This window comes from Thunnus maccoyii, chromosome 10 (assembly GCF_910596095.1).
Source record: "Thunnus maccoyii chromosome 10, fThuMac1.1, whole genome shotgun sequence".
Taxonomy (NCBI): Eukaryota; Metazoa; Chordata; class Actinopteri; order Scombriformes; family Scombridae; genus Thunnus; species Thunnus maccoyii.
This window is the reverse complement of record NC_056542.1, coordinates 5167744-5239832: the sequence shown is the minus strand read 5'-3', so window position 1 is coordinate 5239832 and position 72089 is coordinate 5167744. Positions and strand designations below refer to the sequence as shown.

At 39.2% G+C, this 72089-nt stretch overlaps 1 long non-coding RNA gene across 1 annotated transcript; it reads right to left on the bottom strand.

Moving 5' to 3' along the window:
* Positions 1 to 47294: 47294 nt before the first annotated feature.
* LOC121906091 lies at positions 47295 to 68973 on the bottom strand. The gene is made up of 4 exons (XR_006098539.1): positions 68851 to 68973; positions 48165 to 48341; positions 47521 to 47544; positions 47295 to 47407 (listed from the first exon to the last, which is right to left on the bottom strand). It is a non-coding gene; the product is annotated as an uncharacterized LOC121906091 (long non-coding RNA).
* Positions 68974 to 72089: the final 3116 nt, after the last annotated feature.

Below are 72089 nucleotides of genomic sequence, written 5' to 3'. Positions count from 1 at the left end.
GATACAGTAGATACCAGCAAAAGTAATGACATTTCTATCATTCCCATTTTTGTTTAATATTGAAAATATCAACGCTGACTCATGAGACGAGATTGGATGCATTGACCTTTTCATGTGGGACGCAGGACGCAAACCAAGTCTTTGGTTTCAAACTCTTGTTAATTTGTATGTCCAACCATCCACGCTGACATCCTCCCTAAGACTTCTGTGCAATAAAAGAATATAATACTTCATGGACTGGAGAAAAGTTTAAAGGGGACATATCATAGTTTTTGGTGATTTATATACATTATGATGCTTGATGTCTCTGTTAAACATGGTCAAAGATCAAAAACTTGAGGTGAACATATGTAAAAATGCTCCCTCAGGGCTTCAGCCAGCTCTGATACCTCTACTTCCATCTCGTGATGGCGTCAGATTGTTTACACATGCCCACAAAGTCTTTGTTGCTAAGGTTGTTCTACGGGTTGTTCATGTTGTCCACTTGCAAATTTTGGATCGGATTCGGGTTCAAACATGTACGGATGTATTTGAGAAGCTTCCATTTCAAGTAATAGAATGAGAAAAAGGAGTGAAATCAAACTACTGCTACTGTTTCTTCACGTAACCTCCCGAGTCTGCCGGAAGTCAGCTGAGACACAGCTTCCAGAAGCAGGTCAATTGGAAGGCGGAACTGACTAAAACAGTCAGTATAAGATGAATAAAGAGTTTTTTGAACCATAAATCAAAGATTCTCCAGTAAAGCCCCAGAATATCAATAAAGACATGGAAATATGCATGAGATGCCCCCTTTAACAGTGAACGTCAAGGATGATGTGCAGTTGTTTGTTAGGGAGTAACAGCTGACATGCAGCAACTTTTTGTTGTTTTTCATATGTCTGTCGGGTAAACAATTGAAATGTAAATCTGAAAGATGGCACACCTTTTTAAAAGTGTTCATATTCACCCCCGATAATCAGACAACAACTGAGCACTACCTCTGCAGTCACGAACTCACACCATTATTAAAGGCACCTTTTAGACCAGGTCTGCTTTGCTTTTGGCTTTCATTTTATATTTTTTTTCTTTCTTTTTAAGAAATGCAAAGCTACAGCTCCACAATAATGTGCCTCTCACTCAGTTTTACAATCATCATTAATGTGTTCCTGTGATCGGTGGAGGAGGCTTTTAGGGAGCCACTTTTCATGTCCTGAAATTACCAAGTATATATTTTTAAACCCAGCGAAGATTGTTAATGTCCCATAAAGCAAAAAGCTATTCAATGCACATACAATCTATATTTCACCATTGCCCTTTTACAACTCTGGTTTTTATCCAGACATAAGACTAAGTGCCTTGTCTCTGTCCTTGAGAAACGCCACCAAATAAGAGTTCTTGATTCTTTCAGTCAAGGGCTCTTCTCTTAAGCTGAAAAGGACCTTTGATTGGGTCACTAAAAGAGGCTTCTAAGATCCTTTGATAACACTGAAAACAGGAACAATCGATGGAGTGTCGAGCTTGAGCCTGATATATGTTAAGAGCATCTTACAGTGTATGTGTGAAACAGGGAAAAAGACATACAGAGTAAACAAAGTGACATATTCCATCGTTCCGTCCTCTTACTCTCATGTCTTGCGCTTTGTGTTGTGAATACTAAATGGAAAAAACTTTTGATTTTAAGTGCTTGATGTGGCAACAGCAAAACCGTCTGTGGGAGCTTTTTTCTCACACTTTATCTTAAGTTGTGCAACTTTGTCAACATAGACGGGAAACCATCACCGTCATCTTCCAGTATGACAGACATGAACAATGCATTTGAACACGTATTTCAGGAAAAGAGAGTGTTGCGTTTCGCTGATTCATCCCTTCCAGTGCTTCCACGCTTTTAGATGAAGAGGAAAAGTAATAACATTTGCGGTGTCATAGAAGGACAGAAACTCGTGTTGTCTGAGAACTGTTTCTTCCTCGGGGCAAACACAACCTGAGTGAACCAAACTTACAGCCAAAATACGGAGGCAACTTCAATCAGACAGTTTTGTGTGGGTGTGTGTGTGTGTGTGTGGAGAACAACAACTTCTCTTATTTTAGATTTTAAATGTTAAATTGATGGAAGCGGACGTCATCCAGTGAGAGAAAGTGGATGATTGTTTGGGCCAATGGTCGCACATTTTCTCTTATTATACTACACCGTGTTCTACAATTGAATTGTTTTGTAAATTCTGTTTTGTTGTTACTATCTTTGCTATTTAATGCTTTTAATGTGAAGCACTTTGCAAAACACTGTGTCCTCGAGTTTTCCCAATTACGCAGAATTGGCAAATGCAATTGCTGCCTGGATTATCTTCACAGGCAATGTTTTTTTTCAAATGAATTAAGCGCTACAGCTATATGTCGCTCTGGGGTTGTGGGGAGGAGGGCGGGGTGGAAGTACGAGTCGTACAAGACGAGTGTTTTTTGGTGTAAAACAAAAAGAATATTGTCACCGAACATTTCACACATACGTTAAGTATCAACATATTTACAACTTGCCAAATATGTTAATTGACAATATATTCTAATTATGTTGGGAGGAAATGTAATTCAGCCAGCGTTATGTTTCTAGCAGAACGTATTTGCTGTTGCAATTTAGTAACATATGAATGTTTTTTTTTTGTTTTTAAAGTTTATGGTGTGCAGGTTTCTTGAAACTTTTGTTGTTTCTGCTTTTGTGTTTAGTTTTTTTTAACGTTTTTGTAAAAAAGGAGCAGACATCCTCTACCCACCTTAAATTTTACAAGTTTAAGCTTTACAATCAGATCTGAAATAAACAATGACAATGCTAACATGCTAACATGCTACATTTAGGTATAACGTTTACCATTGTCACCATCTTAATATAGCGTATTAAACATGTGCTAATTAGCATTAAACATAAATATACACAATAATAGAGACAATCCCAAACAACAAACAGAGGTGATAAACTGCATCATTTACATATAAACTTAAAAAAAGTGACTCATTCATTAATTTATATGTATAACAGCAATTGTATGTCACTGCAACTGCATTTAGTCTGCAATGTATTTATCAGGTTTAATGTTTTTATATTTCTTAAGAACTTCATTTTATTTTTTAGTTAAGCGAGTTAAACAAATGTTGATATTCAACCAGAGAAAAACCACATAAGTTCTGATCTTGATTGTTAAAAGTTATAGCACAACAGTGCATCCTTTCCCTAAGAAAATAAGAAGGGGGGGGGGGGGGGCTGTTGCTGAAAAAGGAGGATCCTGATGGACTCGGTGCCTCAGGGAACGTCGCCTCCCTGCCCCCAATCCCTCATCACATCTTCCTGGATGACAGGAGCCATTACAAACCCGGAGAGAAAGATCAGCGGAGAGGGCGAGGAAGAGATTAAGGGGACAGGAAAGTGAAGAAGACAGGGAGAGAAGAAGAGCAAAAGGAGGAACAGGCGTTGACAGGAGGAGAATGGGGGGGCAGGGAGGGGGGGAGTGACACAAAATAGCAGAAACTGATGACGGAGAACAAAAACTGATGATGGGGGACAAGACTAAAGGTTTTGTATATTGAAGTCTCTTTCAGAAATTAATACATTTTGGTTTTAGATATATGCACAGATGAACACTTTGACATGAAGAGGTAGCTTCTATTGTAGCTAGCGAGGTTAGCTGGTGACGTTTCTAGACCAACATGGGCAAAATATAGCTGCTTATAACAAAGTTAGTTTAATCAAATTCTTCTTAAATATTTGTTTGGAACATATTGTGTATAAAGATCAACAGCAGAGAAATGTATTAATTTGCAGGAGCGGTTTGAAAAGCTTCTCTGGGAGTTTTGACATGTTTTTATTCAATTTCATTGTGATTGTTGTGGAATACTGCAGTAAACTTCCTCCATTAAAGGAATATAGTTCAACATTTTGGGAAATAAGTTACTTATCAATAATGTTAATTAGTAAGTTTTAGAGGTGCTGGTAGGTTAATTATTTCTTGCCTTTAGATCATGGATGTATTAAGGAGAACTGGATACTGCATCCATTCCTATGAAAGTTGCTCAGTCGTGCATTAAGCCAAAAAAAGTTTTCTTCCTCACGCATCTGCATTTTGGGCCAATAGAACATTTGCACTACAGTCCTTCTCAGCTCATCCGATACTTCTGCCGGCCACGCTAGCTCACTTCCTGTTGGCTCCTTTTTCACTTAAATGGGGATAAAATAACTTAATTATGCGGCTCTTTTAGACTTTCTAAATGCTATTGGACTGAGTGGATCAAATTCTGATAATAAAACACATCATTTCACAGGGGTTATGGCACTCAGAAAAATGTATTCACCATTTTATAGCTGCTCATTTTCCACTGATTGTTTATGGGAAAAAAATTTTTTTTGGGCCAGTGTGCATCATGTGATGGACCTGGAAATTGTAATTACATGGTTTTGACACTATGTCAAATTGGCTTCACAGCCTGGCGTTGTTCCTGGGGTCTTGCTTTAGACAGAGCCAGACTAGCCTCTTGCTAAGCTAAGCTAAACAGCTGCTAGTAGTAGTCGTAGCTTCTTGTTTACTGTATGTATCATAGTGTGGTATCAATCTTCTCAATTAACTCTCAGCAAAAAAGCGAATAAAACTACTTGTCTGCTTTAAATTCTATATTGATGTAGAATCAGAGGTAGAAACAGGCCTGCTTGTTGCTTTTTTGTTTGTGAGAGTGAGGACTTTTGCAGTTTGCGTGGTGAAACAAAGGGATGAGGGTGTGTGATCCTCTACTCAGTATTGAACCTGAGCAGCTGTAGCCGCTAGTGTCCTTCAATAGCTCTAACTCAATTATTTGCCCCACCTAATACAATTTTTCTGCTCTTTCATTTGATTAGCAGAACTGAGCGAGTAATCCCTCTTCATCCCGTGCAGCCACTGATCATTCACTTCTGTTTCTGTCTGTGTGGAATGTGTCTTGAAAGGTCACCGTGCCATTGTGAAGGATAGAGCGGCGCTGCAGAAGCTGCTTGTGTGTTTGTACACTGATCTTTATCTTGTGCAAGTATGTGTTTGTGTGGAATTATGTGTGTGTTTTAATTGCCTTTGTTTGCACCTGTGCATGCGCTGCGTCAGTGTTTGTATCGCTGTAATCTCATCTTCCAGGGTCACCGTCGGTGTGTGTGTATGTGTTTGTGTGTGTCTCTGTGTTATCTGTGGTAAAAATAGCCTGGCGTGCTGTGGATCGTCAGTGAGTGGACAAGCCTTCATGTGCTTCACCTGCCTTTTTCTTCCTCTAATCACAGCTTATTGATCACATGTCTGCTGGATCAATATTTGTTATGCATGGCATTTTCCATCCTCAGTCAACATCTCAAGTCATCGGAAATGATTCCACCAGGGACACGTGCACCAGGAAAAGGATTATTTGTCCAAACAGCAGGTGACATTGGCAGAGTAAATTTGTATTAGGAATCATCCTCCTCTGCAACTCAGGCAATATGTCTGCCTCGAGGCTGACTTCTTAATATCTGCAGCAACAGTCAAATTTGGTTATAAAAATATCAGCAATGATTTTATGACATTATTCAACAGTAATGTGAAGCTGTATTAACATTCTGGTGGCGGTGTGTGTGCTCTGTCACGGCCGAGGCCACAGTCTGTGACGCAGACAGCCATCTGAGAGGCAGAGAGAGAGGAATAAAGTCAGAGACTTTATTTGGTGAAAGCAGCAAACACAGATGAACAGGGAGGAAATGTATGAGTGAGGATTGTTGAAACACTGTCCTGGGGGAAAGTCATTTAAGTTTGTTCTCTGCCATGATTTCATTCCAGTGTATTTCTCTATGGGCGTACAAGAGGAAATAATTAGTTCATAAACCTTTACATACTGCAGCTTTTTGGCCGCAATTCAGAATTATTCATTTCCAATTATTGAATCTAAATGGCTGCATGATGTGACTAAAGTACTAATTATATAGATATAGCGTGAATGATGCATAAGTCTACAGCAGGAATGCACACACATGGGACTTGTATGTAACACACATGTATTATTCTTCAGAAATAATTATCATCAGTTTGTGAACTACAAATATATTCATCGCAGTAACAGTGATTTGGTGATTTAAAAGACATTAAACATTCAGCAGCATTCAGATCACTTTCAGAGTAATTTTGGAAGAATGAAACATTGGATGAATGCTGCGTTTTGTTCCCAACGGCAATTTCCTATTTTGCTGCAGCTCTGATTTGCATTTTAGCCGTAGTGGCAGAGATTCTTGGGTATTGTAGTATTTTGAGCTATTTGTCAGGCCAATCTGAACCCTTCAATAACATGATACCTCTCAAAAACAAAGTTGAAATAATTAAGATGGATAGTTTCATTAAAGTATACAGAAAACATGTCATTTCATGTTCTATGTTAAAGAAAGCTTTAAACAGGGATTGCTTTATGGTGGTAAAAACCCTGCAGCTCTTTGTACTTTCTGGTTTCTGGTTCACGTCACAAAAGGAAGTCTTTAATTACAGTTCAACAGTCATATGTAAGCCAGACATACGCTAGACTTTTCAACCACATAAAGCCCAGTTTTACCAAGATGCCAACATGTATTTTACCAGCAAATCAGGAAATTAATGGCTACTTATTCAATCCTTTGTACTTTATACCAAATGAATTTGCTAACCAGTCAGTGTTGTGAACTGTGCTCTTTTGCTTGTATTGACATATGTTATGACATGTTTTGCCTATAAGTCTGGGTGTTTGGGATTCTGGGTTTGGTAAGCAAGATCATATTAGGGAGAATACTCTTTGTTTCCCAGCTGTTCTGTTTCTTAATAATGACTCTGTTTTTAATTTAATGTAGTCTCACAAAGACTTTCTGTCTGCAGCTAAATAAGTTGCCAGCTGTCTACTGGAAGTCCCCACATATGTTACCTCAGAGACAGCGGTTACTCCCACAGTGTAATATTTATTCAGAGCAAAAAAGTAGCCAGAAAATACAAACCAGAGGCTGAAAATATTGAAATATAGTCTGAAGAAGCAGGAAAAGTGAAGCTTTTGCTTGGTTAAATTTATCCTCCTTTTTTTTTTTTTTTTTTAGCCTATTTTGTAACTCGGTTTGGGATCAGGAGGGGAACTGTGATGTCTAATTATTTGAGACTTTCCTCCCAAGAAAAATGACACAATAGCTCATAACGTCAGTCGCCTAAAAATGACATGTAGTTACGTTTGAGTGACAGCTGCCATCCAGCGGACGTAGTAATTATGACCCGCAGCGGTGGCGCAGTTCAGATGACGCAGCAACAGATTGCCTCATTCAGAAGAGGAAGGCATTGACCCACCAGTGGACTTGACCACAGGAAACTGCTGTTCGTCTCCGGTTTCCAACCGCGAGTCAGCTACGATTGTCCCCTGACCTTAAACCTGTGGTTATTATTGTAGCCGTGACAACAAGGGTTGCCTAACATTAAGGAAGTAGTAAATTTAACCCACATCACAAGTTTCTCTAACCTTAACAAAGTGATAATTTTAACCCAAACCATGATCTTGAACTTAACAAAATATTTTTTGTGCCTAAACTTAACCAGACCTGAACCACAGTGTTGTCACTTCATAAAACAGTGATTTGTAACAGTTCTGCAAAGCAGACAGATGATGTTGTCCTGCCAATTACTGCTGATAGGGGATTGGAAAAGGCTCTTACATGTTGTTCTGCAGTCACATGGTTAAACGATGTATCTGGTTGTTTAATTTGGAGGACTGGTTGGATTATATCAGTGTGTTGTGTGTGGTCTGTGGGATGAGAAAAACCCCTCTAAACCTGTAATACCTCTGTTAATGAACCCCAGTGTCTGGGTCATTAACCTCTGCACCTTATCAGAAAACAAACAAACAGACGGAAAACAATAAGAAAAAAACCCCCCAACTCCCCCCACCTGACTTGTTTCATCATCACACACACTGCTTTTGTCTTTCCCAATGAAAAAAACAAAACAAAAACAATTTCCGCTCTAATCTTCCTCTTGGGTAAGCCTTCATAAGAGTCAACAACAACAACCAAATCCTTAATGATGAGTAATTGCATCAAAAACTCATATCGGTTTCCTCCCAAATGAGTCAACAAAGCAAATCTCCTGAATAACAAATGGCGACATGCCAGTAATGGTTAAGCTATTATAAGCGGATGGGCTAATTACTGTACATCTGCAGAGAGCAGGGGAGGTTGCCATTATTGCAGCAGATTTCCCACTGCTGTCAGTCTAGCTAATGGGAACCTGCGCCACAGGCTCACAACTTTGCTACTCATTTAATCTCCTGATTAAGTGCTGCTTGACCTGCACTTTAAAAAGTATGATAGGAAACATAACTTTTTGTCATCTTTATCTTGTTGTTGCTCCTCATTTTGAACCCTTGTAAAAGCGGAATAACTCACAAGTGTCACGCAGTGCGGTAAGTGAGAAGCTCATCAGTAATCCATACAGCCTTCGGATGACATACATTTACACTGTAAACACGCAGCTGATGATTTTATTCAGTGTCTCAAAATAAATGAGCAGGAAGGACGATCCCTGAACGACAGCTTCCCTGCTGTGGCATCACATAACGTCTCACTTGCAAGTAATTTAAAGATTCATGATATGCAGGCTCATGTATCAATATGATACAACACAAGACATTAAAGGGTTTATGACACATTTGTAACCAAGCTAAAAAAAAAAGCCCTCTGTAATCATTTATTGCAATTTTAGTTTTGTTAAACTGTTGGATTACTTAAAGAGGACATCTCCAGGTCTATTTTTATTTTCTGGGAGTCTACTGGAATATCTTTGAATGATTTACAGTTTAAAAAATCCTTATTTATCTTATACTGTCTCTTTAAGGCTCTCATGATGAGCTCAATCAATCTTCAAGACGCTGCAACCAACCTCCGGAGGCTACATGAACAAACAAACAGTAGTGTTTCACTTCTTTTACTTGTTCTTTACTCAAAATGGAAACTTCTCAAATACTGTATCTGTATTATATCTGTACATATTGAGCCCAAATCTGAATATGTGAATGGAAACGTGAAGAACCCACGGAAGAACCTTAGCAACAACATTAGCAACAAAGCCTACAGAACAGGCGGCCGTTTGTGCGAACAATCTGACGAAGAGGAAGTAGAGGTAATTTTGCAGACGAAGTGTTCAGAGCAGGCTGAAGCTTTTGACTTTCAGGGTGCATTTCTACATACGTTCACCTCAAGTTTTGCACATTTCACCATGTTTAACACAGACATCCAACATCATAACAGTATATAAATAACAGAAAATCACAAAAAGCAAAGAGTTGACCACCTTTTCTGCGCTGTTCCTCATATTTAAAACGTCATAATTTCTTCGGCTTTCAGTCTTGTCTGATTTGGTGACACCTGCGGGGTAATTATAGAATGCAGATATATTAAATACCTGTTGCTAAATATGATATGATAATGTTTGATATGATAAAAATCTTAAGGATTATGATTTAAACACTGGAGGAAAATCCGCACAGTAGCTGAGACAATATAAGCTGAGCAGAGAGCTCAGCAATGAGTCGGAGGATAGCAACTCAGCTGATGAACACGTCTGAATTTTGCCCTCAATAATCCAGTTTCTGTTGAGGAACTTTTTTTTTTTATAAGATAAGATATAAGATATAAGATAAGACTAACTGACATGATTGAAGTGGCAGAAATATCCAACTGAATCCAGTAGCACAGTTTCTAAAGCCAGCCACTGAAAATAACGATCTGAGGAAGATACTGTTCTTAATATTTTTTTATGGAGGTTTAAGCACAAAAACTATGCACGGGGGCAGACATTGTGAAGACAATAAGAACCTATTATATAACTTAGAGGTCAGAGAGATCACCGAGGATATGAACTTTGAAGCTTCTTCTGTTGTTGACAATACAGAGAGTTTGATAAACTGAGATAATCCAGGATAATTCAGCAGCGTGTTCGGCCTGGAAAAAAAAAAATGTTTTTAGTGTGTGCACAAAATACTTTGCTCACTTTTTCACACCTCAAGTTGGGAATTGTTCATCTCTAAGCAGAAAAACATCTTACATTACCACTGCCTTTTCTCTATGGTCTGTCACATGAACTGACCATAGAGTTCAAATATCTGTACAGCGATAACCTCGGGGCGAGGAGGCACACATATGGACATATGTACTCAACAAATTGAGATTTTACAAGCAGTTACACTAAATCCAGTAGAGTACCAAATCAGAAACGAATTGTTAATTTATGAACAGGCAACAATTGGTCATTGTTGTGGTTTTAAAAGTCTTGACAAAGTCCAGAGGAGCAAAACTTTGATGTTTATCTACCATAAAAGAATCTGCTCGCTGACGTTAGTGCCAGATCTGCTACAAAGACTTTCACATTAGACAAAAAGTTAGCGTCCCGCTGACTGTGTGTATCTCCAACTTTCAAAGGGTTCAGGTTCTTGATAACTGACGTGACTCATAATAGAGTAAGTCTGATAAGAGAGATTAAGACAACTGTGACAGTAAACCGTCTTATCTTGATGCTCATATCATATGTGAGGAACAGAAGAAGAAGCTTCCCGTTTGACAAAAATGACACTAGATTAATAATATTATGTTGGCTTCAGTTGACATATTCATGAGTCTTCAGGTGCTTCTTTGTTATTTGTCACCTTACTGAGATACTGAGATATATGAGATATATATCCTAATAATTACCATTTGGGTGCTGATGCAAATGGTGTTTAATAATTGGAGGTATAGTTAAAGGTGTCTTGTGAAGCTTTCTTGTAACTAACAAAAGTTATTTTTATAATCAGTGTTTCTTACCAAAATGTGTTGTTTGTGTCCTTGAGGCCTAAAAAAAATATGCTCATTGAAACATTTGCAAATCTGATTTTTTTAAAAACATTTTTAATCTTGTGTTGTTTACATCAACGATCGCTTGCTTGAAGTTTTCTTCTTCACTGCCTTTAGTGGCGCATCGTTCATGCTTCTTGCAGCAGGAATGTATTTTGCGAGCACATGCTCATACATGTGTGTCCTCCACATGACGATACAAACAAAACAGGGACCTACTCATAAAAAACATTCCTCCATACGTTACTAAGGTGTCAGAAACTCTACAGGGTACCAATAAGCTGCACAAACTGTTAGCTGGCTAACTAGCTAACTGTAGCTAAGAGGCACATTTAGCAAAATAAGTTGGTTTATGTAATGGTTTCAATGTGCATCTCTTTTTGTGGGCCCCGATGTTTAATTGAAGGATAGAATTGAATTTTCTGAGGGAAATGCTTTTACGATACAATATTTATCCACAAAAAAATCCTCCTCCTCTCCTGCAAGGACAAGACGATATATTCTAAGTGGTATTATTGTTTTATAGTATAAAAACTAGTCTAAAGGAGTTCCTCCAATACCAATTATGACAATACCAAGAACCGAAAACAAGTACAAAACTGCCGAATGTGGCTTGAGAAAACCACAAGATGGTGAACAGCTCATGCTGTGTAACCACAGGTTGTTTTATTTGGTCCTTTGTGTCATTGTGATACTTACCGCACATACTAATTAAGTTTTCAGTGGATATTTCACCTTAAGCATGTTAATGTTAAAATGCAAGTGCTGCCCACAAGTAGCAAGTCCGAAAGATGTCTAACTTTATTCAGTATCATATATATCAGATGTACTGGTCAGACAAATCACTGAAATGCAATGCATAGTTGTATATACGACAACACAATGAGCTGTCTGCTGCTGCTGCTGTTGAACTGTGGGACCTCCAGTATGGCTGCCAGAGGGTGCATTACATAACCCCTCTGTAATATATCACATTATTATCATATTATTCAAACAAATGGATCATTCAGTCTGCTAAATGTCATGAGTTATTATCATGTGAATGCGCTTATGGGAGCAAGTGTTACAAAGAGTTACATAATGCGACTAGTGTGCTTTCCTGTAACAAAAGAGCAAAGAAATCTTTAACATAATTGTAGGAGAAAATTCAATGATGGCTAGTTACATTCCAGCACCTTATGGCATTGTAAAGTACAGCTACTCCATTAGTTCAATAGTTCAGTATAAATGGATAAAAGCATCAAGCCTCTTTAAGATGCTTTACAGAGAAGTACTTTGAGAAAAATATCAGACTCTACAAAAGAAAAAGAGAAGATGAGGTGAATCAGTCCACAAGGACTTCTCTGTGTTTGTGACAATCACCTCTCTCACCTCCTTCTCATCACAAAATCGATTAGTCCTTCATGTCTTTCAAAAAAGATGCAAAAGTACAGATTCACAGTCTGCACTTTGCAGTGCTTATCCGCATGACTAACAGACAACAGTTGGGAAAGAGTAACACAAAGTGACATCATGCAGTTGGTGTGAACGTGCGGTTCAGCCTTGGAAAGTACAATGTTGTAAACCTCCTTCTACTGTCAGGCAAACGTCCAGGCTTCCAGCTAAGGCTATGATTTAAGAGTAATGTAGATTACAGCGCTGTAATTGGTCTATTCAAGAAAATGTCGGATCTGCACTTTGCTGTGACCGTTTCATTGTGAGAGGTGCCACTATGACACATGTTGAACATCAGAACTTCAGGAAAAAAAGGACTATGCTTTTTTAAAAGTCTGCCATTTAAGCTCCCTTAAATTACAGCCAATTTAGGAAGGATTATAACTTTCTGCAAGTGAGTGAAAAAAAAAAAAAAAAAAAAAGAAAAAAGAACACATGCTCTGTTCTTTGAGGAAAGCACATTGTGCTCAGCTATCGGCCACTTTCTGTAGATAACACCGAGTAAAAACGCATGAAGGAGCTGACACAGAGGAAGATGTGATTTGACGCACTGATCAGTCATCCCTGCTCACACTCCTTCAATCACTGTCTGACTCTTCAGCCTCATTGTCTCCGCATCACCAGGCATGACTTTGCATTTGTATGCTCGACCCAACACACACGCATTTTGCATTTCCATACTTTCATTACATTCATTCTCTAAACCCTGACATCTACCTGGTTATAGGGATTTTAAGGTAGGATAGGGTACCTCGACAGTGACATACTAATGTTTTATTTGTTTTTTTCTGATGGTAAATACATTTAAACATACACCGGATCACTTCATGTAGTGAGGCAGCAGAGTTCATCTGTGTGTCTTCACAAATTAAGTGGTGCTTGGAAACTTGGTGGTGTAGCCTAAATTATCTCGTTTTTTCTCGAGGGTTCATTGATAAACTAGCTGGTGAGCTGTGAATATGCTAGCACTGGTCAGTTCACTAGCTCTCCAAACTTACTATTTTCTCTGTATTGGGCATAGACTGTATAAAAATATGGACGTAGTTACCGTGACGTCACCCGTTGGTTTCTGAAGAGCGGTTTTGAACCTCAAAGCGAGCCACTACGGCAGTCACAATCATGGCAGTGCGTGACGCTGCCTAACTCCCAGCCAATCAAAAATGGGCAAAGAGGCGGGCCGAATGGCTGAAACAAGCCACCCAGCGGCTGGCGGACCTGTTACTCAAAGCAGCCATGTCCTTCATTATGGATAACCTTACAGCTTAATAAAACTTAAATGGGTGAGTTATAAAAAAATCCACCCCTCATACAGTTGTCATGAAAGAGGAAATTAGCTACAGAGACCAAAACCATTTTTTGTACCAGGCTGTAAACATGTTTATTTCTGCAGCAAAGTTGGGCATTTTAACATGGGGGTCTATGGGGAATGACTCACTTTTGGAGCCTCAAGTGGTCATTCAAGGAACTGCAGTTTTTGGCACTTCCGCATTGGCTTCATTTTTCAGCCCCAGAGGGTGCCGCTTGGTATTGGGCCATTTACTCTGCCCAGCCATCTTGTTCTCAGGATTGCACATCATTTCATTCAATAAAGTTATTGGAGAGGGGCAAAAATCTCCAAACTAGGGCTGAAACTAAGGATTATTGTCATTATTGATTAATGTGCAGATTACTTTCTTGATTAATTGTTTAGGATATAAACTGTCAGGAAATAATGAAAAATGCCTGTTATAATTTCCAAAAGTCGAAGCTGACGTCCAACAGTCCAAAACCAAAAGATATTCAGTTTACAGTCATGTATGACAATGAAAAACATCATCCTCTCATTTAAGACCCTACAACCAGCAAATCTTTGGCATTTTTATTTAAAAAAAAAAAATTGACAAGTTGACAATTGATTTACTGTCGATTGACTAATCGTTGCAGCTCTACTTCACACTACATGCATATTTTTGGCCAAAACTAGGCTAGCTGTTTTTGCTTGCTTCCAGACATCATGTTTAGCTAAACATGATGCCTCTGCGCTCTATTGCTCCAGACTTAGCGCATAGACATGAGAGTGGTAGTGATGAAACAAAAAAGTGCATTTCCCAAACTGGCAAACTATTCGTTTATACTGGAAAAACAAAAATGAACCAACTTTGAAGTGGATTTGGTCCTTATCTGATCCATCTTTACATGGCTAAATCAAAAGGTTGAAGTACAAGGACAAAATTACACATGCAAACATACACACCGAAAAATCTGGAGATAAACCTCCACAGGGCTTTACATTAGAAGTGTTGCAAGAATGAAAAGGGAGCCATATGCTCTCTGAATTATGTGTGTGCATGCATGTATGGTGAGTGCGTGTCTTTGTGTTTATGAGTGTGTTCGTGTATGTTTGCGTGTCTTTGGCTCATCTGCCGCCTGTGTGTGCGATGCCAGTGACAGGGGCCATAACCCTGAGCCCCAGACCGTTACCAGCAGCCGAGGCAGTGCCAGGGGGAGGGAGGCGCCAGCTGGAGGGAGAGGATGGGAGAAATACCCTTCAAAGTTGGAGTGATGATACAGCCACGCAAAGCCTCTCAACACTTTGTCTCCGCACTTCTCATTATGTCTCAACTATCAGCCGTGCAGATGGGAGGATATGCAGCGAGCATCACTCACTCCAAAAGCGAACAAGTGTGGATTTCCACACTGCCTATCAGATGGTTGGTCTCTAAGTGTTCTTTGAAAGTCTTTGATTTTTGGAGTCACTTTTCACTGAGCTATCGAAAGGCTCGCTGCGAGGGATGCATTTGAAAAAGCACACAGATCTCCTCTGTATCCCGCTTACTTTTATCACAAAGGTCCAGGTTGTGCTGGTCTATAGCCGTCTGGGCAAACAATAGAACAAGATGGAGAATCCTCTTTGTCTGAAAAAGTTTAGTTGTCGGAAAGCAAGCCGCAAAAGACGAATGATGTTGCACTGCTTGTTTACAAGGCTGTATTTATAGTCATGACGGAAAATCCTGGTAGCTACAAGAGACTAACGTCAAAACACTCTGCAGTTTATGCTACCAACTGCTCTATTTACCCATCAAAATATTTGGGTAACAAACACTTATATACTAATGTCACAGGAGGAGATGGATAAAGAGAGTTTACCTGGTGTTCCAAAGCACATTATCACGATGTTGTTGCCACTTCCTGTTGTTTTTTAAGGAAAAATGGCAAAAGTTTGCAACTTCTCAAATGTGAGAATTTTAAGCTTTGATGCGTCATATATGATAGTAAACTGAATGTGACTGTTGATTGGACAAAACATGACATTTGAAGACATCACCTTAGGCTCTAAGAAATTATAACGGACATTTTTTTACTATAATCTGACATTTCATAGACAAAGCAATTGAGAAAATAATCATCGTTGCAGCCCTTGCGATGACATTGCACTTAGCAAAGTAATTGTTGAGATATCGGAACATGGTAACATTGCTAAAAAAATGGGTCCAACATGACAATAAACACAAACAGTCAGACGATCACCGATGTTGTAAACATGTCAACAGCTCAGCCAAAGATCAAATGTGAGCACATCCATGATGTCACTAAGAATCACTCATTGCACAGGAAAAGCTGTCAGTAACTATATGAAGTACTGTAGATCAAAGTTGAACCAAGAGACTTGCGAGGTAAAGGTCATGTGACCAACAGGGGTTGCCAAACTGGCACTATCACTAGTGGGCTAAGCAAATGTTTACTGCTGGCTGACCGGTACTGGCTGTGCAAGACTGGGTTTGACCATGTTTTTCATGAGGTTTTATTTGAAAGAGATGGTGCAAAGGACACGTTTTAATAGGAATTATTAATGAAACATATGAAATGTATTAAAATGGCATGAGAGAAACTGGTCAACCATCAAAGATTTTGCTATTCCAATTTTTACAAATCAATAAGGAGCACTCCTTTATGGTAATGTTGGATTTTACAGTATTTTGGCCTCAATGTGATGTAGACCTTGAGTTGTCAGGTAATAAATTTGCTTAAACTGCCAAAAATAAACATTTCTATCTGCTTATTTTATCTGTAGATGATTTTCTTGTTGTAATTTCCACAACTCACAATATATATGTATATTTATATTGCAGTATAAAATTACATTATACCACGGCAGATTGGAAGATTTTTATCCATATTGCCTATCCCTACTTCACTGAAACAGGACGTTATGATCTTAATATCTGAAGCAGAGTTGCTGCCGTTTAGCTTGTCAGTTATGATGATGATATTTTACTGTGATGAGACACTATTATAATCGGCGATTCTTTCCATTTTTCAACACAATACTCTTCAGAACAACCTTGTTCCTTTTGTTTGATCCTGAGAATTGCGCAGGTCAAATGTCAACAAAGGTGAACTTTGACTGAATCTACCGGAGCTGAAGGTCACACCGAAACTGGAGATGCATTCTTGAATTTGTCAGCTGAAATTGTTTGAGCCCTGAGACGTGAATATTCACAGTCTGGAGAAAGTCTGACAAAGCTATGAGTCAAAAGGGGGGGATTGTGCAGACAGAAGGTAGGAAGATACTTATTAGATTCAAAGCTGTATTAGGAGTAACAGCCAGGGGAGTCTGAACAACAGATAGGCAGCATGCGTCTGCCCGGTCACTAGGCTTCGACGCCTGAACAGTTGTTGACTCTCTCGCACGATACCAATCGATTAGCCGGTGCTGACACAGAGTGCCGTGGCTGCCAAAGGTCGGTGTATGTGTTCACTCTGTTCCCCTGCCTCGAAAATTGGATTTGCATTTTGGGGAGACAAGGGTTTCCTGCGTGTGTGAGGTGTGTGTAATGTATTAGATCAGACTGCGAGCTCTGTTGCCTGAGTAACTGCCTGGTTCCACAGTATCACAGTATCGTCCCGCTGGAATGTTATAGGAAGACGCTGCATGCCTGTTTTCTTTGCATTCACACTTCACCTGACTGTAAAGGCACTTTAATGTCATTCCATTGAAGTGAACTATATGTGCAGAAAATATGTGTCACTAGGAAATGAATTTGAATCATTTATATTTGATGTTGAATTGCTCAACTTGAATAATTGCATTAAAAACTGAATTTGAATCACATAATTTTAATTTGTAATGTTTAACTTGAATAATTGCATTGAAAAAAACTGACAGACTGAGATATGACTGCATGAAGGATGAAGTAGAGGACCAGGAGGCGACCAAACAGATGTCCTCCACTGAGACACCCTTGAAAAGTACCGTAGAGGATGCAACGCCCCTGGCGGCCTGCTGCCTCATGACTCTGCTCACGTGGAAGCGCGAGCCAGGGAGGCGGGGCTGCAGTGGACGCAGGACTCAGGTCTCAGCCCGATGCTGCTGATCCAGGCAGAGAAAGCAGGACTCATGAGAGTCTGCTGGCGGCACAGGAGAAGCAGGACTTGCTAGCAGACATGATGAATGAAGGTGAATTCTTCTGGTGAACAAAGTTTGCAGGTGATGATCCGTTCTCAAAGGCGGCCGAATGAAAAAGGGAGATGAGCGATGCTAGCGCTGGGGCTTTATAGGGGGGGAGGGTGCTGTGCGGATGCTACCCCCGATGGGACGATGACTGCAAAGATTTTTTTTCTCAGGTGTGGAGCCTCGTAAGGTAAACCGATAGCAAAACCCGTTAGAGGGCAGAGCATGTACGACACAGAAGTAAGATGAAGTGATGCAAAAAAAAAAAAAGTCCCTGAAAACCTTCTCACTCATCAAGAAATCTTATCAAAACTGTGGAATGAGATTACACCTGAGATAAGAAGATCTATGCAATTATACAGGATATGCTGTCTCTTTTAGGCTGTTGACCAAATCCCTTATGTGTGACTTAGCGGTTGCTTAGTGAACATAATCCATGATTACTCTGCACCTGGGAGGTGGTGTTTGATATATTTCTGTGGATTAAAAATGGAAATTCAAGTCGACATGAGATACACTGCTGAGGAGCATTTCTTTAAGCTGTAAACAGTCATGGGGAAAGAATAAGAATTAGGAGTGACAGTATTTCTGAAGGTTAGAGGAGCTCAGAGACATGCTGCACCTGCTGAGAAGATTTCAGTGTGAAAACAAAAAAAGTAATGACATTGTTTGAAGGGCACTTGGCCATCATTTTTATAGTTTATTGTAACATTTTACTCACATGGTTGACTGCTGCGATCTGGTTGAAAACAAGTCTAACAGGACAAGTAAACTGAGCAGTCAGACGAACAGGCAGGTTGTTAACAAACCTCCATTTCAGTCGTATTATCAAAACCACTTATTTGATGGTTAAACCACCCGAAATGACAATTATAAAACATTAATCACACAGAAGAAAAATGTGTGCCGATGTTGTAAATAAACTGATTTTTTTTTTAAAGCTGCACAAAGCATTTTTGAGTAATGGCAGCTTCAAATGGCAGTAAAATAACAACTTCAGCAGCATTTAATGGCAGTAAACTGAGTGGCAATCATACAGTGGCAGAGAGAAAGAGAGAGAGAGAGAGAGAGAGAGCTCAATGCACCGCAGCTTAAAGCTACAGTATGTGTGTTTTTTCTTATATTTTTTTTAGTTGAAATATGCTCCAAAGCTTATCTTAAGGTTGAGGAGTTGTCCAAGATGTCTGTGACTCAGGCTCACTGAACAGCCTGGTAGCAGTAAAGAGATATACCCTTGTCAAGTTTTTAAGTGAACCTCACCCTTCTAACCAATCAGAGACCAAAATCAGGTGTTGGATGTCACAGCTGTCAATCAATGAGTGAATAAACTCTGGTTTTCTTACTCCTCTCCTACTGAGCCTCCAAGCTAGCATTAGCTGCTGGAAGATGTCACTATGTCTGATTCATAGGCTTGCAAGCTCCTGATACCTGCTTTAGTCAAATCAAAAACCTGTTAGTCACAGGAAGGAATTATTACATCATATAATGAGGATGCAGATGAAGGGGTGGGCGGAGTGGAGCGGTTTGCCCTTGAATCTCCTGCTAGCGCTAGCTTGATTTGCAGAGCTTGCTTACTGTAGCTTTGTCTCCTGCTAGCGCTAGCTTGATTTGCAGAACTTGCTTATTGTAGCTTTGTCTCCTGCTAGCGCTAGCTTGATTTGCAGAACTTGCTTATTGTAGCTTTGTCTCCTGCTAACGCTAGCTTGATTTGCAGAACTTGCTTATTGTAGCTTTGTCTCCTGCTAGCGCTAGCTTGATTTGCAGAATTTGCTTATTGTAGCTTTGTCTCCTGCTAGCGTTAGCTTGATTTGCAGAACTTGCATATTGTAGCTTTAAATGAAGAACAGATCTTCACCACTTTAACACAAGCAAAAAAACATTATCACTAATTTGACAAAGCATACTTGGTTTAAAATAAAAAAGAGGCCACATTCTGATTGAGTGATTACGATATTATCGGCTATACAAATTACTCTAGCATCAGTTTTTAGTGTCACCCAGAAACTTCTATGATGTCATTACATGTACAACTTACAATGTTTCTATATTTTGGTTTTGTTTTCTGTATTTGCACGTTTTTATGCCATAAACTGATAAATGTATAAATTGTTGCCAAATTGATGAGTGTGTTTCTTAATTTGCTTGTGTATATTTTGCTTTTGCTTTTATTTATTTGCAACATTTTTTTTTCTAAACGGGATATATTTGTTGTCAAAGTGGGGAAAATGTTCTGTCATTTGCTTGTGTTGTGTTGCATATTTGTTTTTCCCCAAGATTACAGTGCACTGAGCTTTATCAGCCACTGCACAGTCATGTCTTTCGATATAGCCGGTTGAGGAAGCTTGTGACAACAAAGATACCGGGGGAATAAGAATATTTTGATATGAGGTGCCCCCATACTTTCGGGGTTAAGATGTCCCCGCTTCAAGTACAGCTGCAGGGACCTCTGTTGCATCTCTCTCTCTCTTTACTGTCTTCAATAAAAGCTTAAAATGCCCCCCAAAAATACTTACAAACAAAGAATACTTTGATGTTAGGTTTTGGTTTGTTATTTCTTGTGAGTGTCCACACCCGGCAGAAGTCTTATTAATTTGAGCAAATTCACAGCTTCTCAATTCTTCAAAGTTCTTCAGATTTGCACAGCCATTGTGGAACTAAAGAACTAAAAGAAAGCAAAAAGACTTATAGTACATTGTAAAAGCTCTTGCTCTCGGGTTCATACTTATTTTTCATGCACACAGACACACACTAATGCTGGCAACAAGTAAAGATAGATAGCCATCTGGATATTTCTGTGTCCTCAGTACTCATTCATTTCATATGCCTCTTCTTCCTTTCTTCTTTCCTTTTTTTTTTCTTTCTCAGTTGCTACAGACAGAAAATAGAAAAAAAAAACAGACAAAGCTGCAGATAAGAGGGGAAAAGAGCAAAAAAAAAAAAAAAAGAAATATAAAGAGCCTAAGGACAGTAGAGGATCACTTTGGCTGCTGACAGAGACCCCATGACGAAATGAATCATTTTCTGAGACTCTGAACCTAAATTCATGGAGGAAAGTTGATTGTGTCTACAGCATGGTGAGAGACAGAGGGAGGGGGAGATTAGGAAAATTGAAGTAGCAGAGTAGGTGTGGTTTTTCTATTTTGTAAGGAAAAGTGCATTATAATCAAGATGTGCAGATGCAAAGTCTTCACAAAATATGTGGAAAATGCAATTTCCTCTCCATTTGAATATGTATGTCTTGGCAAATCATCCTCCCTAAAATTTCATGTCACCAGCAACCACTTCGATTTAAAACATCACAACGGTAAAGAGGTGTAGCACGTTTGTTTCTCTGGCAGTCGAAGGAAATTATAGGTAATTTTATATCTGAGACGGCTGGAAAGTTCATAACCAGCATTAAGCATCGGTACAGCTAGCGTGTAAGATCTGACAGTCATTTCAGCTGAAACCACAATTCCATCAACGGTGGCCTAAAGCCCCCTAACCCAATTCCAATGAAAAGCACTGCTTTCACCACTAATATAAGACAGGATTTTGTACTTCCCCAGACCCTGTACTTCACTCTGATGCAGTATGGGTAATTACAGAAATTATATCAAGATGATGGTGAGTATTTAAAAAAAAAAAAGAAATAGAAATAATGTTATGGTGACACCCTCACGTTTTGAGGCCCAGCCGTGGCTGACTGGGATTTGTATTCAAAACTCTGGAAATCATTTCAATCTGGTCTAGAGGCTCCATAATGATATAACGGAGCTCTAGAGTGCAAGCTGACATGCAAAGGAATTAAACTGCAGCAATGCGGTTAGAGGCTAATCGAGTGTCAAAATCGAGTCAAATGCAACTCTCAAATTGTTATCATAGAGTTTTTTGTTTGTATGTCCAAGAATTATAAGATTGATAGTGCAACATTAAAAAAAAATGTTTTAAATAAATGCATTTGGTCTTGCTTTGGGAGATGTAAACAGGAAGTAAAACACTGTCATGGATTGGGTGAGTATGAGGGCTACAACAGCCTGTGTCTGTTTAAATTTGGGCGAATTGGCACCAAGTATGCCGATAAGGCTATTTTCAATTCCTTTTTGCAATGTACCCATAAATAACCCACAACTATCACAGAATTACTTTGAAACTGAACAAAAACATAAAAACATAATGATTCTCAAGCAAGAGTTACTGGGAGCGTCTTTTTTAATTATTTCTAAGCGTATTTATGGATATTTTATTTGTGATGCACATTAGAGATTATAATATCGTCAGGTCATGTGTAAGTCACACTGAATCTAAAGATATGTGTATCACGTCTGCGTGTTCAGATTTGTGTTCTATAAGAAGTGTACATTTTGACATAAATTGCAGTTCATGTCTCTCATTAGTCCACAAAAGCTAATTTTGTCAATAACAGATTTAACTCAAAGCAGTTCCAAACACCTGCTGTCTGGTAGGTGGAATAACTTAAACTAACTTGATTAGAATGAAATGCACTCATAATTGCTCTTTCTACATACACATACAGATATAAAGTAAAGACCTGTCAGAAAAGGACATAAACTCAGCAGTAGCATAATCATAATTGCATACACACTGCTACCAAAGTGGTTCATATTGAGTCAAATGCAGTGTGGCAGCGTTTGCCAATCAGCATTTAGTTTTAAAAGCGACATGAGATGACTAACACAGCCCTTGTTCTACTGATGTAAAAATACAGCAGCAAAATGTAGTTACAGTATTGCATTAAAGTAGTGGTTTGGTCCTTCTGACTGATGTTATTATATATGACATCATTAGATTATTAATACTGAAGCATCAGTGTTAGAGCAGCATGTTACTGTTGTAGCTGCTGGAGGTGGAGCTAGTTTCAACTACTTTATATACAGTTAGCTAGTTTAGTCCAGTGGTTCCCAAGCCAGGGGTCGGGGCCCCTCCAAAGGGTCAGCAGATAAATCTGAGGGGTCGTGAGATGATTAATGGGAGAGGAAAGAAGAAAAAACAAAGTTCGGAAATGAAAGCATGTGAGAAGTTTGGAGGGAAAAATCACTATTTGGTGGAGCTGTTAACAACTCATAGACATGTGAAATGTGACCCCGACTACACACTGCTTTTTGTAAGACGTCCAAAGCTAAAAAGGTTGGAAACCACTGGTTTCCTCTGTAACAATGTGTTGTAAAAGCTTGTTATATTATCCATTGTGTCAAATCTTCATCTGAAAAGAAACTCAAGCTGTCAAATAAATATAGTGGAGTAGACAGTACAATATTTCTCTCTGAAATGTAGTGGAGTGGCAGTATAAAGTAGCATCAAATGGAAATACTCAAGTAAAGTTCAAGTATTATTTAATATATTTTTATATACTTATGGGCTTAAACTATCCAACTAATGGGTACATGAGCACATAGAGGGGCTGACAAGAGCTGCTAATGGCAGAAGTTCATGGACAGTTTGACCTCATGTTAACTTTCAGTCCTCCATCGTCCCAGAGGGCACAGCCTCCAGTGCCATGAAAAGATGCTTGTTGACTGTGACTTGACTGTGACCTGCTTTTTTTTTTATCAGCAATGCTCTGGTGCAGGCTAGCCTTCCACAGCTTACAGAAAGCAGAGAAACAACAGCTACATGTACATGCACACTAATATCCCATTATTACTCCAAATATGACAATATGGGATATTCTGAATAAGGCCTTATTCTGAATGTAGCATTTTCCGATTAAGATGTGTGGGATATGCAGGAGCATTCTTTGGACATGTATACAGCGCTTTATTGGGTTTTTTAAACTGCAACACACAGCCTCCTGCCTGTTTACTCCTGTGCAGGCAAAATGACTTATAATGGAGCAGGAAGGCAGACAGAGGAGAGGAATGAGAAGAGAGGGGAGAGTTGTTCAGGGCAGGCTGGAAAAACAGAGTGCGCCTTCTCCACGACAGGTACGGAGGGGATTGATTATCCTGACTGACAGTGACGACTCGTTGTGATGCACCAAAAACACCCGGCAGTGTAGTAAACATCATGGGACAACTGAGGTACTGGATGTGCCTGTAACTAATGAATTTATCATATCAGTCATATCAATATCACTTATAAATATCAGGCAGCAGCTCACTAATGTTTTTGACCTTGCTGGTTTCTTGAGATTTTGTGATTCCCGTTAACACTGAAAACCCTGAAAACCCTCTGCATGTAAATGGGAATATTGGTGGAATATTCATTTTCATTAATCATGTAAACAGCTTAGTAGGAATATTGTCTTTTTGGAATAAGAGCAAAAACTGGAATATGTTGTACACGTTTCACCAACAGTAATAAAGTTGTTTAATTAAACAACATATTTGAGTAATAATCACAAATTAGCTAACACCTCACACCTGAAATTTAAATATAATATCAACTGACTCATGTTAGTTTTGTCAAATGAAGTTGTTTTCAATTCTGTGACATTTGAATACTATAAATATTAAACCCTTCACATTCATCACCGACCCCACTACTGCTATCGAGCTGCAGCTAGTCGTCAATGCCTAAAACAGCTTGAGGTTGAGGGTTGCCAGATCATCAGGTCAGGTATCCCCCACATCCTGCTATTTCACTCTTTATCATAATAACCCACGTTTTGCAGAAACCACACAAACCTGGTGACTCAGCATAGACCTAGATCTTACTGTTAACGTTATGTGGAGTTAAAATGTAGAGACTGTTTGAGATCTATAAAAATATTGATGAGGATAATTCAGCAGCACCTTAACATTGGTAGGAAGTAGGGACATGTCCTGACCGTCCATACCCAAATCTATGTCCATGCATGTCACTCATTGAATTGAATGGGAAGCCAGTTCTCTTAAAGGAGAAGTCCACATTTTTTCAGCTCTATCTGAAAAAATGCCGACCATTGAGGGAAAGGGTATTGGTTGCTGTATTCCTCCTGTCCATACTGCCCATATAAAGATCCCTTCTTGATGCAATTTCCATATTAGTGATGGGTGAAAAAAATCTACAGAATTAGATCAATCAAGTAGATGTCTCCCAAAGTTACACTGTTTTAGTACAAATTTCCCTCTTTATGTTATTGTCTCACTGATGCAGCTCAACTAACACTGTTTGTGGAAGCACAAAGAGGGGATTTCATACCAAACTCTGGAAGATAATCACTTGATTTGACAACTCAACTCAGACTGCTGAAACCTTGTATTATTTTCAGATGAACTTAAGAAGAAGGCATTCCATGAATCCCTCACATACATTTAAACCGCTCTAAGGAAGTCATCTTTTCACAGTCAGTATGTTCAGCAACCAATAAGTTATTTAATGTACATATGGGTATGTGAGTACTCTTTAATACATGCACATACCTGGTGAAAAAAATGAATAGAGTGATGCTGAAAATCTCTAGCAAGCTAGTTAGCCTGAGAGCTGACTTATGTTTTGTATACATTTATCTTTGGACAAGTTCCAGCTCGTTATCAGTAGTCTCAGCTTTTCAACATATGCTGCTATCGCTCTAGTTCCACAGCTGTATGCTGTTCAGTGAGAACAGAATCAGACATGTACCCGTGGCAGCTCAAAGGATTTGTGTCTTGGGAGGAAGCAACGGTATAAATACTGCCACTTTCTCCGAAATAACAAGAGTGGACGATGATGTACAGGAAATCCAACGTCCAAGTGACCCGGCTTTGTTGCAATGTCGTCTATGTTGATTTGTTTGCTTCAAAGTATTTTTCAAGTTATTAATTACACATTCAGACATCCTGCATGCAGTATAAGACGTTCTGTGAGTTCTAGGAAGTTGATAACTGAAGCAGAAGTAAACCAGCCAGGCTCAGAGAAAGTGGGTAAAGCAGACATAAATTACAGCCCATCATTACAAAACAACTCTTAATAGTGTAAAATTATCTGCAGAGCAATCTGAGGATCAAACACTCCTTTAATGTCGATGTGTGTAAATAATTCTTTAATAAATGAAATTTGCAGCCACAGTGGTAGCACCGCTAATGAGTTAGCTGTACTCTACACTGCCCTGATGGTAACCATAGGGAGGCACAGTGGGGGAGGGCTGGCTGTCAAAGAGACATGCAGTGCAGTGCTTCTACTGTGGCCCCATACAGCCGTGATGAAGTGGCTCCATCCATCTTGTTGGCTCCCAGTAAAGAACAGCCTCATTTGGCTGCTGAGCTGATGACAGATGGGAGCCGCTGCAAGCTTTTCTCTGCAAAAGGCCGGGACCCCTGGCTCTCAGATCTGCGGACTGCACTCTCAGTGTCGGAGGGGGCAGAGAGGGTACAGATACACACAGAGAGGATGATGTCATTCAGTATGGTCTGCCTCTCTCTGTAAGTTCTTCTTCCAGTTATGCTCACAAAAAGAGTGACTCATAATGAGAGCTTGGATTCCTATATTGCTAATATTACCAGCTACTAAAATGAATGTTGTCATCTGTTGGGATCATAGATATTAAATCGTACAAATAGGTCATAAGCGCCACAGACACATATGTCAGTTGTAGCTATGGATACCTTTAAACATAACTACTGCATCTATGCTTGTTACTGTAATAATATATTCAAAATATGTTGACTCAAAGCAGCTTGTGTCTCTGCAGTGCCTCTTTACATTCTCTGCGTATTAATAATGATGAGCAGCCGGCTCCCATGATACCTCTGAATGTAACCTAGCATTAACCGCTTGTTATGTGCATTGCATCTTCTAGTGTTATTTCTGCATTCAACTTTCATAATTTGAGCACCGTGGATAGCATTTAAAAAAGCAGTGTGTACGACATCTCTTCACTTTGCCTCATTGTGATCCTGCAAACTGCTGTGTGCTGTTACAGTACTCTAACTATCCTGAAATGTAACTTCAAATTTGAATTATCGACAACATCGGCATGCTGCGTGACATCTCGCATAATAAATCAAGTTATTCTTTGAACACTGTAAACGTGTAGCCAAAGAAGTAGCATTATCTGGAGCACACATCATGGAAGAGGAAGAGAGAAACAAGTTGGCTGGCAGTGGGAGATCATTTACTCAGTGCGGTTTTTTGTCTTCTTTCCTCCCTTTTAAATTTAACAATGGATGTAAGAGAGCTGGATAGGATGCAGCCTGTCAAACTTTGCCCCAATGACCGACTGTGGTTTTGCAACAAAAAGTCACCTCCTACCCAAAAAAAACACATTGTCCCCATAGACCACTAGAATAAAAGCAAAACAAGGTATATTATTAATCTTTGTATTATGACTATTTATAGTATGAGGTTGTTGAACAGATGGGGTCTGGGACAAAACAGCACAATTGACAAAAGAAAAAAGCGTAGGTAGAGTTCATGACGCACTTAAAAAGGTTCAGAAAGGTTCAGAAATTATTAAAACTCTATAATTATTAAAACTATCATTTTTTCCAATATATCCCTCTTCTCCTTTTGAAGATGAAGGGTAAAAGTCATTTTTTCCATTGAGTGAATAGGATTGATTATACTGGTATGAAAGGCAGCTGTGGGATGGTTCTTCTGGAGCCAGCATTTTGTAATAGTTTTTTTTTCAACTTGAAGCAATAAAAAATCTTCAAAAGATATGTGTCACTTTAACTTAGACCTTTGAGAATATTTCCAAGGTACAAAAAAAAAAAAAAAGAAATCAGATTTCAGGTCTAGAATCTCTGAAACTAAACTACTCACTTCTTTCCAAAAAAGGCTGGATAGATGAAGAAAGCCTGAAAATATGTGTGTGGTCCACCCAAACCGATCCACAACCCCTCCAGCAAGGGTGATGAGATCCACTTAATTTGGATTTCTGCATTGAAAGTAATAAAAGAATGAATCAGGTTCTTTAAGCAGAAATCTCTCCAAAAGAAGGAATTAGTGCAAGTTGACTGGGTGACTTCCACTTCTGTGTTTGATATGTGAAAAGAGTGCTGCTGGGGAATGGTGACCTATTAATTTGATTTCTACTGTATACCTGGAGCTATATTTTGTCTCAACACCATTTACTGTGACTACTGAATGATTATATGAGAGAAAGGAATTGGAAATGACAGCTATGATTCAGAGGGGAGACGATGTGTACTGAACAGATGAATAGGTAAGTTTCGGCCTACGAGTGGAAGACAGGGACTGATTCTATTGTAATAACTGGAGCAGGAAGGTCATTCTGCTGTCTGGGAGTAAAGGAGAAGAGCTGAGACTGAGGGGAGGAAGTCAGTGCAGGAAGCGAGCCAACAGCACAAACTGGACACAATCTTTTTGGCATATCATCCCCCACCATGAAGCAATACATGAATGTATCTGTCTTCAGCAGAGCCTGCTGATGCCAAAAAAATGCTCTACTTGTAAGTTCAGGGTTTTTTTTTATCTGATGATCTGTCAGAAACTTTGGAAATTGTTCAATATTTCATAGAGAAATTATGACATTTTTGGCAAATTAGACCTGGGTCTTTGGGGTGGGTAGATTTGTAGGTTGCTACAGGAAACAAAAGGGCTACGAACAGCTAGGGGACATGATAGGCGATTTAGCAAATGACTGTTGGGTAGATATATATTTATATATACACTGGGGATAATGGGATAATGAGGGGAACTGTGTAGGCAGGTGAGGTTCAGTTAACTGGTAAAGTTGGGAACACAAGTTAGAGTTAGTGGAGAGGAAAATGGAATGAATAAATGAATGATTAATCTGATGGAGGTGATTGTGAGGATGAAGTGGAAGTCATGACAGAAACAGATTAGATCAAATAACTCAGAAAATCGGAGAAAAAAAAAATTATAATACATTATATCATAACATGAGTGAAGCTCCAAAATCATGTTTTCCATTCAAATGATTATGGATTAAATTTGCACAATAACACAATTTCAAACTGAGAATTTGCTCTAATGTTTGAAGTGACATTGAAACTCCTGCAGGTGATGATTTCTGGGCGTGTGGAGGTGAAGGGATGAAAGTTACTATACTGTATATGTGTGTAGATCACCTTTGTATACCAAAAAATGAGAGTTTTCTAGTTTAGCCTGAAGAACTGGTGTTGGAAGTGTCGGAGGAATGTGTCATGGCTGCTGAAGACAAGATAGAGAATAAAGAATATACAAAAGCAATTCCACCGCAAAAAACATTCAGCTGTGAAGTGTTTCTCAAAGTAGCAGTCTTCATTTAAATAAAGAGACCTGTCAGATGATGTATTACCTTGTTTGGATACAACCTTTTGATGTTGCATGCTACATTAAGTGACAGAGGAACAGCACTGCTTGAGTTACGATAACTGCGCCTCTGTGCATCAGCTTTATCCTTTTTTTTTTCCCCACCTCGCTCTCCTCACTGCAACATTACCCTTAATGTTGCAGCAAAAAGTGAGCAAAGCACTAATTAAAAAAAACAAGGACGGGTAATGGCGTCATCTCATATCCCAGACATTCATAGCCGTCACAAACCTCATTTGCGTAATTACACCCCTCAGTTCCACAACACTGAGAGCGTGGCACTAATTGCTTTCTGTGTAATTGTATTACCTTTCTTTGGGTCTCTTTATTTCACCGGAAGAGATAATGAAAGGTTAGTGCTGACCATCTGTACCAAGCAGACAAACCAAAATCAGAGTCTACACTCCTCTGATTACACAGGTACAAATATGTTGCCATTTAACATTGCTAAGCAGCTGGAAAAAATGTCTGGGAGCTATTGATGACAAGTTGTTGCTGAATAATAGGCTTTTGATACAGTGTGCCATGGGTGCATTACACTGTGCATCATTTTTTACTCTTGAAATTACATTATAGTCCTCTAGTCGATATGAAGGACTTGATGAATGCCAGCACAGGCTCCTGAAAGCCTTCCCAACCCCACTTGAAGACACACACACACAGCATCCACACGTACATCCAATAATGAGGGGTAATTCATCTTCTGATGAATATTGATCATTTACATTCATTTGTGGTTTAGCTTATTCATCAAGAAAAATATGTAAATGTATTGACAGGGCAGAGGAGAAATAACTGTTATGAATTTGGGTGAAGAGTTCAAGTTAAATCAACAATATGTAGCATCTTGTAAACATTGAAAATGTCACTATAAAACAATGGAAAAATAAATTACAGCAGGAGTGCTAGCTCTGCCTTTTTTTTTTGAGGAAAATGAAGACTTCAGCCTCTCCAGTTTTCCTGTGTTGCTCTATTTGTCATCCACAAATAAAGCAAAGCATGAGGTTTTATTGAGTTGTTTAAGAGTGAGAATATCTCTGAAATTTAAGCAAAATTTAGGAAGTGTACTTCATAATGTTTAATTTTTTCTTTTAATTTATAAGGAAAATAGAGCATTTTTAGTTTGGTTTTTGTTTAGTTGTGAGGAGTTTAAAAGCAGTTGTTGATGTATTTACTCAATTTAAACCAAACTTAATATTTATCCATTATTAATTTTTTGTGACGTCCCTTGTTTAAGCAGGCGATGAGACATTAGCTGGTTTTCGCTGCAACTTTATTGCACACAATAACACAGGCTACTGTGGGCCGTAGCCAGCGGCAAAATAACAAAAGAGCTGCCGTAACTCTTCACAAGCCTCTCACACTTAGCCTCTCGTAACATAAAAACTAACTGCCGGGCGCCAAAACAGGAAGAATGAACAACCCCCCCCCCCAACTTCTAGCCAATTACAGGTGTGCTATCTCCTGCTGATCACTGTTAGAGGTAGCTCACATGATTGACAGGCTTACAGCATCTAAGCTGACAACGACATGTTCACTGACAGTCTGTAAATATCAGTACTGCATCTCAGCAGACCTTATGTCCGAACTAAACTAACAGTAACAATCATAACAGTTAAACACTAACATGAACACAGTCCATTACATTGTTATCAGAAACTTTACTCTCTAAATACTGTACCAGTCAAAAGTTTGAACACACTTTCTCATTCAAGGCAATGGGAGGGTGTGTCCAAATTTTTGACTGGTACTGTATGTTAAAGGACAGATTGCAACAGACTGAATACACCCCCATCCCTCTCCCCTTCTAAGCCTGTAGGAGAACCTACAGTCACTGCGAAACTCGCGAAAAACGTGAAAGGCCCTCTCTAGAGCCAGTGTTTGGTTTGTCTGTTCTGGGCTACTGTAGAAACATGGAGGTGCTACATGGTGGGCTCCCTATGATTATATAAAGGGCTCATTCTAAGCTAATGAAAACACAACAGTTCTTATTTTCAGATGATTATACACTGATTAAAATATAACTATGATTATTATATTCTATTTCTGCCAAGTCCGTTCCACTAGATGCAACTAAATTCTACACACCGCACCTTTAAATTGTATGCTTGCCCGGAGACAAATTGAACATTTTTGTATGTTCAACTGTCCTGCTATGTACGGATTAAAAAAGGGAATAGGAATGGATTAATTATCACATTAATGTACCACAGTTTCCATTTAACCAGTAATTAGTGTCAAATGATATGGTGCTGTCCAGGAAACCTCCACGGCAATTGTTAGGAAGTCATCCATTTGTTTTCCACATGCATATTATGGCAAAATGTTATCTGAGTGCTGATGATGTGCAGTTGGGCTGTTAGCATTGTATGATTAGCATACACGCGGGGATAGAAACACCTGCACAATGTAATCTAATCCAAAAAAGAAACAACCCTGTAATTAATCCCACCTTTGTTCCCCAGTGTATGTAAACTGAGGCGGTCAAAACACACCATTCTGCATGTATAATGCAATCCAATATAACAACGGTCTTCAGAGGTCCAGCAGCAGATTATCAGTTATTATTTAAAAAGTGCTCCAACGATTTAGCATTTCACTCCTATGACACTGTTGGAGTCATGATGGACAGTTTAAAATCAATGGAGCAGAACTTTTCACCTATGTTACCCACAATGCAACTCCACCACTATCAGTTCTGCTGGAGATTTGGGTGTGTTATACTAGTAGTGGTTAATGTAGCCTGGAGCTGCTAGCCTCAAGCAGAGATGAGGAGCGGGCTGCAGACCCACAGAGTTTTTGTCATTTTCAAACTTGTAGTCTTCAGCCCCAGCAGATGCCTCAAAAGGCTTTATACTACTTTTTTCACATATGCAGTAGTACCTCCCAAGACCTGTTAAAAAAAGACTTTGATATGTAAAATTGGTGGAATTCTCCTTTAATGGAAACCTGTTACATAAGGATAGAAAAGCACAAGCTTTCAGAGGTAGAGGTCTTCCTGGGTCTTAAATGTTAGGCCCAAAATTCAATGCGCATACATTTATTTTCAACAAAAGAGACAGGGACCAGAGGACAATCGGATCTACAGTATGAAAAATTCAGCAGACTCAACTAGAAAAAAACCGACAATGGCAACAGCATAATGCGCTATCAATTAACAAGCATTTGAAAAGAGCGGCAGTCATGTCATTTTTCCCATGCAATTCACAGCCATCTGCCTTTAATTAAAACACATTTTGTCTCCTGTGATGATGATGACGTGTGTGATAAAAACCACTTGGATCCACTCAGGTATTAGACAGATCCCAGACTCCCAGATGTAGCACGGGACCCTACACAGACCTGACCAGAGTGGACCTGTGATGATCTCTAAGAAACTAATGTCCCCATAAATAACCATAGATTTTAATCAGAGTCACATTTTTAATCTATTGCAGTGTTGTTTTTTTTATTTGGATAGCATTTCATTGTACAAGGTTTCCATTTTCTGAGTCATTGAGTGTAAAGTGTATTATTTGCAGTAACCCTGAACAGACTAGCATGAATCATGTTAGATGTTTGTCTCAGTGTTTCAGTCTCGCAAATTCTTTCCTTTCCTCTTATACTGTCACTGAATGAAATGTTGTCGATTTCACTGATTGTATTTGGTTTTAGTATCTGAGTCTCAGGGAAGCATTTTGTAATGACAACAAAGATGAAAAGCGCTAATACATTAAAGGCCGGTGACAGCTCAACATTCACAAACACAATGAAGGTCAGCGCTGCTTGTTGCACACCGGCTTTGATCATAGCGTATTTTTTGAGTGCCTGTGGAGGCTTAATAGCCAGACGTTTGCCAATGGGAACACTCAGAGTTCAGACAGCTCATCTAGATACAGTAGTAACACAGAGCTGAGGAGGAAGGAGTGGTTACATACTCTCTATTTAAAGGTGAAAAGTTGTACTTTTAAGTCCTGACTCCACAACACAATGCTGGATAATTGTGGCTTCTGTTCCTTTAAAGACAGAAATAGAGTTCAATCTGATCTGTATCACAAGGAAGTAAAGGATCATTATTATCCTTCAGTTCAGGGAACAAGTGTAGCTCCAGCAAGTGTTATTGTAGGGATGTGTACCTGGTAGAGCTGCAACTAATGATAACTTTCATCATGGTTTCATTGTTTTTTCATTAAGCACATTAAATGTATTCGATGAAAGAAAATTGCAAACCTCAAATCGTTACATTTATAATGAAACAAAGAGAGAAAAGAAGGAAATCTGCACATTTGAGAAGCTGGAACCATGAGAAACACAACAAAACAAAACAAAAAAACCCCTCAAAGGAATAGTTCAACACACAGTTCACACTTATTTGCCTTCTTGCTGAGAGTTAGATGAAAAAATTGATACCACTCACAACTATTAATATATAGCTACAGCCAGCAGCCGATTAGCTAAGATTAGCATAAAGACTAGAAATAGCGAGCCCAGCTCTGTCAATGTTATGTCTAATTTCTTAAAGACTCATACAAACAAAGTTATGGTTTTATGGTACATTATGCACAGGATTATCTCTTAGCCTGGAGCAATGTTGAACTATTGCTTAAAGCGATTATCAAAATCACTTAAATTTCTGCCAATCAATTAATTTAATTAACCATCAATTGTTTCGTTACTCAAAGCAGGCAATGAAAAGCATGTATTAAGGAGTAGAAACTGATCTTATAAAAATCTCGCTTGACAGTTCAGTTTATAGTCTGTCAAGCTCAAGCTTTTAAGTCTAAATAGATGAGAAGTCTTGGAGGTGTTCAGAATCAGACTTATGCAATTAGGTTGAAAGCTGCAGAGCAGCTACTAAATGGATCTTGAAGTAAAACTATTTTGTCAACAAAATAGATGCCTTTAATGGCTGTGGGAAGAGGAGAAAAAAATTAATGTAAATGTTTCCCTCCTAGAGTGAAACTTCGGTCGTGGTCGTTAAACCATTTTTTTTCAGCCTTTAAGATTAAGAGTTTTGGAGTTAATGAGGAAATACTACTTCAAAGTTGTTTAAAAATGGAAGTGACTGTTGCGTATGCGCAAAGCAAAGACGAAGCGTCAGTGTCTTGCATCTTGACACCACATCCAGCATATAAAGAGTAAGCCGACAGATCATTAGAAGGACCAGGAATTAAACACTTTTTGGCCAAATTCAGTCTTGGGATTAAAACTAATAAATAGTGTAAGAGTAAAAGCTTCAGGATACATCTTTCCTCTTTTTTTTTTGCACTCTGTATGCGTGTGCAACTAATAATCCACTATTGAATATTACTCTCCAGTTTTGGCACGGACTGCTGTCTCAACAAAACTTCACGCTGAGTCCAAGCGCATCATGGCCCTAAGAAGTGGTTGTGTCTTTGTATCTCATGCAGCTCATGAAAGTAAACTCTTACACCTGTCACAACAGCAGATGTCAGCTCCGTCAGCGTGTTTTAACATCCTCCTGACGGCTGAAGCTGCATAATTCTACATCAGATGATTCCTCGTCACCACAAGGCATAATTACTGCGTCAGAACTGCCTGATTTGTGGACCATTATACATACAGTAATTTTCTGCAGATCATACACTATATTTTGTACCATCCCTTCCTTTTATATTGTGTCTATCACTGCTACTGAATCTGATGCACTCATTTCACAGTCCTATTTATTTGCTATGGTTACAGTAGTGAATAAAATCATTGTAGCTCTATATGCGGCCATTTTTAAATTATTTTTTGAAACATTTCCCTTCCTCAAGTGCAAAGGCTAGTGTCATTTCAGAATGCTTGACAGATAGTAGCCGTAGACCTTGAAATATGGCACCTTTCCAAACCCAGTCTGCCATTATTAAGGTTGTGGCTTCGCTCCGAGACACACTGAAGTCACACTTGAGGTTAGATCTCATTTATGACAATCTCCGTGTACCTCGTTGCTGGCTTAATGTACCTCAGCGTTCTATTGCACACACCACTAAGCTCCCAATGGCCAGCATGAGCCGCATTTCGCTGAAGGTCGCACAATGTGAATATAAATAGTTACTCAGCTGAGACATTACAGCCACCAATATTTTTAAAGTCCACCTAATGCCAACATTTGTCTCAGGGAGTTACCAGTGACCGCACAGGTGTGTTAACATGTTGCTTGTTGCACAGTAAAGAGCAGATGATGTCTTATATCCGCCTTTTCATGGGCCACTAAACTGCAATTCCACTATAGTATCTTGATTTACGGCTTTATAGTAGAAAGAGAGAAGGTGGGCCTAGGTGTCTATCTTTCATAAAGGTAATATGTGCAAACCAGAAAAGAGCAATAGGCTTGAACACACTAAATAACGAGGTTTTTTGTTTGGTTTAGATATGGTTATGTGAAAGAAATAGGACCAGAGCAGCTGAGAGCAATGAATAATAACACAATCTATCAAAAAATATGCACATCATACAAGTTTCAAAAGGAAAAAAAGTAATTTAGTTTGGATGAAGTTTACCCCAAAACAATAAACAGCACTGAGCTTTGGGCAGATTTAGTGCTCAGTGAATGCATGCAGAGCACCTACTGGATCCACCAGTTTAATAAACTAATCTCACCATGGAAACATCCTGACTGCAGCCAAGACTAGGTCCAAAATCATAACCACAGTATGTCTGGCAATTGTGCCCTCACTGTGCCAAGCCAACAATGAACTCATCATGACAAATGTGAACATGATAAAAAAAAAAAGAAGAAGAAGTAAGAAATCATTCAAAGCAACATTTGTGCAAGATGTGTATTATTTTTTGCCCTTGTTTGGATTGTTGTGTGAGAGTTCCTGTAGTCGGGGCTCAATACAGTTGGTGGGAAGGCGTCAATACACAATCTCACCGAGGATTAACCATTTTAATTACTTCCACCTCTGTGCTATCACCATCTGCTTTGAGTCTGGATGGGCCTCCTCGAGCAACATGCTATTCAAATCAATTGCAGCAATCTGCACAATGTTACCATGATAAGCCATGCTGAGGTATTTTCTGGCTTTTGTAATCCAGTTTGCGTTGAACAGATAAGGTTTATTACATCCTGCGGTAATCTTTCCATGTTTGGCAACCTCCGGACTAACTTATCCAGCGGGGGTGTTGTTTCAGAAAGGACCCAGTGAAACAAGAACAAAAGGTTTGAGAGAGAATTATATGTTGTCAGATTGTTGTTAATGCATTACAGATTTAATGAGATAACCCTAAATACCAGCTTAAGTCATTATGCTTTCATCTTCTGCTGTGCTGCTGCTGCTTCTGCTTTTAATATAAAAGTCTGTCTAGAAATCCCTTGTTTTTTTCCACACTGCTACAACGGCCACGCTTTTATTCTGTTATGTTTGAGTCATATTTATGCCATTGATTTTATAAGTAGTGCATACCCAACACGGTCAATCCAGTTTCTTGCTTAACACAGCAAATATCGCCCGGCAGTGAATTGTTTAAGGCCAGAACGGTTCACAAACATGCCTGTTGATGAAATGATACTTGATACAAGATGTTGATGTGTTGAACGCCACAAACAATCGATGGCTGCGTGGAGGGAGGGTATTTGCTTGATGACTCGCGGTGCACCTCTCTCACAATAATTACTGGAGGATATACAGTATATTTCATACTGTACTTTGCCTCCTGGCAAGGTTGACCACAATCTACTAAAGCTCTGCTGTGAAATAAATCAATAGTCCTGAAACTCAGTAATTGCTACAAGAATAGGGCCATAAAATCCATCATCCAAAATGTTTACCTAATTAGATTAATTTAGCAGAAATGGCTATGTGGGTGAGTCATGGTGAAAGTGCGTGTGACAGTCTCTACGGTACGGTAAGATAAATGAACTTTGAACCACAGAACGACCAGGCCTGCTGGACAGAGAGGAGTCTGGTTAGTGTCTGAGGAAAATAAGGATGGAGGGCTCATTATTGGCTTTTCACTGTCAGTCTCAGTGGCTTCAATGACACTGAGGGCTCTGTAATTCCTTTTCAGTCTCTCCCTCAGTCTTCCTCACTAAGTCCAAGATAGACAAAAATAGAGAGGGAGGATTAGGGAGAGTTCGGCAGACAAAAACTGCAACGGAACGGAGGCGAGATAAGGAAGAGGGGGCACAAGAGAGAGCAACACCCGACGATGACATGCTAAGGAGACAAGCCGGGGGAGCAAAAAAAAAAGTTTAGACAATGTCAGTGTGGGATGAACAAGTTCATCAGTGTTACAAGAGTGTTAATGAGGATCTCAGGGTGGGTGAGCCCTGTGGTGAGAAAAATAAGAGAGATTAAAATCTGCCATCTTCAATGGCGAGGGTGCATTAGTCCAGAGATTGCCTTATTTAAACTGTAGACAGGATCAATTGGGCCTCATAGTGCAGCACAACGAGATGGCCTCCTCCGGCAAGAAAGGGTCAAGCACTCAGCTCCGGCGTGCAGAACACTGTTTAATTTGACTTAATAATGCGGTTCTAACCGAGAAAAGCCTTGCATATGCTGCTGCACATACATCAATGGATAAACGCCAATTTGTCTTTGAGTGCTGATGGCTATTTCTTTCTCTCTTTTCCGCCTTTTTTTTTCCCACCATGAATAAGTGCAATGAGTTTGTTGTTATGGAGGCGGGTACCAGGCAACAGCAAATGCATATTATGGAGAGTAAAATGTCCATTGTTGCTTTGTTCTCATGCAGAGAAGAGAGCCAGATACAACCATGAAATATACTAAGTACTTTTTTTAAAATCAGGCTGCACTTTGCTCCTTGAAGCTCCACTAAAAATATTTTTACATTAACATTGAATCAAGTCATCGGGGTCGCTCGCAGTGATTCACCTACAGAGAATTGTAACCAAACTCTGCAGCCTTTTAGCCTCTTTTAGCTCATAGCTTTGGATTTTTGGCACACATGTGCACTGTTCAGCATCGGTGCTCTCATCAACCTGATTTCCAGCAGCATCAGGCAGCAGTTTTATGCAAAAAAGCTGCGATAAGCTCTGATAAGCCCACTGTACACTACACTACGTGCCCCCGCACCAAACAGCAGACAAAATTAGCGACTAGCTGGTGAAGAAAGTAGAACATCTAGCAGCTAAAGAGTCATATATTTCTCTGAGGAGCTAAAAGGAGAGTGAATATTGAAGGTGGATCTCCAAGTGATTGCTAATGTTGCTCTGTGTCTGCTGAATGTGTCAGAAGGCAATTGCTTGATAATACATTACAATTTAGACAATATTTCCTGGTTGCTCCAAATAGCCATAAAACAATTAATTAAGCTTTGCAAATTTGAACAAGAAATAGCATATTCTTATTCCTATAAAAATGAAAATTTGGATTTAAAGGCAATAAATCACAGCCATACTCACTTGAAAACACAGTTCAAAAAAAGTTTTGCCACAAAAATCACACTTAAATGTAGGACCAGTGCCTAATGTTAGCTTAACATTAGCTAGATATTTGTGTCTGGCTATTACAGCGTTAGTAGTCACTATTATAGGGTTTTATCACAAACAACAAGAGTAAACAAAAACAAGAAGTAAAAGAGTTGGTTGTCCTGGATATGGTGCTGTTGCATCTGCTCTCAGTCAGGTCACCTACAGTTTAGCTACTGGATCATCATGCAAACAAAATCATTGAAATCACCTGTTTTTACATATAAAGTTGCAAGCCTCCTCTGTTTTATTGTTTTTTTTATTTGTGATTCATTTGTAATTGTTACGGTTAACATGTAGCGTGACACAACATGTTGGTGGCATATGTGATCGTGAAAAAAGAGAAGGAGAGGAGTACAGTTTCAGGAGGGGAAAGATCAAGGTCAATGGTGAGGAATGTCTGACAGTCAAACTATTTTTAGGAAATATTTTATATATTAACATATATATACTGCACATTATTCTCTCTTGACACAACCAGTTCATGGAAAGATCCCCAGTAACCATTCTAAATTCTTAGTGTCTGGTACCTTTTTTACTGCATTTCCATTTTACATTTATCTAGTGTGACAAATAAAAAGGTATTTAGTTATTATGAGCAATGATAGCCATCATTACTAAACAGAAAAAGAACAAAACTGATCCTCATTAACAGAAAAAAACAAGGAAAACATATCACAGTACCACCCACACTGTTTAATTGACAGGAGATCACATGGGAAGAGCAATAAAAAACCTCCACGACAATGAGCACTTAGCTTATTAAGATTAACCCACAAAAAAGAACATGTCTGTAGATGCAAAATGCCATTCTTTCTTGTGGGAAACACAGTGTTATTCTGAACTCTAACATCATTTCATGTTCATTTTCTTTATGCACGAACAACAGATGGTCTCTAATTTTTTTCCTCTCAGTCGGTACTGCAGTTCTTTGCAATCGTAATGTCATTAATGAACCCAAACACCATCTACTGACAAATAAACAAAGCCTGTGTTCCATAATAAGTGGTGAACATTGCTGTAATGACAAGATATTTAAGTCTTCCTGTAGGAGACTGTGTTCTGACTGTACAGTACATAGTACATGAGTGTTACACAAAATGTACTGCACTGAAAAACGTCACCCCCGGACTCTGTGTCCGCAATTAATATTCTGCCGAGGGTCTGATGAACTAAAATGAAAGTACCAGCCAAGGATCACTTTTAGTGTCCGGAATAATAAATATCTTCTTGTTAAGGACAAATTGCACTCTGCTCATTTTGGCATTTTGTTTAATCATTTCAAGTACTGTAAAAAAAAAAAAAAGATTAGAATTAAAAGAAAAGAGCAGATTTAAGATTCTATTACTTATTCTTATTCATGGTGGATCTTTTGACTTTATTATTATTATGTTAAGTCAGCTTTATTTGTGTGTAGATTGTGGTGGCGATAACTCGCACCAAACTGAGCAACTGTGACCATTCAAGTCATAGTTTTTCACAGGACAGCGTGGCAAAGTCAAAGGCTTTGTTTTCCGTGATGAAAAGTTGGACATGTGTTGGGTTGCAAAAAAATAAAAAAAATACAGCAATATTAGACTGTCGCCTGCAGCTCTTTATCTAACAGCTCACTGTGACTGTTTCTCCTTATATTATTCCTTGTTGCGATGTTTAAAACTGAACCACAAAATAGCAACAGAGACCTCAGGATGAGCAACAGAGCTCTCTTCCAGGACATGCAATAGATATGGTGTGTACAGAATAGATCAATACAGCAAAATAGTATGTAAAAACAGATAACGTTGCACGACTACTTCAAATTAAAACCCTGCAGGTGGTTCGTCGGTGTTCGTTAATGTTATGCATCGCCGTAACTAAACACAGCTACGATACGGCTGTAGGAGAGTGATCAGTTAACAGTGAGGCTGATATCTGTTAGATGAAAGTATGATCAGTTACGTAACTAAACCACAGAGATTCAGTTACAAGCTCGAAAAGTACAGAAATTAAAAACAGAGCTCTCTAACTAAAAGCACAATCTCACATGTGTTGCTTCATCAAAGACATGGCTTTGGTTGGAGGGAGAAGACAGTTCCAGGTTGGCCTCTGTCAGCCCTGCTGCACTGGAAATGCATGAGTTTGCGGATTGGCACAGCATGCACAATTATTGGTAGTTGGTGTAGATATTATTTTACTGGTTTTATTAGTTGTATTAGTTTGATCGCTTTTTGTTTTGTTTTATTGTTTTTTTCATGTATGAATGATTGTAAGGACATTGCTGAGTATCTCAGTATTTCTGGACATAAATGCTTTGTGATGCAGCAATGCTGAGCCTAAGAAAAAAATCTCTAAGGGGACAATAAAGTATATCATATGTTGTGTTACGTTATGTTATGTTATGTTATGTTATGTTATGTTATGTTATGTTATGTTATACTATACTATGTTATGTTATGTTCTGCTATGCTATACTATGTTATGTTATGTTATGTTATGTTCTGCTATGCTGTTATGTTATGTTATGTTATGTTATGTTATGTTATGTTATGTTATGTTATGTTCTGCTATGCTATGCTATGCTATGCTATGTTATGCTATGTTATGTTATGTTCTGCTATGCTATGCTATGCTATGTTATGTTATGTTATGTTATGCTATGCTATGCTATGCTATGCTATGTTATGTTATCGTATCTTATCTTATCTTAACCTATCTAACAAAAGTACTTGGGCCACTCAAATTTGGGCATGTGAGACAACAGGAAATAAATAAATGTAACACAAACTTAATTCTGGTCAAGGTTTAAAAAGGTCCAATGAAACTCAGACTAAAAGTCAAAACTGTACTGTGTGTCATTCCTTCTCTTTCACAGAGTGAGACTGACAAAGTATCTGTTTTTTGCACAACTGTCTGATTGCCATAAAGGCTAAAAACCCTTTACAAATAAACACAGATAAAACAGAGGTCCTTATTATTGCTTCAGATAGCACAGCTCCCAAGGTTGCTCAGTGTATTGGGTCCCTTTCTTCAGCTGCACAGTCTAATCCTAGAAATCTCGGTGTTATATGTGATCAGGCTATGCAATTTGATCAATATATCAAATCGTTAACACGTTCATGTTTTCTTTCATTTAAGAAACATTGCCAAACTCAGGTCTGTTATATATCACAACCTGAGCTAGAGATGATTATTCACGCTTTTATATCATCCCTTTTCATCTCAGTAAGTCGTCCCTGGATTGCCTACAAATGGTCCTGAACGCTGCTGCGAGGCTGTTGACCAGGTCCAGCAGGACAACTCACATCACACCCATCTAATCCTCTTTACATTAGCTGCCCATCAGGTTTAGGATTCATTTTAAGGTAAGAGATGCACATGCATGGTCAGGAACCATGCATGTGCATCTCTTACCTGCTCCATCATTATATCACCAGTAGGCCACTTACGTCCTCTGATCTGGGCTTACTGGTTGTACCTTTTGCTTTACTCTTGTGATGCACTTGCCCTGTGAAAGGTGCTATATTGAATAAAGTTTGCTTACTTACTTACTAATAGGGAGAAATCTTCCATCAGCAGTTGGTTTCAGTGGGGAGTTTGTTGCTAGTAGCAACCAATACTGGCACAGTTACATTAGCATTTGCTGTTTCACTGACATTGTGACATTCAGCCTTTTGTCAGTGACCAAGATGATCACTTTACTGTTGTAATTACACTGGCTGTCTGAGGCAAGTGTGTTGCTAACACAGTGTTTACTAGATTAATTACCAGTTGTTTTTTTTTTGCTTGAGCAGAAGTAGCAATAACACAGTATAAAAATACACCATTACAAATAAAAGTCCTGCATTCATAATTTTACTTGAGTAAAAATGAGTTACCAGCAAAATGTACATAAAGCATCAAAATTAAAAGTACTCAGTATGCAAAATGGCACTATTCACTATTATTTGACCATTTTTATTGATACATTAACATGTAAACAGTAACTTACACTAATATACTGTTGGGTACTTTAATCTATAATGATGCATCATAAACATGTCATCATGATATGTTTTACATGTAAAGTCTTTATCTGAAAAATAATTAGTAAGTAAAGCTGCTGAGTAAATGTAGTGGAGTAGAAGTATAAAATAGCATACAATGGAAATATTCAAGTAAAGTACAAGTACCTCAAAATTGTACTTCAGTCCCGTATGTTTACTTTCCACCTCTGTTAATTACTGTTTTGTCCTTTTGGAGACTTTAATTTTGGATTTTTCACTGGTGACTCAGTGTGAATAAAATTTTCTTGCTAGTGTACTGATTGATTTTTATAAAAAAGGGTTTTATTGTATCTCATCTTTTCCTAATTTGCCATTACTATCACTGAGCTTCCAGCGCTTCCAGTAAAAATGTAAAAAGTCCAATTTTTGTCTGAGACAAAGGTTTTAAATCAATATGTAACTTTGTGCATTTAGTTTAGCTTTCAGGACAGGAAACATTTTGTAGAGCCAAATAGTGAGCATTTCAATTTGGAGCATAACTTTCTAATGTGCATTTATTCATGGCATATACTCTTATAATGGCTGAGATTGTTAGTAATGGATGGTGACTTCACTCAGTATTAATTAATAGATGACTCCACTTGTCACATTAAGATTTAGAAGGCAAAATGAGCCATCCTGTGATTAATCAAAGTGCTTAATGAAGACAAAATACGTGAATGTCACTGAAATGCCAAGAGATTTAATTGTTGCCGCTAATATGGATAAATCAGAAATAACACACACATTAACGGAAGCTTTTCATCTATTCTAAAGATGGTTTGTTCCAGCACTAGTTTTATGTAATTTCATCTCTACCTTTTCTAAGCTTCAAGTGTCGCCTTTAAAAGGAGCTCTGCAGAAATCACAACATTTGGCAATGAGCCTAACGTCTTCAAAAAAATGACAGACGCCTCGATAAAAGTGGTTTTGCCATTATGAGGAAATCAAGAATTCACTGGTGTTGGTGAGAGGTTTGAAGTGTGAGACACAGTTTTTAGAGTATAATTTTCTTGCAGTGTGACAAATGAAAAGACGCTTTGTTGCCAGTAAGAAAACCGCATGGGTAAGACTTCATTTGAACCCCACGTTTAATATTTACAATAAGTATAAAAGCAATTAAGTAATAAGTACTGTATAACATACATTAACACACTATAATGTAGTTTTAAGCAGATATAATTGAATTATCTATGTATTTGCCAACAACTGTAGCTGTAGAAGCAATAGATAATGAATGATTGACAATATAATATAGAACAATTGTACTTGTATGATGTGTTCTAGCAGATTTAGCACTCATTTTGACATGCATTAATTATATGTTTGGGCATGCTAGCAGCATGGCTCTATGGATACCTCAACAACTACACTGACAACATTAATATTCCCCATATGATAAATCATGCTGACTTTGGTGATCCCCTGACTTTTCCTCTCTAGCACCACCATGAGGTTGGCAATTCAGGTTTTTAGTGAAATGCTCAACAATTATGGGATGGATTGACATGAAATTTGGTCCACATACCCATGGCGCCCAGATCATGAACCCTAATGGTTTTGGTGATCGTTTGACCTTTCGTCTAGCGCCACCAGCAGGTCAAGCAGGTCATTTATCTTGTGAAATAGTTCAAAATCTACTTCATGGACGAGCACACAAATCTGTACAAACATTCATGGTCCTAAGAGAATGTATCCTGATGACTTTGGAGATTTTCCCTGTTTTTTTCTCAAGCAGATAAACATTACACCTGCTTAACATTTGAATGTTAGCATTTGCATTGCGAACAGGTTAACGTGCTGACCTTGGTATTTAGAAAGAAAGCCAGCATTACAGTTATTGTACATGAACTTGACACTTTAATGTGGTGGACAAGGTGAATCCAGTTAGAGGCTGTTATCCCTTATTGAGTTTTCCTTATCAAATCAATACCAAACACAGCAGAGGAGATGTAGATAACAGAGAAAGCAACTCCAACTAAATATCAGAAAAACCTATGTTAACCTGCTGCAGCCACTGCAGCTGTGAACACCAAAACTGAAATCACCAAAACTCATTATTCCTGTTATAATGGCAGAAAAACAGCACTCAGTAACCCTGACAACTTCCATCCTTTGTTTGTTGAAGCCAAAAGTTTGGCTACACTTCGGGGCTTTTGTGATGCCTGTGACTAACGGTACCATTTCCCCCTGCCTGCCTCTGTGACACTATTACAGGTAGCAATCAGCATGCCTGAATGGGCCATCGGGGGAAAATGGCTTTAAAAAGAAGCACCTTATTATTTCCAAAAAAAAAAAAAAAAAAAAAAAAAAAAGCTTTTACATCTCAATCTTATCCAGAGTGACAGCTGAATAAGCTTTAAATTATAGTTCATCATTGTTGCAAGCAGACTAGTGAGCACTTGCGAGGGTCAAATTGACATTATTCATATGGAAATACTCAAAATATCCCTTAGTTCTGACAGTGTTTTACGTTTGCTGGTAAAAGAAATGAGCCTGACAGAAAAATCATTTTTTCCAGGTTAAGACTAAAATCACAGTGAGAACAACAGGGCATTAGGTGACACCATGTTTGTTTGACCTTCATTCATCTTTCCAGACCAGGAAATTATGATAATTATCCAATGATTGTGCTCTGCTCCACAGAGAGTGTGTGGTAATGTTTTATGAAATCAAAATTAAATATAACTATGCTTTCCTCCACCACCTCACACACAGATGATTAAATTACAAGCACGCCCGCACACAACAAGCATACAATCTTATACACACAAATCAGACACAGAGAAAAAACACATAAACAAACATGTGCACTCACAGTCTCTCAACCAGCCCTCCCGCCCCGCAGTCGAGCACATTAAAAAACAATTAGGCCTCTCTGATTTGTCTGTTTTTTCGCCGCCTCGCCTCGGCAGCAACCCGCAGAGTCCAGCTGCTTCCCTCAGGCCTCTGCGGAGCAGGAGGGAAAAAAATTGCTCCTTCAAAGCGACAGAAGAAGATGACACAGAGTGAGAGAGGGGGGACTTCACTGCAGCCAAAGTGGTGGACAGAATGAACTGGTGGTGGTGTTTTGAGTGTGTAATGGCAGTGGAGTAAGCATTCATGTGTGGTAAGTCCCGTCGGCCGGATACTGTTGCTGTAAGCTCTCTAATTATGTTGCCGGGCAGGCTGATGGACAGGCAGGAAAGATGCAAAGCCTCTAGAGAGGTAGGATTTAAAAAATATATACAAAAATAAGATTACAATTACTGACTAAACTATTATGCAACTCAGGTTTTTTTTGCAGGAAGGATGAGTCTGGTTAGTTTCAGAGCAGCTCTAAATGAAACACAAAAGTAAAAAGATTCTTAAAAGGCAAGATTCAAAGTTATTTTTTTTATTTTGTGTCCCATCTTTGTTCCAAAACACATTTCTGTTGAGTTTCTACTCAGCAGAAATGTAATTTCCAGAGATCACTTTCAATCAAACAGTGAGACTGTGACGTCAGTGTTACGCTTGACACTGGAACTTTGAGGCATGAATTAAAGAGAAGGTAACATGCACATTTCCAGGTCTATATTTTTATTCTGGGGTTCTACTAGAATCTCTTTGCAAGATTTACAGTTCAAAAAAACTCCTTATTTATCTTATACTGGCCCTTTATGCACCCCCTCAGTTCAGTCCTGTCTCTGTCAGTCTGCCCTCCCGATGCCCCTCGGTAGATTTCCACCAGCTCCAACGGCTACATAAACAAACAGTGGTAGTAGGATTTCACTTCTTCTTCCCACCCTTTACTCAAAATATAAATCCAAAATATGTGAGTGGACAACGCAAACAATCCATGGAATAACCTTTGCTAAAACCTCAGCAACAAAGGTAACTTTTGCAAACGGAGCTTTCAGAGCAGGCCAAAGCTCTGGGTTTTGACTTGCAGGGAGCATTTTTATACATGTTCACCTCAAGTTTTCAAACTTTGACATGTTTAACATTAACATCCAACATTATAACAGTATAAAAATGACAGAAAATCACAAAAAGTCTGTTAAATTCTATGAGAATGCCAGGTGGATTATGCTTCATTTCTTTGAGTGCTGATTTGGTGGTGTTCAATATTAATTGCCCTTTAAATATATGTATTGCTCACATACAGTACATTAAAGCAAGAGAGAGACCGCAGGCAATACATAACCACCCTGGAGCCATAACTGGTAATAACATCAAATGAACACAGTCAAACAATAAAATCTTTATGCATAAAAATGGTTGAATAAATAAATAAAACCAGCGTTCCCATAGGGATGCTATCAGCACCATAAACCAAGAATGATTTGTACCAACATGTATACACAACATTACTGTGTATGTATGAGAATAATAATACAACCGGCGTGTTTGGAGTTGCTGTCACAGAACCTGGCCATGCAAATTTTCATACTTTTGTAGTTTCAATGTGAAGCAGGTGCAATTTACATAATATAGTTATTCATATGCTGACAAAACAGTAATATTGTCTGAACAAAAACATCAACTTTCCAATCAGGGTCAGTCCAGATTTAACTCAGACATCTTTTCATGTGAAAACCACAAATCATTCTTTGTTCCATGTTTGGGCAATTTGCAGTACAAGAGACTCATCTGTCCCTGCACTGTCCTGTCAGTGTTCAGCTGAGATATGATTCCTCCGTATTTTACCCCTTTATACATATACATTTCACTGTATAAAGAAGATTACAACCAGATTTTAAAAACATCTCACATTATAGGCAATAAGACAAAACCCTCAGTGAGCAGTGCCACACACTCAGATGATCTGTCGCCGTAGGTAACGGGACTTAATTGGCCCAACTACTGGGCCAATTACACATCGCAACATTGGCTTCATCTGCTACTTCATTCGACCAATGGGTGGCGATGGTGAACACTTGAAAACTCGAGAAGCATACATATATTCATCAAATGGCTAGAAAGCACCAAAATTTCATTGCCATCACTGTTGTTTCCTCGGATTTTATGTTGCTGAAGTTAAAGTGTCTTTTCAGCCATGGTTGTCTTCATTGGTCATGATAACAACTCTTACATTTTTTCCAAAGAAGACAGAACTGAAAAACATGTAATTTTCTGTGCACTGGACAAGACTGCAGTATTTTTTGGGGGGGGGAGAGGAGAAGCAAATAAAAAAGCTTTCATGAACTGTGTACAGACTGAATAACTATTATATCAGTTGGCAATGGAGAAAAAGAGAAATTACCTGAGAGGTCTTGAGCCATTTCATCTATATTTGAAAAAAAGAGAAACCAAATATCATTGGGGGTCAAACTCCGGGTCATTGTTTTACCACTGTTCACATAAAAATAAAAATATTTAACAGTCAGCAGCTGCATCACTGGTGACATTCTGAATCACACTGTAGGAGAGGTGAACGTTTTCTGGTTGCAGATTGCTTCACCTCTGTCGTCCCCAGCTCCATCAGCAGGTGACTTGGAGGGGATAATCCCCGCCAATCAATTACCCTTCACAGCCAAAGTCATCAGCCGGCGCCGGCTGGGCTTATTTCAGCAGTCGTCGAATCAAAGGGGGGAAAATGAAGGGAAGCATTTAACCGAAGTGTGCACATTCTACAAAGCTGTATAACCTGCTAATGGAGCGCCATAGCAGCGAGTCCCATGTGACCTCGGCATTCTTGCAATGATGGATACAGGTGATTTAAGAGTGGCTCGCGACGTTCGATTGCGCTGCTTTGTCGCAATTTCTCTCAAATGAGACAATTTGGTGTTAGGGAAAAGCAGGATTGCTGCGCCTAGAGTCGATAAATAGTTTTCTCCTGCAAAGCAAACAAGAAGCCGGGTCACTCCGCGGTCACTGTGGTCATCACTAGTGAGTTCAGTTACTTACCATTTAGGATTAAGTCATCATTTCGTGTCACATTGCGGAGGTCCCTCACAAATCACCCCACGCTGATCGACTCAGCTCAGCTTAAAGCAAACACATCATGGAAGCGAAGTGAGCGTCCCATCTGTCTGGTGGTGGTGGTGGTGGCGGTGGTGGTGCTCCCTCTCTGGCACACTCTGTCTGTATATCATAATCAAGAATGAACACAATCAGGAATGAATGATCACAGAAGAGACAGAGGAGATGTCTGTGTGGATTCTCAGTCATCCAGATCATGGTTATCCAAGGAGGGTTGAGGATAGAAGATAGCTTTGGATAGACAGAAGAGATATGTATTAGAGCTTGGCTGATGGCATTCATTTCAATCGCAGCCAATTTATTCTCCCAAATAATACAAGCACTAATCTAATAATGACAAGGAGGGGAAATTGCTTTTCACCAGCGCTCTGTCACACAGGCGTACACTCACTGCAAAATTAGCGTATGTGTACGTGTGTGCTTATGCGTACATGTGTAAGTATACTGTATGTGTGTTGCAGTTGCTTCCATTGTGAGAACATGTGCGGGGATTTTGACTATAATTTTAGTTACAGTTTGCATTTGGCAAGATAGATGATAGTGCGTGCGTGCGAGCGTGCGTGCGTGTGTGTGAATAGCGGGCTTAAACTAATTCTTCTTACCATTATCATTAGACAGGGTGAGCAGAGCTGAGAGGGGATTACTGTCTTAGTCATCCTCTACATCACTTACTTTAATAAAACTTCAAGCCTGTGATTACATTTCATATGCAGATACAGTATGCTGCGTGAATAGACAATGAGTAGTAAGACAAGGTTAACTCTTGTGTCACTCCTCATTCTGTGCTCTCTCTCTCACTCTCTCTCTCCTCATGCAGTAAAATATACTTCAAGTATAAACAGTAAAGGTATATGTGTAAATTTTCTTCAGGTAATCTAGGTTTTTTCTAGTTGAGCAAAGGTTTGGCATTTTTAGCAGAACATACTGTAAGTGTAAGAATTAAAAGTAAACATCCTCGTTATGTACTGATTAACCTGCAAATCATTCGACGTAGCACATGTTGCTATTTCAAACTGTTTACAGCAACAGTATATCATATTACTATGGCTGAAAATCAAACCTTAGTGCTTTTTTTTGGTGAAAACCACCCCCCTCCCTCAAATTTAGACTATTTCATTTAGGCAAAGTTTTAATAGGAAATAATTTAATAGGAAAAGCTTTATATTTATTTACGTAAGATATCAAAAAAAGTATTTCTGTGGAATCAAAACTTATATCAGTGATAGTATCAACTGGTATCAAAAAAGCCCTACATATTGTGTGAATTTATCAAATGTTTGCTTTGTAAAACCTCAATCTGACAAGTTACTGTAGCAACTAAAAGCTACAAGTACAATATTTTCCTTTATGTAGTGAAAACGAACAACGCATCTAAAAAATGTACACAGTTACTTTACATATGTGATGGCCTGTACAGCCGTCAAATACATGTAGTCCAGTAAAAACTACATTTTCTTCTCAAATCTCGTGGGGGAAAAGTACAAGTGTCTCTTAAAATGCAAATAGTCCAGTAAAGTAGCAGTGCCATAAAGGTGTTGATTACTTGAGTAAGTGTATTTCGTTAATTCCCAACTCTGCTCACAAACACAATCACATACTACCAGAAGTATCTTTCAAAACAGTCTTCCATCTCATTGCTCGCTTCCTCCCCTTTTACTGTGCAATTCTCAAAAATAGTACAATCGTGTCAAGGCGACCCGCCTGCATCGGTCTTTTTGACGTGCTTCCTCAGCGGTCTGCCCTCACATGTGATTTTGAGTGTGACCATGTATGTGTGTTTCATGCATGTCAGAGCTGGATCAGTTTGGGTAGAGTGTGTGTGTGTGTGTGTGTGTCATTCCTCTGACACACCTCACAGGGAGAGGCAAAGGACTACAGCAGAGCTGACAGTGCATGACTAAATGCCCCCCCGTGAACCTGCCTGAATGGAGCTGACTGCTCCAATGAGGCAGGGCAGACGAGACAAAGCACATGTGGGCGAGGGACCGGAGAGCGATGGAAGAGGCCGGGCTGGATGTGTCAATCTTCCTCGCCAGGGGACAAGGAGACTTTGTGTCAGGGCTAAAGGATAGGAAACTCGGCATTGACCAGGCTATAGTGGGACACTGAAAAACCGGAACTATTGTTCCATGATTCGGTTTTGAGGGCGTTTTGTTTCTTTGGAGGAATGGGAAGCTCGGTGACAATGAGCTTGATGGATGTCCGCGCCTCTGCCCTCTAACATCTGTGGATGATTATTCTTTGTGTCATGGCACTTTTTGGGTTTTGTAGGAAAATGGTGAAAAGGATAGTTTTGATTCTTCATCTGATGGGCCTATTGTTCACAGAAAAATCCTGAGAGTTTTTCTCACATGCTGACGTCTATTTCTTCATTGTCATCGCCTGAGATTAGTTTATTATTCTGCTCCAAAAAATCAGCACAGCAACCAAGAAATTAAAAAAAAAAAAAAAAAAAAAAAAAAAAAGAGAGAGAGAGCATTTTCAAATTTCTCCTTCTCTTCTTCATGCAAAGTCAAGTGTTGGTGCTTGAAGTCAGAGTTTGGGCAAACCCATATTGAACTAATCAATCACCTAATTCAGGTTCTTGTTGAAATTGGCTAATTATCCCTGGAGCCCAGTGGAAAAATCAATCCTACTGATGATTTTGATTGGACTAACCATACTCCAGTTGATTATAAAAGGGGCTTGATTGTGTAAGAGAAGGTGTAGACCGCCTGCTACCATGTGAGAAAAACAAAGAACACTGGCTTGTTATTCATGGTCTAAAAAGTTAAATGGCACTTTAAGCTGGACATGTAACACCTTTTCTTTGTGCTTAAATGAGGAACATTGCAGCCATGGAAGCACTTAACTGCTGAACATGGTAAGTGGGTAAATTGTACTTTGTTGTACTGGCTGTGTGCAATGAAACAGCAGTGACGACTTATAGATTCAGACCATGAGAAACATAAAAACGTCTCAACCATCTCCATGTTTTACCTGAATTGATAAGCCGGTGTCATATAAACAGAGCTAACGGGGCAGTGAGAAGACAAACTGTGCCATCAGATCCTCACAGAGAATGTCTCGGCACTCCCTTAGCTTTTTACTATTAAAAAGCAAAGGCGTGGATTAACTTCATGTATTATTCAGTTTTGATAGATAATCTTTCTTTTGCTGTGGCTGTGTTTACGATCGAGGTTAAGTTTATTGCATTGTCTGGCTTCATATTTTATTGTATTTCCTTGGCTGGCACCAAATAATACAATTAGATTTTTTTTCCTGAGTTGTGTCATTTGGATCATGCTTCAAGCTGACACACTGCAATCTCAATCTCATTAGCAGAGAAGCGGAAGCATGCATATTATGCTGCGTGCTCGGTCGGCAGTGGACACCGCTTTGCCTTTAAACTTCGTTGTTTTTCATGCGTGTATTTTGGTTTATTCATCATTTTGAAGGAAACAACCAATTATGCAAATAGCACTCAAAAGCAACCCATTCAGCAGATTTCAAATGGCCTTTTCTCTGTCTTCTTTCAGTGTTGGTTGTGCTCTTTGTGTATTTTTGATAAATCAAGTAAATCTACAGACTATGGATCACTCTGTGTCATCTGTCAGCAGGAAATGAATGGTTACTTGGAGATTTACACAGGGCTTTTGTATCCTGTTCCCTCTGAGGACAGCTACCATGAGAGAACAGGAGAGCAGAGGTGAACAACAAAGAAAAAAAAAAAATCAGATTTAGAGTCTCCTCTGAGAAATTCATCTTTGATATTAACATCTGATATCTGAAGCATGGCTGCGTCTGTGTACATCAGGACGAAATACCCTTTAAATTTTCCCAGGACGTGCCACTAAGTCTGGATCGGTAAGTAAAGCAGGGGGAGAAAAATCAATAGAAAACGCTGGGGTCTGTCGCAAATGAGGGAAAGAAGATTCATGCAGCAGTCCACTAAAAATAGATAAAAACCTACAGAGTTGATAGGAGCCAGGCAGCTCAGGGCCAGAATCTCCTGAGTGGCTCCAGTCTTCTTATGCCTTCCTTAGGCCTTTAAATCCCTGACCATGCAGACCATGCAAACCAGGCCGACGCCAGCCGCCTGCAGCGTGTCCATCCCCTCCACCTTATCGTTAATTTCCACTCCCGTCCTTGGAAGGTCACACAGTCTTCAGGTCCAACTCCTCTCCCTTCCTTCACTCCCTCCGCCCCATCTCTAATCCAAGTGTCAAAATTGGCCTTGGAGCGCTTGTTAAACACATAGATGGAGCATGCACATATGGCGAATGGCACAAAGGCAAAGATGGACACTCAATCACACACACACACACACACACACACACACACACACAGATGGATTGCTGACAGAGCTTTCAACATAAAGTGACCAGAACATATGCCTGTTAACACACGCTGACAATTAAGGGCCAGATTGTGATGGGAGACAGTTGGACCCCTTTCTTCAAAGCACTTAAAACGTATCCATCTTAAAAAGAGATCTAGAGTGCAACTGTGTCTTAAAGGGGCTCCATTGTGGGAATTCATGATTTCTACCATTTACTCACATTAGTAATCAAAGATGTTTCATGCAGGGATTGATATATCTGGGTGGTGAACAAGAGGCTCGATTTAAAGTTATGGAAATTATGAATATCTGCTCTGTTCACCAGGCAGTTTAGTGTAACTCTGGTCTTGGTTCTGGTCAGTAGCAAAAAAACGATTCTAATCAGGGTGGTTTTCAGCATTTCATCTTGGTTCGACCAGTCTGACTCACTGGACCACTGGGATAAGACCTCCCACTGTGACATTCTGCCTCTTTCCGCTTACTATTCTCAATTCCATTGACATTTTTCAATACGAAACAAAAACAGCAAGTGGTCGCCCTCACTGTCAAGCTACATAATGGAAAATGTTGACAAAAAGGAGTATTCTGCATAAGTCAGGGAACTGGCCAGGTGTAAAATATTCCTCAAAAACATTTAGGCCTCTAGCAAAAAGCGAGGAATGTTATTATAATGCTAATAAAGCTTATTTTTATTGCACTTATCAAAGCCAGTAATTACAAAGTGCTTTAGGGCAAGCATAAAAACAAGAAAGAAGAACATACCAAACACACATACATTCCCACATATATAACATTTAAAACTGAATGTAGAGGGGACATATCAGACTTTTTGTGATTTTCTGCCATTTATATACTGTTATAATGTCTGATATTCATGTGAATGGTGGTCAAAATTCCCAAACTTGAGGTGAAAATATGTAAAAAATTCCGTCTTCAAGTCAAAAACCAGGGCCTCAACCTGCTCTGAATGCTCTGTTTGCAAAGTTACCTCTACTTCCCCATTGAACTGATATCAGATTGTTTGCATATGCCCACAGATGGCCATCCGTTCCACAGCCTTTGTTGCTAAGTGTGGTATATTGATCACATAATGGTTGTATTGTTAAAATGTTTACTTATGCTTTTGGACCTCTGTGAACACGGTAAAATTCAAGGGTTGTAAGTGGTGCATGTGCATTGATCTGTAATGAGAAATATGGCCTTGTAAAGTGAATGAACGCTACCCCTGCCTCTGCCTCGTTAATACACAACAGAAACTGGCCCTTGCGGGGAAAGATAGACACTCGGTGTCAGTACTAGTGAGTACAATGGCCCTGTTTAGAGGAACTGACGAGTTCAAGCCAGAAAATGAGCAGTGGTCGGCGTAGATTGAACAGCTGCAACAGTTCTTAGAAGCTAACGACATAGCTGAAGAAAAGCAAGTAGCTATGTTGCTAAATGTAATGGGTGCAGCTACCTATGGACTCTTGAGAAATTTAGTGCAGCCCAATAAGCCAAAAGACAAAACATTTGATGAAATAGTGGCCATTCTTAAGGGACATTTTGAGCCAAAGCCTTTATTGGTAGCGGAAAAGGTTCCACTTTAGCCAAAAGGCTAATCAGTCAGTGGCACAGTATGTAGCTGAGTTGAAGCAATGCACAGCTAACTGTTAGTTTGGTGCGAACCTACACTCATCACAACGAGATCAGTTCATCAGTGGAATAAGAAATGAAGCTTGCTAGAGGACACTGCTCTCTGAAAATTATCTCACTTTTGCCAAAGCTTTTGAGATCGCTCTCAACATGGAGTCGGCCGACAGAGACACACATGAGAGGAATGGAGAGTGAAAACGTCGGGGCAGCAAGCATTCACAAGGTGAGGCCACAGGGAACCAATAACTGCTACAGATGCAAAGGGAAAAATCACCATGCCAACGAGTGCCATTTCAAGGAGACAAAATGCCATAACTGTGGCAAGACTGTGCACATTAAAAAAGCATGTCATTCCAAGACACAGACAGAGAGTGTAAGGAATTCTCAGGGCTGAGGACAACAAAAGAAACACACAAAATATGTGGAAGCTGTAGAAGGTGGAGGTGTTCACCATTTTTGACTGTCACAAGTGAGGATGCTGAACTGTAGAGAAAAGCAACATTCTCTGTACCTGATGTTGAATTAGAGATGGAAATAGATACTGGAGCTGCAAGGAGTATCATATCACAAGGAACATACAGAAAGAAAATCCTACATCTGTCACTGCAGAGAACTAAAGTTAAGCTTAAAGTTTAAAATGGAGGTTACATTCCTATTTTGGGGCAGATCACAGTCAAGGTGGTCTACGAGGGTCAAACAGAGGACTTGCCACTTTTAGTTGTTAAGGGAAATGGATCAACACTGTGTGGCAGAAATTGGCCAAAGAAACTCAGGCTAAATTGGCAGCAGATACAAGTATCTGAACAAAACAATGTGTAGGTCACTTGGTGAAGTGCTGGATAAGTACTCAGAGGTGTTCGGAGAGGAGTTGGGGACTCTTAAGGACATAAAAGCCTCAATCATAGTTAAACCTGATGTACCCCCTAAACTTTGCAAACACAGACCTCTCCCATTTGCTAGGAAAGAGAGAGTAGAGAAAGAGCTCAGGAGGCTGGAAGAAGCTAACATTATATCTCCAGTGAAGCACAGTGAATGGGCAGCACCAATAGTGCCAGTGGAGAAAAGAGACATGTCTTTCCACCTGTGTGGGGATTATAAAGTGTCAATAAGTCAGGCAGTTGAAACAAACACCTACCCCTTGCCTCGTTTGGAGGAGCTTCTAGCAACCCTTAGTGGAGGGAAGGTCTTCTCTAAGATAGACCCAGCAACAGCTTACCAGCGGGTGTTTGTATATACTGTTAGGACTCGGACAGCACATCAAACCAGTTCTGAATGACAATAAATCATCATAAAACAGCTGCCCGCAGGTGTCCTGACTCCTTGCAGGAAACAGAAGGGTTGTTTTCCTTTTCCACTGCAGCACAACTAGACTGTTTCAGTAACAGTTTTGGCCAATGAGCTATTGTATGTTTACATTTTTCAGTATAAAGGACCAAAATATTATTTTCTACCTTTTTTTCATGCTGTATTGAAAACGTACCAAACCGTGAGTTTTGTATACTGTTTCACCCCTAGTGTCATCAGATCAAGTCAATAATTATTCTCAATGAGTCTTGGTGGTATCAGTCGCTACATTCAGGCCCTCCGTTAAGTGTGCTGGTGGAGTTACACCAACAAGACCCTCACAGGATGCTGTCATGCAATATTTTAAGTTTAATGTTACGTGATTATCATACATTGGGAGTGTTTGTAGAATGTGAAAGGCAACACACCGCACTTCTTATTTGGAAGGTCCTGGCTCCAAATGGAAAAGATGGCGCCGAGCAAGCAGCAACTCTGAGCTTCAAACCGGCTCCAATGCAAACCATTGGATGACGTCACACCTCGCTACGTCCATATCTATATAGAGGCCGTGATGTAAACTAAGGCTGAATCCAAATGTCCAGACTTCCCAACACTTGCTGACTTGTTGTGAATGGTGCACTCCTGGGAAGTCCGAGAGTGTCAAGGTCCAAATCCACAATTCTTTAAGTCCAGAATGGACATTATGAGGCCTTCCTGTGAACTTCCAGAGAGCCTGCTTGGGGATTTCCTTGGAAGATTACCCATAGTTCATAGCAAACGTAAAAGTTGGAGTTGTCATAACATATAAATAATAATTTAACAACATATATGATAATAGCAGGAGAGCTGAACACAAGTGGAAAAAAGACAAGTTGCAGGTGTCTTGACATTTTAAGACAACTGGCACAGATATCAGAAAATTGTGAGCACTAAAAAGAGAAAAATACTTTTCTGATATTATTTCACATTATATGTCACAAACCTCATGTTCTTTTTAGTACCATTATTCTTAATATCCCCCAATCTGCTTGTCTTGATGTTTCCCCAGAGACCTAAAGAAAAATTCCTCCTTTTTTGTTGACAAGATTGCGATCATTAGTCACACATCTCACCTCCTCCTTATCCATCATCCATCCATGCTCTATGGGCAGAACCTGAACACTAGAGACTTCTGCCGACTGAGCGGCTAACTTCCGGTTAGTTCTCTGCTAACTTGAATGGGGATAAAATATTTTAATCACGTGGCTCTTCTACACTTTCCAAATGTTATTGGACTGAATGGATCAATTTCCAATAGTGAAACAAGTCATTTTGCTGGGGCTGTGTGACACTCAAAACAACTTATCCACCATTTTACAGCCACAAAAGTAGCGACAGAGTAGGCTACGATGGAGCCTATGATGTAAGCACGTGTTGACATTGTTAATTATTGTCAGTTGTAATGATTCTCACGGCCAGAAGGGGGAGACAAAAGTCCCGTATCCCAGCTTTAAGCCCTGTCTTAAAACCATAGACTGTATGAAAATATGGATGTAGTTACCATGACGTCACCTATTGTTTTCTGAAGAGCGGTTTTGAAGCTCAAAGTGAGCCGCTCCGGCCGCTGCCATCTTGGCAGTACGTGACTCTGCCTAACTCCCAGCCAATCAAAAATGGGCAAAGAGGCGGGCCGAATGGCTGAAACAAGCCACCTAGCGGCTGGTGTACCTGTTGCTCAAAGCAGCCATGTCCATCATTATGCATAACTTTACAGCTTAATAAAATTTAAATCGGTGAGTTATAAAAAAATTCACCCCTTGTACAGTTGTCATGAAAGGGGAAATTAGCTATAGAGACCAAAGCCATTTTTTGTACCAGGCTGTAAACATGTTTATTTCTGCTGTAAAGTTGGGCATTTTAACATGGGGGTCTGTGGGGATTGACTCGCTTTTGGAGCTTCAAGTGGCCATTCAAGGAACTGCAGTTTTTGGCACTTCCGCATTGGCTTCATTTTAAAGCCCTGGTGGTTGCAGCTTGCTTAAAACACATCTTTATTCCTTGGCTTTTAATTCAGTATGAGAGTTGCCTTTCTTTGTCCTTTTGTCCGTTAAACTGTACTTTGTGTTTTTTACTGTGTTGTTTTATGGCTTTTGCTATTTTGATTGTACAGCCCTTTGGTCAACTGTTGTTGTTTTTACATGTGCTTTATAGATAAATTTGACTTTGACTTTGAACAATAATAAAAGCAACCAGTGAACTCCCTGCACACAGTTTATAAACTGTTATATTTATTTTTGATGTGCCTGACCTATAACTTTATTGATGTTGTGAGGTTTATATCACATAAATTGTTTATTCCAGTAACATTAAAAAACATTCCAAAAATTTCTTTAAAATGAGTTATAGGGTCAGGAATTTTGATTCATCACATCACTGAATCACTGGCCATTTAAAGATCCCTTTCTAATTCACTTTCAACATCCTTTCAAAATCTGCAGTCTTTGTTACGTGCAAAACTGTATTATTTAAAAGTTTATCTGAAGCTAAAATGAATTAGCCAAATCAAGTGGATATCTTTCAGGGTTAGTCTTTTTAGTACAAAATTCCTTCTTTTTGTTTAACTAGAGAGACTAACAAAAAGAGGCAATTTGGCACTAAAAAGACTATTACTTTGGAAGATGTCCACTTGATTTGACTAATTTAGACAGCTGAAACCTCACTTTAGATTCAGATAAACTTTGGAGTACATTTTTATCCAAAACGAGGACTGTACATTTTTGTCTTCCATCACTTACACTGAAAGCACATTTTGAAGGTGAAGACATCATTGGTATAACGCAAGTCTGGAGGTGTACATTTGGATTCAGCCTAAATTGAATTGGTTCTCACAGAGACGGAAGCACAACAGCACACACACTCTTACTGTACAGTGAACTGGGTTTGTGTGGAAACCAACATAACCTCCCAGTCACTGCCACCAAATCGCGCTGTGTTCCTCACTGTAGTTAACACTGCTTCAAGGTCTCAGGAACAGAGTTTCATGCATACATAAAATATGAGCGCTAATGACCAGTTTCACCATTACTGCAACGTGCAATTACCATCATAATGATTTGCCATTTATTTGCTTTCACAGCAATGTGAAGAATTGGGTTTAATTAATAATTTGCTAGTGAGGAATTAATTGGAGGATGCGGCTGTCACAGCTGTGCGAGTGTCCCCTGCCTTGCACGGAGGGCACAATTAAGTGATGATTGCCAGAGCTGCCATGTTGAAATGTGACCCGCTTTGAAGACCAAAACGAAGAGGGAGGATGAGAGTTCGGGAGGCAGAAATGACACTGACAGACAAATGGAGGGTGTTAGGTTTAGCTACTGTCGCTGTGTCAGCTCCCATTAATGCTTTCTGCTGAAGTGGGACAGGATGCTGAATGCTTATATTTTTTATACACACTGACATACATACACATGCACTTACATGGTCCTTGGCCCTGTTTGCATTAGAGAGAAACTGTTATGGAGGTTTAGCATCTGAATTTTCAAAAACGCATTAACACTAGAGAGTGAATGTCTCTGCAATCACCGGTGCCCTTTAACATTTTACATTTTGTCACTTCACAGTTTGATAAAGCAAACCTTGAGCTTTGCACTCAAAAATTCCAAAAACCTTTCCTTCATTTTTCATGACAGGAGGAAGATTGAAAACGTGTTTCCAGCTGAAACCTGCCTGCTGAAAACAAACAACGGCTGAAATGGTTTGATTTGCACAGGATTAGCATTGTCAGGGGACGTCTGTCGTCACTGAAATATGGCAGATCGTTTTCTGTGGATTCTTTTTACAGATTAAGAGAGGATTAAAATCACTGTCCACAATTATCATAAATTAGCGGATGTCCCTATAGGTGATGTTTGTGCTTTGCCAACAGAGTCTGCCTCTCTCTTTCTCTCACACACACAAATGTGCTCACATAAAGACCAATATCAGGTTGCCATTACAAATTTAAGATGATTTTGGCCTTTAATTAACCTCTTGATCCCGTTTTTTGTAGTTAACTTACCTCTAAAGTTGGAAAAAAATAAATTTTCACTCACTAATTTATATATACCCACCAAGATATTCTGTATTCTCTTTGTTTTTGTATGGGCCTTGGAAAACCGTTGACTTAAATCTAAAATTTTATTATTATAATTACTCCCACAGAACTGAAAGATCCATGACTTATTGACACGACTTCCTAGTTTATATTCAGAACTGCCCGTCAGACTCTCCTTTGCTTTGTCACATGACAAACTGCAGATGTATTCACACTTAATTTCTGAAATTTCTTGTAGTGCATCAAGAAAGACCACAGTAAGTTAGGCCAGAACCAGTAATGGAGGGTACTTTTTTTTTTTTACAATTTTAAGGTACTTTTATTTTATTTAAGTATTTAAATACTTATTATTTATTGTTACTTCATTCTCTAGTACATTTAAAACAGATATGTTGCAGTTTTTACTCCTCTGTCATAGTTGTTAGGATTTTACAAAATAAATGATCAACTCATAAAATTTAACACAACAGTACATACATAAGTTAAAATTCACTCCTCCTTTACCTGCAACAATATTATGCAGTAATGTAATATAGAATAGCAGAGGCCTTTCTGCATGAGTATTTTTGCTTTTAATACTTCAAGCTGCATTAATCAATATTTTCATATGAGCAATGATTTATGATTCATATGAGCAATGGGTCAAATGACTATGTGGGATGTGAAAGGCTTATAGTGACAAATCCACAGAAATATCACCTGATTTTAGTGTCCTCCTCAGCTCCACAGAGCATTTTTCATTGTTTTTGTTGTTTTTTTTGTTTTTTTTTTTTACAAACAGCAGCTTCACTGTTTGATTCACTCTCACTGCTCTAATCAGCCTCTTCTCCAACAGCAGCTGGGAGTTCAGCTAATGAAATGAATGCTCTGCTGGAGGTGTAAATAGGGAACTTTTTGCCGACACACTGCTGCGTTAACTGTATAAGTGATAATATGGCAATTCTGTGTTATGTAACAGTTTCATCCACTGCCTCCATGTGGCCAAAAAAATCCACAACACTCACACATCTTTGACATATAATCACAATATAAAGTTGAAAAACTATTAGCAAACAGTTACCAGTTTACATAGAGCATTAGCATTCAGACACAGCACAACATTAGCAATTATTTAGAGCTGTGTTTGTGGCAATATTCAATCAATATTCATTTACCTCTAGGCTATGTGTACGTAGGGAAATATCTGGCTTTTGATGCTTAACTATTATCACCAGCTGGTTGCTAAGTTTGTCTGTTTGCTATGTGGCCCTGAGTGGGTAGCATAGAGGGGGATTATCAGAGCTGAAACCAAACCAAAAAAATTAGCTAAAAGACGCTAAAATGCTCTTAGGTGATAACTCTCTGTGAATTTGTCACTACGAGTGACCCCTTTCATATTGCATATAGTAATTTGAGCCATTGCTCATATAGAAATATTGATTAGTGCAGCATTAATTACATTTTGCTGATAATATTCATGTATAATTATACTTATGTGTAATTTTAAATATACAACTTTTAGTTTTTTAAAGGATATAAATACTTCCTCCACCACTGGTCAGCACTGGGTGAAGTGAACATCAATACTGCATGAGCCGAACACGATCCTGGTGACCTCTTGCTGCAGATCACTGATTGCATACAGTAAAGGCAGCAGCAACTGTGTTACATGTGACACAATCAAGACAAAAATAAACACAAATCCATTCAGAATTCTATTAAAAGCAAACAAAAACAGTCAGATTGTGTCCACCTGCTGCCATGTGGCGGTCACTGACCTCAGCGCAGCCAAACACAGAGCTAATAACCAGGTACGTTCCCTGGAGGTCTCCCCTGTGTCCTTTAATCCCTCTGAGACGAGCTGCACTGCTCCAGAGGAGATGAATAACCACAGCACTCGGTTTCAACACTCTCACAGGGGTTGTATGTCAAGATCACACACTACCAGCCTTTCCGTTTATTACATGAGAAACTCTGGACACAGTAGGAACAAAAAAGAAAGAAAAAAACCTAAAGGACAAATGTCAAGATCTGGGAACAGCAGTTCAGAGGTGGACATGCTTTTCTGGACAGAGACAAGTTAGAATTCGTCATCGTGGTCAGGATGAGGGACTGTAGATGCCAGAGGTGTTGCTTGAGTAGATTGTTTATTCCTGCCACTGGTCCGAGGCAGATAGAAACTTGAAAGGATTATGCACCTATTCAAACTCTCCCCTGTAATCCTTATAAAGGACAACAAACACCTGAGGCGCTACGCCTCCACAAAGTCCACAAAGATGATTGTATACAACTCTGACAGGATGTTTGTGACTTAAAAAGCTGCTTTCCTCATTTACATCTCTTGCAAGTTTTTTTCACTCAAGGTCGGACATCTTCCCATGGGGAAACTAGCAGTAGCAATGCAGATGAAAACGAGTCCAAATTCTTTTCTCTGAACAAGCTGTCAGATATAAGGGCCAAGATTGGAGGAACAACATGTCATGTCTTTAGAAGAGATTTTCATGAAGTCATTGTTTGCTTCTTTGCTTTTACGGCGCTTTTATGTGAGTGAATTAACACAAGCAGACATTTGACGGGAAATAAGTCCTTTCCTCCATCCTGCAACCACTTCTGCTGTAAACTTGAGTTTTCTTTATTTATTGGGGAGTGTTTGTTGTGAACAGACACAATTGTGCTGCAGGATGAAACTGGCAATTTGTCTGACACTGACCTATAAAAACGTCTTTGCACTTCCACATTAAAAGGTTCGACTGGTGTGTGTACACCAGTCGCCCTTGTAATTTCTCTGATGATTCCTTTCAAGCAGTTTGGTTTATGGATCACGGAAAGGCCGCCGACCCAAACAGCTTCAGATACAATCAGGGGAGTGCACTCAGCTTTTTTTCAGAATTAGCTGTCTGTGCACTATACTCAGCATCAAATTAACGTAAAAGTAAGAGGCTGGAGCACTGATTCAATTTTGACAGAAAAGGTGGAGCCATATCCATTGAATTTCAAAATCTTCTTGACCTCTGAACGTCCCTGCTGAAACACAATGTTCAGTATAGTCTCACATTAGTGACCTGTATCCTTAGTACGTAGGAGCACTGTGCCAGTGCAGGACAATGGCCTGCCAGAAGTCATTCTGTGTTTGTGTTTGTCGTTTTGTTGTAAGTGAAAGACACATTATGGGTTGTTTTAATTTCTTAAAAAATAGGTATCATCAAGGGCACAAAGCTGCACAAAGCTTCAATCTCTTTGCTAGACAGAAACTTTATACTGAACGGTCTCGCAAAAACACAGATTACACTCAATCCCAACATTTTTTTGTGAATTCTTCCTGCTCTGCCTGCAAATGGCAACTATAGTTTGGTTAAGGTTAGGCAACAAGAACTAAGGTATGAAAGACATCCATCATGTCTACACCCTGACAGGACACACTATCTACCACTTCTAAATCTTGTTCTGCAGTATCGTCCAATATGTATGCAGTTCCAGTGGAAACTAGGCTGCAAAGCTCACTGGTGCCTTTACAAAAAAGTGCTTGTGGAAAAATCTTGCACTTGGGTAACTAAAACTCCTCATAACTGCTCAACACACCTACAAGAACATTACTTTTAGATAGTAGTTTTTAGTAGGCTCAATCGACAGCAATGTTGGTTGGTCAGTCAACCATTTTGGTGCCGAATGAAATATCTCAACATCTACTTTATGGATTGCTATGAAATTTTTCACAGATGTATGTGGTTCCCTGAAGATTTATCCTATTCACTTTGATGATCCTCTAAGTTTTCCTCTATAGCTCACATTTCACAACTAATAAGATCACATTGGTGTTTTTTAGTTCAAGGTCTCAACAACTATTGGATGGATTGCCATGAAATTTAGTAAAGAATTCATGTCCACCTTGGGATAAACTGTGATAACTTTGGTCGTCCATCAACTTTTAGCACCATCATCAGGTCAAAATTTCATTTCATTCAATCCTTATACCTGCAAATCTAATGACATTCCCATCATCAGTTGTACTTTGCTAGATATGTTTTAAATTGGCAGTGCTAATTGGCTTGTGTATCATCCTGCTAATGTACATTCTCTCAGTCTACTGACCTGATGACACCCTACAGTTACAGTTGGCAGATGCATTCAACTCAATGCTGGTGAAATTGGATGGATTTTTAATTGGTTGTAATATGGGTTATTATTAGTAGTACTGTGGTCATGTTTTGTTAAAGGCTGCAAGGAATTTGAGCCTTTAAATCCTCTATCCTAGAAAACACTGCAAACACATGGTATGAATGTATGTTATGGTAGTTTCTTTTCTTTTATGTGGTCTTAAATGGGTCCACATCAGTGACTGCCAACTATCCACACATGTCCAGATTGCATTTCAGCACTTCACAAATAATAACATGTAGTCTCAGGTTTCCTGTTGTGTTTTAGTGGAACACAGATGATTTCTCCATGAGAAAGAGTGAGGTTACTAATTAGACAAAGCAGATGGTGTTGTGGAAAATCTGTGCTGTATCACTGTTGACTCATGACACTATGGTTTTTTTTTTTGAAAACATGCATAAATGTACACAGTAACAACACTGAGCTCTGCTAGCACCCCCAGGAGGCCAAACTGCTCCTAACACCCAACAAACAAACCAATGAGTCAAAACTAGTTTCTTTATTAGAGTTTTGGATCTTAATACCAGGAGACTTTGTGAGTAATTGTGATTTTACTAGTTATAGGTGCAGTGTGTAGATTTTAGTGGCATCAAGTGGAAAAGAATTGGCAGAAATGGAATATAATATTCATAAGTATGTTTTAATTAGTGTATAATCACTTGAAAATAAGAATCTTTGTGTTTTCGTTACCTTAGTATGAGCTACATAGAGAGTGGGTCCTCTTCCATGGAGCCTGCCATGTTGCACAGCCATGTTTCTACAGTAGCCCAGAATGGACAAATCAAACACTGGCTCTGGAGAGGGCCTTTCGCAATTTTTGCAAGTTTCACGGCCACTGTAGGTTCTCCTACACGATGGAAGGGGCGGGAAGGGTATTCAGTTAGTTGCAATCTGCAACCTCACCGCTAGATGCCACTAAATCCTACACACTGGTCCTTTCAGAATTTGCATGAAGAAAATAGTCTGTCAGTCAGTCCAGGCTGTACTTTGCTATTTGGTTCATTTCCTTATGCCAAACTTTTCAAGCATGCTGTTGGCAACAGCTGGCTATCACATTTCCTTACCTGTCTCCTTGCAATGAAAAATCCAAATACTTTAAAAATATTTTCTTGCACTTTGAAATCTCTCAGTTTGAATTGCATCATTCTCACTTTGCAAAACAAACTGAATCAAGTCTTTAATATATAGTTTTCTCCTCTTATTTCCTATTAAGTGGGTTTAAGGTTGGAAAGAAAATTACACAGACAGTAACATATATATTCTGTATCAGCTTGTTCTGCTCTTCATTGAAGCTTAATGATGTTTACATTGAGTGACATATTCAAACCAAAGACTCCATGTTTTTATGGCAGCACTGTCCATCAAATGGAAATAATGAATAATAAATAATGAGTCATGTCACATCATTCTGTGCCATGTTGTGCACACTTTCCTAAAAGTCAGCACAGCAACATATTTGGTATCTTTGGGACCTCCATGAAGTTCTGTTTGGCTGCACAGCATGAATTTGTAATGACTGTCCCACTGGTGATTCAGTGGGGTTTAAGAGGCGTCAAATTAATCAGTGCCAACTCTACTGTTGCGCTCAGAGTGAGCTGCCCTTGGTAACAGAGCCAAGTAAATACAGAAAACGTAATTGGATGCACAGCAAATCTTGTTACCTATGGTGAGAAAGGATGATTGTAGTAAGCATGCTATCCTTTTGCAACAGCAGTCATGTACAGTAAGATTATTTCACAGTGTGCACCATCCTCTGCTCAGATGTTACTTTAATCAAACACTACCACTCTTCACCCTGCATTCATAAATGACAGAAAGATAAGCGTTTTTTGTTTTTTAAAAAAAAGGCTGCTACAACTTAAATGCAGTGTTTAGAGGAAGAAGTCAAGCAGGAAAGTAAGGAACAGAAAAAGCAAAATCAAGACCACCAACTAAACCCCTGAAGAAATGAACTCAGGCATGCGGTGTAACTGTGCTGCTCCCTGTTTTCCACAGACCGGTGATGGATGGAAGTCAGCAGATTGTTGCAGCCCCAACCGATTCATCCAGGAATGTTGTGACATCTATTTCTAATGGCATCTGCGTTCCACGAGAATCAAACCTAACACCGTCTGACAGAAACATATGTCTCCGTTGTGCCTGTATGACTCCAGTTCTCCAGGCTCAACTCTACTGTAGGGATGAAAAGGGAAGCTTTGTTTCACAGGTACTCGCTCAAACATTCAGTAGCTGCTCCTCTGATCTGCCTGCTGCTCACATGTAGAACAGCTGATTGCTTATTACTCTACCAGTAATAAGCAAGGGGTTAACATCAAACAGAATCCTCTATTCTACATCCTATACGGTGCAGCAACCAGTGCAACAGCCGCTAGTACAGAATTGTCACAGCCAGATGCTGTGGAGATGAATATTAACTGGAAAATTAAAAGACCAGTTTCAACCTTTTAAACTGCAACTTTTCAAATCACTCTTGTGGTGGCTTCAAGTGGAATGAAAGGATCTGCTGGGAGATTAGGAGTATGGGATATGGGGATGAGGGATGTGGCTCACAGACATTTGGTTTATGACCAAATACCTGAAAAACTAATGACATTCCCATCAGCCCCAGCTGTACTTATGCGGTGTTAAGTGCTAATTAGCATGCTAACAAGGTAAACTAAGATGGTGAGCATGGTAAACATTGTACCTTCTAAACATCACCGTATTGTCACTGTGAGCATGTTAGCCACATTAGCATTCTGATGTTAGCATTTGGCCAAACACTGCTGTGGGTTAGGGTTCATTATGACTAATTATAGGGGAAGGAGACGGAGTGCGACAAAGATTCCCAACCAAACTCAAACTGAGGACATTGGTTTATGTTAGGGGCTGAAACATTGTTTTTCTATAAATTAGTCTTTTCACTTTCTATTATCACCTCCCCACCAGAGGACTTTGTTTGCTGTAAACAGAGCTGCAGAGTGAATACATTTTTGATGTGTGAGGACATAAAATCAAGGTGAAAATCTGTTTAAAAAGATTTACTTTTATTCCCCTCTTGTGGATCGATAAGGTGTTACTGTACCATATTTTTTTAAAAAGTCAAGAAATTGATGAGCCACTGGAGATGAAGTAGCAGAGCAGCAGTGGCTCGGTAAACATACAGAATAAGCCATCATTTCTAAAAGTAATCTAAATGTTAAGTAAAGTAAAACTGCCATGTTGATGTGTGTTTGTAACTCAGTGGGATGTCATGTAATATAGACACAAACTGTTTTAGTGGCTGCACAGAAATAGTTTGCACATAAGCTAGATCTTTAGATAGTTCTGCATATTTCAAAAGTTCATCCCTCTAAATCCTACAGGAAACTATTTCTGAGGAGTGTTCAGGCATGTGTAATGGGTTGTCAGGTGTCCTTGCAATTTTAAAAATTTATACTGTACTTTTAAAATGTTCTACTTACTTTTGCACATGTATTTAACTGCACTGAACAGTGTATATCTATTTTTATAAACACATCCAGAGACAAATGTTGCAGATGAATTTAGAGATCCTATAATCCTAAATGTTGAGTCTATTCAGTGAATACTCTATAGTTATACAGTATGTATCTGTTCATTTAAAGTATGAACATAAATTAATGAATAAATAAATAAATAAAGTTCAGGAAACAGGGTTGTTGGGGGGGGATGTGTAGTCTTTGTGACAGGTGCATTGGTGGAGTAGCCACGTACTATTAAGAAAAAGGGACATCTGCACACACAAATCTGTATGACATATCTAGGAAAATATTAAAAATGCAATGGAAATATTAAAATCACATGTGATTTTTTTTAGATATATCATAGATTTGTATCTGATTGGGGTCGGGTGATGCCCTGTGGTTTGTGGGAGGAGTTCAGCCACAAGGTGTAGCCTACTGCCACTAATAAAATGTTTGTGATAATTAGTCAGTATGAACCCTGCCTTTAAAGATGTTTATTTCCATTTATCAGCATATACCTGAAGATGGTCGTTGACTGAAATGTTGTATATATTAATGTATCTTTATTGAGCAAGTGAAGACAATGTGTGGGTGTCCCTTCTTTTTAGAACATCCCAAAATGATCCCAGCTGTGAAGTTGCAGCTTTGAGCAAAAGCAATTGACATTTTTCATATTCGGAATTAGTTAAATGAAAAAGTCATTTTTCTGTTCAATGTAACTTTAAAATGTAAAATGTCAGATTGGGGATTTAAGGTCATATTTGTTTTGTCACACACCTGAATTTCTTTCTGCTGTAGCAGGAAGTGACATTTGAAAAGCAGCAGAGAGGGGAAGTGAGGGGAAACCTGCGGATCGAAGTCTGCTGTCTGTCTGTCTGCTGTGAGGGAACATGGAGGAAGGCTGTGACACGGGGTGCAAATGATCAATGCTTCACTTCCAGCAACCAGCTCAGAGAATGTGGACGGCGTATCAAAATCATTCTGTAATCTTTCTCTCTCTCTCAAAAAAGAAATAAAAAAAGACCAACAGATTTGTCTTTGAACAACACATTCAAGCCCCAGTTCTGTCCAGTAGAATTATTCAGCGTCTGACAGTTGAATACTGAGTTTGCCTGCAGGCAAAATCCCAGGTAATATACAAACACTATGTGTGTGAGTGTATTTGTATCAATATGGTTGTGAGAACAAACATTTGTCTGCACAGTCACACCATGGGGACTTGCCTGCCATCTGAGATCATAAATCAAGTCCCACCAAGGTTGATCATTTATTTTAGGGTTTAGACTTTGGTACAGGGCTATGATTGGGGTTTGGCTAAAGTGGCAAATGTTAGCCAAAGTGTGCATGTAAAAACTTGACTTTCTGTGGTAGCTGGGTATGTAGAGAGCCTCTGCATTGGCACACCAGTTAAAGCATGAGGACCAAGTTCGAGAGCAGTACAACAGTTTGTTGTCTTGTCCACAGGTTCACAATTAATAGTTGACTGGCAGATGTTGATGCAAATGATGATGATGATGATTTAAAGGCTAAAAAAGGCAGATGAAACAATAAGCAAACAAAGGTACTCCAGTAATCTTAATCAAAACGATAAATCGGTACACAAAGGGCACTTTAAGACTTTAAGTCTTAACTCAAACTCAAAAACACTCATTCGGCTTATAAACAAAGAAACCACAATAACTATAACAAATGTCCACAACTTACTTGAAGAATGCATCTGATGCACAGGAGAAGGAAGCTAATACGCACAGCTCACCATGCTGCAGCAGACAATGGGAAGAGACTGAGCAAGGCCTGAGCCAGGCCTCTTGTCAGTTCAGGTGTGGCTTGTTAGATGGTGTCCCGCCCACCTAGGTCTGGGCAGGAAGGAGGATTTTCTACAGTGCACGTTAGTGCTAGCTTTGGTCTGAGGTAGCGGGGCGTGTTTCCAGAGCATGAAAGGCAACAGCTCGCACTCCTTATTTGGAAGGTCCTGGCTCCACATGGAAAAGGTTTGGCGCCGACCATAAGCTGCAACTCTGGGCTTCAAACTGGCTCCAATGCAAACCTTGTTATGTCCATCTTTATATATAAGCTATGGGGTAAGGTTGAGGTAAGGATCAGATGTTGGTCAAATATTAAGAGGAGGCTACATGGTGAAGGTGGTTGGGTTCATAGAGTGATGCACTCAGGGTGCTACCCCCAGATTACAGTTAGAGTAAGAGTGGGATGTTGGTCAAAGGGTTAAGACCTAATGAGACCGCGAGGATGGAGTTAGGGTTGTGTCAGTATGCTTCAGAGTGCTTGTTTCTAAAAAAAATCCTTCCCTCACACATTTCTGATGTCTAAATTTGGAGGGCTGCATCTTACAACTTTTGTAACTTTCTGAAACAGACAATCCACTTCACACATCGATGGGCCATGAAGGTGAGAGAGTGAGCAGGTTTTGAATTTTTCTCTGAAGCTTGTTTTATTCATTCAACTTCAACACTTTTTGTGTTTGCACAACATGTTGGCAGCCTCAACAACTTCTATTCCAAAATTTTGCTCTTGTGGCTGACCAGCTGGTGGACATACAAGATGCAAGACTCTGACACCATAGACCAGGGTTCACATCCTGAGTCCTGCATGTGGTTCGGTTTAGGCAACAACAGCAGGAGGTGGTGGGGAAGAGCGATGTGAATCGCTGATATATCTGACCTAAAATCCACACACATTTCACACATAGGTGCACAAAACAGTGCCACACTGACTAAAATGCAGTTGCTCTACACTGGAGATAATATACAGTAACAATTGATTTTAAATTGTGTCTAGATATCATTTTCCTGATATCACTTTGTAGAGCTCAGAGGACCAAAATAAGTACTCCAACTTCATGTTTTTGCAATTGAAATGTAATCTCTGCTGACTTTTTCTTTTTCCCACAGAATATTTAATCACTAACAAAGAAGTTTACCCTGCCAAACTACTACCGACCAGAGAATTCTTACCTCCTTTTTAATTACAGACAAGGAACAAAATTTAAATAATCTCCACAAAAAGCCTGATGCAGAAAGCATGACGTGATTTCTGTGACAGCTGCATCTGTATTCACAGAGATAAAACACTGAGAAAACACTGCTAAGTACTGTCAGTATAATTTGTTATCTTGACCGAATTTCAACCGAAATACCCAACTACTCTACTCACTCGCAGTCATTTCTAATTACAGAATTTCACATTAAAGTTAAATCATGCTGTTATCAATTTCACAGGCCACTGCATTAACAAAAGGTCATTCTAGGTCACTGAATATTAAGATCTATCAATGTGCTCGGTCTTATGACATTGCTCGGATTCAGATTCAGAATTGAACGGTATTATCTGGTCATCTCTTTTTCTCTTATTTGATTCAAATGTGGATGGAGAAAACAATTTTACTGATGTTTGTCTTTTTTTTTTTTCACCTTGCAAATCCCTTGGAAGGAAAAACATATTTTTCAGGTCATATTTTATAGGAGATTAAACGAAAGCAGAACTGCTGTTCAAAACATTTTTAATCTAATTTTCCTCTCTTCCCCTTACAATTCTCATTACTGTTGTATAATGCATTTGAGATCTGGCTCAACACCTTTCTCTCTGAAAAGCTCTTTATTCATTCAGAGAAGTGCCACCCCCTGCTCCCACTTTCCCACTGACTCAGCAAGGCGGCATGAAATAACACTGCTTCAATTTAGACTGCTCCTCCAATAACCAGATAGAGTTCAAAGGGTGTTTAATCTCACCTGTCACTCAAGCGGCTGCGAAGGAAGGCCGACATGAATGAAGAACAAAATGGCAGATGAAAGTGTGTGAGGGACAGCGGCACGTCGGGGTGAGCCGGAGGTCTTTGATTACTTTTCTCAGCAGACGTACGCAGAGGAACCATCTTCCTCTTTAGGGAAACATGTTAGCGTTATCTGGTGATTTTACCTCTGGGGTTCTGCCTCTGTCCATCACTTCCTGTTGATTTACACAAAAGCACAAACACGGTTTGACTGTAATTAACTTTGTCATGTTTATAGAGTTGCACAAATAGCAAAACCATGACCACATGACAGTGAAAGCATCAATGTATGAGTTGATCAAAGTTGGCAATCGCCCCCTCTGACAGATGGAGATAGTTTATTTGAATGTGGAAGTTTTTCAGTCTTAAACAAGAGTCTACAGACATGCTAGCGTCTCTGTGATGTTAGCATATTGATGTTTAGCAGGTATAGTTAGCATGCTAACATTTTCTGATTAGCACTAAGCACAAAGTACAGCTGAGGCTGATGGGAATGTCATGGTATGCGGTTTTGCAGGTATTTAGTCATAAACCAGGTCAGAGGATCATCAAGTTATTTCAAGTCATCCTGATTGGGACATTAATGTCTGTACCAAATTTTTAGAGATCCATCCAATAGTAGTTAAGACATTTCACTCAAAACCACAATTGTCAACCTCATGGTGGTGCTAGAGGAACAGTCAGGGGGATCATGAATCGTCTGGGGATCATGAATGTCTGTGCAAAAATTCATGGTGATTCATCTAATAGTTGAGATATTTCAGTTTGGACCAAAGTGGTGGACCGATCAGCTGACCTCTGACACATGGATGTATTAGGACAGCTAGATACAGCACTGCCACTCTGACGCTGACAATTTCTTCCAGTGGACGACTGCAACTAAATCCCCTACAGCCGAAAATATAGACCATCATTATAAACGTCTGTAAAATTGTTGATGGGAAACTTAAGATGGCAAACAAGGTCAATTATTACTTTTCATAAATTGTGATTTCACTCCACCCACTGCATAATTTTGAAAAATGCTAAAAAGTGGACAAGGAGCTGAGAGAGGGGATGGGGCATGGATGTGTGAGGCAGGAGGGCAGGAGTTCCTCAGTGACATCCCCTGGCCAGAGAAAAATGATAATAATAATAATAATAATAATAATAATAA